Genomic DNA, 62,675 nt, shown 5'->3' on the forward strand with positions numbered 1-62,675 from the left:
TCGTGTTGCGCGTGTTTTTCCTAATCTTCCCGTCCTCGTATTTATTTCTATCTCTCACTACTAAATAATATTGCCGTTTAAAAAAAACTTGACTTAGCCTGTTTTCCAAGGCCAAACAAAGTTCAACTTCGCGACTCAATGAGATTTAATATTGATATATATCAAACTCATATATTTCCGTAAAGCAGCCACCACGCCAGGAAGCATTTCTTGCGCATTTTATATTCCGGAGTCAAAATATCAAAGCAAACGCCGGATTGTGTGTGTGTGTGTGTGTGTGTGTGTGTGTGTGTGTGTGTGTGTGTGTGTGTGTGTGTGTGTGCGTGCGTGCGTGCGTGCGTGTGCGTGCGTGCGTGTGTGTGCGCGCGTGATGATCAAGAAGCAATTTAAAAAAATTATTTTCAATCAATTCTTGCTTCTGACGTTTACTATATTTACAGATAACTGCAATGATGACGATTACAGATGCGCCATGATGCTACAACTATTTCTTTCAAAAATATACAATTGTGTGTATGATCTTTTGTACTAAATAACATATTCTAAGTTTTTTATCTAAAAAACTACGCTACTTCGATAATTCAACTAGGATAATTGGTATCCCAGTTTGTAAGAGTAAAAAAGTGTACAAATTTTCTTATATAAAAAACAAGAAATTCTACTAGTTTGGTCCAAAGTTCACTAAGTGGTGCGTACAAAAGTTACATGCTTTAAAAACCGATTGATCATGCTGCGTGGCTAGGTGCGCTGCTTTTCTCTCCCTTTCTTACCCAAAAAACATTGCTTTTCACGTTTGATTATCCGTATTATTATTATTATTATTATTATTATTATTATTATTGTTATTTGTTTTCATTCATTTTTTTTGTGTCGATTTTTTTTAATTTAATATCCGTGCATTTAACAAAAAACATAAAGAAAAAGTAACGCTTGATCATTAAGTTATGCTTGTCGAAATGATGAATGCGACACAACGGCCCAAAACACAATAATATAGCTTCATTTATTTTTGTAAACTCGCGTGCGTATGAAAAAAGAAATCTACTTATTAACCCAGCGGGGGAAGAAGACAGCATGTGAACAATTAATTGTCAATGCTTGTCACAAACGTATAAGTCAATGATTATACTCTTTTCCCACAACAATCTCGAAGTTTATATAGCGAATAATCCGTACTCTAAATCAAAGTCTTACCCGGAAAATAATCTTCGCTATCCTTTACAATTAAAGGATTAAATTAATATTTATATATTTATATTTCTTTGCTTTCAGCATTTTCGAGTCACAAACAGTCGTGAGTAACCGCGCACATAAAGCACCTAGTTAGCTCGTTCTGTTTTCACCTCCGATATAATTTGTTCCCCAATTCGTATAGTTTTGTCTCTTTTTCGAGCATATAATGCGACAACAGTTTGTTTTTTTACATGAGGCTTATATCTAACCTGCTTCACTGTCGCTCGAATCGCTGGAACTTGACGAGAGAGAACTGCTACTGGAATCACTGTCGCTGCTACTACTGCTCGACGCCGATAATCTTGAGGGTCCACTCGTGCCACCGGCGCCTACTGCATCCGTCGATTTACTACTCTCGTCTGTAACATTGCAAAGTAACAATTCATTATTATAACATCATTAAAAACTGTTTGTTGATTGGCAATCATCGAATTTTTATAATTCGTACCTTTCTTCATAGGCTTTTTCGCATTTCCTAGCTGCCCTGTAACTTGCTGTAATCTGTTCTCTAATTCTTGCTTCTTTTCTGCCATTTGTTCGTCCTTGGATTTACCACTGACTTTTTTATCTGTATACAAAATAAATAATAGTTAGCACAATTTTATTTCTCATGGCAAATGTTTGTTTTATATTACTGATAATAACTTATTGGACAAAATTGCATTTAATTTGTACACTTACTCAAAATCAAGGTAAAATAATTAATTAGTTAACAACGATAAGAAAGAATAAAGGTAGTCCCACTCACAAACGTCAATCCAGGGTGAACTGCAGCACTTTTTCGTTAGTATAACAATATAAAACTACGATACAACGTAGTTTATTGTATAAAATGGATAAAGGAAACGTACATTACAAACATACAATGTTTTAGTAAAAATATAAGTTAAATCGTGTGTGCAGTTGTAACGGCAGGTCAGGAATCATGAAAAACGTGCCGAATCCTTGAATAGACGTTGGTATGGAACTTACAATAAAGCTTACGTGGTTTTTTCCTCAGGCAAGATGCAACGTAGCTTTCGAGTTCTCTTAGCGTCGATGGCTTCAGCGTCTCAAAGTCAATTTCGATTTCATCTGGATTCGAATCCCTTAGCGACGGCTCACGTGATTGTATTATGTGTACAACGCGACCCAACTTGTCACCTGTAGGGAGTAAACAAAAACAATAATATAACAAACGAAAATAAAATTAATGTGCTTCATAATAATGCAAGGCTGTGACATGAGTTTCATATGATTTTAACGTTAGAAATCGTAAGAATATTTTACAGTTTTTGACTGTTTATTATTTGTATAATTGCCTATATAATCGTGGTATACTTATAAGTTTGAGAGAGGGCTTAATTATTTTAACTATGTAAAATCATTTGAATTGAAGATTTAGATTTTCCAAAAATCACATTATTTATAAGCTAGCTTATGCCTACATTAATTAATGTAATACTGCTTAAACTTCCATTGTTTGGTTTGGAATGAAAAGTAATATTTTTAGTTATTTATTTTTGCACTGACGACTAAAAATTATTGCACTTAAAATTATCACACATCCAATAAATAGATTCATCACTCATCATGAAAATCTCACAAGAATGAAATATCATATGAAAACCCACGATTTCATTAATCATTGGCCAGATAACGTACCCGGTAGTTTATTAATGTCCAAACTTAGCTGCCTCTTCTCATCATAGGACATTGGTTTAGCATTGTCCTCATCTTCTGAGTCGAACGCCATAGGTGGCGGTTGATTTGTGGCATTTTTCTTCTTGGTGCCAGCTGATCGACTATTGGCCTTTGGCCGTTTGTTAGCAGCATTAGCTGCGGTAGCTTTGCCAGGACCGCGGCCTTTACCGGCCTTGGGACCTTTGGCATTCATACCAACGGCATTAACAGCTGCGGCCATTGCCGCTTGAGCTGTCGTCGCGGCCACACTCGGCGGCAAATGATGGCCTGGGGGCACAGAAGGATAAGTATTGTACGGGTATCCGTACATCGAAGCTGTAAATACAATGGGGCCTTATTTCGTCTTTTGTTTTTTGCAAATTTTCATTAAAAAAGATAATTGAAAAAAACAAACAAATAAGAATTGGTGTGAAAATGTGAATATTGTCTTCATTATTTGCGACTAATGTTTTACGAATGTGTGTCAGATAAATTGTGCGTCTGACTCACATCGAAATAAAGTCCCAGTGAAAATGAGGTGAGGCATAGTTAAGAGACATAACTACAACTGAACACATGATAAACTAATTATATGATAAATTACCTGCGCCAAGGGATACATTGGCTAAACTAGCACCAACACTGTCCGACACGCCACGGAAGCTACCGGTTGGCTTCATTAGCTCTTTCATGGCACCACTGTGACCGCCAGTCAACAAATCTTTGCCCATGGGCTTTGGCTTGCCAATCTTTTCTTTCTTTACTTTTTTCTTTTTCTTGCCACTTTGTTCCACAAGCTTTCGCATTTGCTCCTGCATTGCTTTAAGCTCCTGTTGCAAAGCCACAAGCTTTTGTGTTCTTTCTGCTTCTTCGGAATCATCCGACTCGGACGAATCTTCAGATACTGAACTGCTAACATCACTGTCGGAACCTTTCAAAACTGCCAGACTTCCCATCGGCAAATCGTCTGGGATTTTGGCATACCTATTTTAACAAAAATATTCGTTAGACGCTACGCTACTTATATACTTCGCCAATTACACAATATAAAGATTACTGACCTCATTTCAAAGACATCTTGTAACTTTTTCGCCATGGCAACCACGTCGTGGTCTGGTGGATTGTACTTATAGCAATTCGTGAATATGAGTCGTACATCAGCGGCAAACTCCGATGCTGAATTGTACTCTCTTTTATCCATTTTTTGCTATAAAATCAATATTACAAAATCTTACCTATATACTATATTTCTTAATCACGCAAACAAAATTTGTATGCCAAAAAAAATATTGCTTAAATATGATTAAATAAAAAACAAAATAACCACCTTCACGGTCCCAAGATCCATAGGTTTTTTGATGATGTCGTGGTAATCGTGAAGGCCCAACAAATCCGCATCGACCGGTTTGTAAAATGGCCACGCGTAACTCTGAATATGAAACATAATGAAGTAAAATACCAGTATCTATCTCCGAATCAAGTACAATGACAGTTCAGTCATTATAATTACCGAGTGCTTTTTGGAGAATAGCTCTTTCAGGATTTCGTTGCATGATTTCAAAGCTTCCGTCAACTTGTCCTTCGTTTTACCACTAGTGTGTTGAGGCTGTAAACAAATCAAAATTGTTCACTAATGTCAAGCGGACTATTTTTTGTATTAGTAGAATAAGTTATATATTCTTAATCAATTTTTAGTTTGTTCAATTCACAACGGAAAAAATTATAAATGCAAAACCTCAAGCACACACTAATAAAAAAAGCCGATAAGAAACAAAAATTTAAGTTTCATGTTGATAAACTTTTAAAATGACTACGAATGATTGGATGTATGTGTGTGCGTGGAATGAAATTCAATAAACAAAAAAAAATGTAAAAGCGGCAGAGAACATCACAATAAAATGAGAGCCAATGATTTGACAGATGCTAAAAATGATAATGTACCTGCTGGGCCATAGCCCCCATCAGGGGCATGTTGGCCTGATGGAACGGCACCAGGCCGTCTTCCGCTTGCCTCGTCGGCTGAAACAGCCCCATTAACTCACTGTTAGTGCGTAATGTTTTTGCATAACGGTTACTCATGCATGCACCATTCACGTTTACACGTATCTCGTACAAGTTTAACCTTTCTTTTCTTTTTATATAGTTTTTCGCATTGAAAATTAAGCATTGAATAAACATTTTGTTTTCCGACTTAAAAAAAAGAGAAAGTTCTGTACCCGACATGAATGTTTTTGTGTATGTTTGCGTATATTTCTGAATCGGTTCAACCGATTTTGAAAGGGGTGGGTTCGTTTCAAAAAGGTCGCTAGCAAATTAGTCCCATTTAATTATTATTAACTTGATTGATGGAATAACTTTACAAGTTGTTGCAAAAATTAATTTGAAGTTTGCCTTATTTTTGCAAAAATTACTTGTGATTTGCTAGCAATACGAATGTAACAATGAACAGTTAAAATATATCTTTGAAAATGTAAATAATGAACATTGCTGAAATTATAATATAATTTGTAGACTTAGCGGTTTCTAATGCCGATGCGATTATATCATGGTTATGAGTTTTATCATTGATCAAAATTTTTTAATGATTAATTTATATATGGATCAAGCAATATAGCAACGTTTGAATATATAAGAATTAGTCTTATCAGTCAATTTAACACAATAAACATTTACCCTAAACATGATAATAACATCACAAATAATGAACAATATGATTAACACCATAATGGCAATGAAGGACGAAAGAGTCAAACTTACCTTTTTAATTTGTCTGCCAGATTCTCGTCTTGCGGGAAGCTTGGCATTTTTGTCCAATGGCGCATACAAGGGGTCAAAAGAATTAGCTGTGGGAGTCGTGGTATCAGCCTTTCTCTTCACGCCTTTTTTTAGTTTGGCGGGTTGTGAAGGTGGCATTACCGTTGCCGGCGTCGGTACCTGTATATTTAGCAAAATCTACTCTTAGTAAACAAACTTCATTTCCATGTTTACTTGTATCAGTATAGAAAAAGACACGAGCTAAAACTGAATGGCCATCTGTCGATGTATTTGCTTGTCATGTTGAGAAAAAAAACGAAATTTCCTCACAGGAAAGTATTTGTTAACCGATATATTAAGAAACATCTAGAAACTGTCTAAGAACCAGATAAATTAGGTAATGTACTAACTTGTGGTGCCAAAGTGGCCGCCTGGGCATCAATAACCGGTTGCGCATGATAACCAGTATTTGGAGGTACAACCTGCGGTGGCAGGGAATTGTGTGTGACCATGGAGGTAACGCCGGGTATTGCAACGGTTGGCGGTGCTATCGTGGTGGTATTGGTACTGCCGGGTACGGAGACGGGCGGTTGTGTGCCTAGTGATGGCATCGACGGAATGGCGCCGGTGGTGCCGGTTGTCGTAGCCGTTGGTGGCACAGCCATACTGTTAGGTACGCTCGACGTCACGGTCGTCGTTGATGCCGGCCTACCACGACCAGGTGTCGTCGGTGTACCTGGTACTCCGGGTACGCGAGCTGGTACTCCAGGCTTTTTTCCCTTTGGACCTTTCGGCACTGGTGGTTCCAGCTCCACTTCTTCCTTTGGCATTTGTGCAACCTTCGTGAGGAACAGCTTCTCTAATGTTTGTGCCATCACTACCACATCCTCGCCGGGTTTGTTGTATACATAACAATTAGAGAACATTGTGTTGAAGTCTTGAACGCATTCCTTGCCACTCCAGTAGTAACAGTTCTCTAAGCGTTTCTTTATCGTGCCCAAGTCCATTGGCTGTTTGATGATTTTGTGGTAGTCCTGCGGCGGCACATATCACATTAATTTCTATTATTTAGAGTATTTGTTCAATTTTCGAATGGAGTAATCGAAAGAACTTACCGGCAAATTGAGCTTCTTTGCATCGACAGGCTGCTGGAAAGGCCACGAAAATTGGTGCTTCCATAGTGGCTTGATAACACCTTTTTGCAGGAATTGAAGCTGATTCGTTATTCGACCGGGTCGGTTCGGCGGAGGAACGACCGGCGGCTGTACAACGCCGTTGACCGGCTCCAAAGGCGGCTCCTCTCGTGGAGGCGGCTCTTTAACAGGAGCTGTTGGCGCAGTTGATGCCTTGCCAGGGGCGCTCGTCTGTAATAACATATCAAGCAAACCCTATTTTTCTTACTTCTCCATGTGTCTTCATTAGCATTTAATATTTTTAGTCTACTGTTCAAAATAAAGCTGATTCTGATTCTATAAATTTAATCTGATACTGTATTTGTCCGTAAACTGTGCATATAGCATAGCAAAAAAATGTCAATGGCGTTTCACGGGGACTATGCTTATGCTATTGTATATAAAACACTACAACTATGGTTAGTATTTGTTGGGTTAATAAAGGTTTTGTCTAGTTAAACGCATGAATTGTCTACTGCTATGTCGAGGATGAGAACATGCATGCACAAAAGATAGACATAGAGGAAAGAGTTTGAGCAAAGTTGGCTGTAAAATTATAATACTTTCATACCAAGCTGTAGAAAATTATTTGTAATTATATACAGTCCAGTACCTCAATTATATAAAAGCCTTGCAATATACAAATGAAATTCATGAAGACTTTCACGCCAAATGCTGTGTTGTTTATATTTTATGTAGATAAGCATGGAAAAGAAAATGTATAGAGCGACAGATTTTGCTAATGAAAAAATAATGTTTGAGAAGTTTTAGATAAATAAGAGATTCCCATGCAATGATTTGCTGCATGTTGTAATAAAAAGTCTGTGGCCAAACATGAAGGTAAATGAGAAAAAAAGATAGTCGGCACGGTCTTAAGCAAAGACACTTAGCAATAATATGTATCGTCCGCTCCTGGCTATTACGATCAGATCTGAGGGTGCAAGTGACCATTTTCCTGAAACGTGGTATAAATGTTGTCCATATAGCAGTTAAATTTATTGAACAGGTCAACAGTTATAACAGTTACAACATGTTTATGAAAATTTATTAAACATTTATATCTCCGTGATCGGTGAAGTTATCGACATAAATTTTTTTCTGTAATAATGGTACAACCATGAACTATTAAAGTATCAATGCAAAATTATAGTTTTAAACTATATCTTCAAATACCTATTTTTTATCATTCAAATTATTTTTCCGCGGGATCCTTGGGCTTCTTTCTGAAAAACCTGTGTTAAAATTAAGAGTGCGGACATCATCTAAGAAACGGTTGAGACCTGATCTTTGCTACGTGCCTAGTCGACTTTCCTCAAGAATAGCGCAAGGATTCGTTAAATTTACTGCAATATATTACCGTAGTAAAGCCGATTAGAATGAATTCTAAGTGCATGTTCGACATCGTCCATCGAACTCGAAAGGTAACAATAGTCGGCTGGCCAGTGACGGCATGGTCGATTTAAATCGGTACGCTACTCGCCATCATCCCTTACTGCCTTTTCCTATAATATCCACTCTATGAATTCGATCCCCGCGACTCCGGTCTGAGCCGACAGTCCCGTGACCGGTTTGATGAGCGGTGTTGAATATGCACTTATTAGTAATCCTATATTTTACTATGGTGATATTTCATGTGCAGCAATTCTTAAGAAAGTCAAGTAGACTAGGCACGTAGCAAAGATTAACCAGCCAACAACGGCACGGTCGACTTAGACTGGTTCATCGTTTGCTATCATCCCTTGCTGATGCCAGCTCTGTTTATTTTAACGTTGATTCTTTTAGTAAAAGTCTAAGGAATCTTAACTGAGAAAGAATTTTTGAGTTAGAAAGTACGGTTTTTGTGATATAATTATCTGTTTATAACATGGTTGATATATTTAATTTCTAAAAAATTTCCAAAATTTTTCCATGATTTTGTCCAGGCTGGAGAAATTTTTCTGATATCCGTGTCTTTTCAGATTTGTGGCAATCATTTGATATTAATAACTTTTTGATTATTGTTGAAAAGATGTTTTCGATAACTCATGATTTGATTGTTATTAAATAATTATTATGGTTATGAAAGGAAAGAATCAATATCCATAGCTCTAATAGTTACAGAAATATAAATGTTTGAAAAATTTTAATCAATTTTTTAAAATTATTTGTAACTGTTGGCCCACTCACCATAATAGTCTAATATTTTTTTATTAAAGTTCACTATAAAGACAATATTTGTATCAAATTTCAAGAAAATGAGTTACTTACACCCTCAAAACTGATTGTAACAACCTGCAACGGGCTACATATATCTTTGAGACATACTACAACAGTCTATAATCAACAAGGCTTCTCACCTTCGGTATATTACACAGCCTTTCTCGCTCCTCCACATCTAACTGTAATTCATACATACTATTCAGTCAAACGGGGGAATTATTTTACAAGTACTTAATCCTATCCTTTAAGGATAGGCTGTTACTCAAGCCTAATGGATTTCCTAGAAGCGGTAACAGGATGCAAAAATGAGCTAAAACTTAAAAGTGAAAAGAAAATTATTTCAACAAAAATAGTATGCAGATTCACTTTTACTTAAATATTGTACCTAACGCATTATTTTAACTTTTAATTAAGTGATTTCAAACGAAAAATGTGGAAGTGATATCAATTTAAAGTAATTTACAGTATAGTACATTATCTGAAGGGCTTGTTTACAATAGACGTAATTCAAATAATGAGAAAATGTTAGATTTTCAAATAGTTAGTGAATTAATGATGCTGCATTCTTAGTTATTGGTGAAATGAGTAATAAATTGAATTTTAATTTGATACTTACAGAGTTTTGCGAGAGTGTATCCACCTGCTGCATCTTGGCTTCAATTCTGAAACAAACAAAACAACATAACTCGATTATTTATTGAAACACATTGATTATTTATTGAATTTTTTCTTAAATTATCTAAAATAATATTAAATTACCTAATTATCTAAAAGTAAAATTAGATAAATCTATAGCTTAACGAACATCATTTAGTAGAGAGTAAACCAACCTATTTGACAAATATTGTACATAAATGCTACGTAGCAGGTAACTGCTATAAGTTGGTGATTAGCTGTACAAGACTTCATCAACAGCTTAGTTGATAAAAACAAACTCTGAACAGAGCATAATAGCTCAACAACTGGTCGCCAAGATGATGGAACCAAGGAGATTGATGGTGCAGATGCATAACACTAATCAAGTCTACCGAAAGGTAGGATCTTGAATGTTAGCCCTGTGTTTTCTCCCTACCACCAATCAGTTGTCGCAATACTAGCAACATCTGCAATATAAAAATGAATTGGATTGAATTTTAGATATTTAATTTGACTCAGATTTTATTTGAAATATAATTATCAATTTTTCATGTTTGCATTCACACAACAAACATACAGAATATACAGCTTGTCTGTTTCATATTTGATTATGATGCAAAAACCTATTTATTTTTATATAAATCAGTCGACCTTGGGTACATTATCAACTTGTAATTTTGATGCTGATACTTCCTACTTGAGGAAATCTCTTTAGATTATCAAATAATTATTTATTAATTATAAAATAACGCATAAAATAAAATAAAATAATGGGAAATCCTCTAGTGTCATGAAAAGCTATACTTAAGAAATGATGGAAATATCAAGAATTATTACTATAACCATATTACAGATAGAATTTTATAAAAGAAAAAAATGCTTTGAATCTAGGAATTTCACCTGCTCAATATCAACTTGGAAATTTCCTGTCATAAGCATTTAGATATTGTATCTCATATCGCATCTAAGATTTTATAATAAGCTTAACCCTTGCCACCTGCAATATAAAAATATGAAAAATATTGAGTCGATTCAATGTACGATTAGACTAGAAAAAATTTCAAGAAAATAAAAGCTATGCAAGAGAGAGTTTACTAAATTATGGTTTTCTTATCGAGCGACTTGGTGGAGTGAATCCATTATGCATGTATCTCATTCTATTTTGTGACCTACTTTGACTAAACAACGTCAAAATGTCTAAAAGGTACATTTAGTTTAGAGTATTTGTAATATAGATAACTCTTGCTGTAACTACAGCTTCATTTATACCTAAAATTTTGCTGAATTAGCAAATAATCATCTAATGAACAATCAATCCTGATAATCAACTCAAAGGAATCTATCACATGGCCACACAACTATCCAAAACAAACTAAAGCATAGTAACCATCACATTACACCCCACATTCATGTACCATTATAGACTAACAGCAGAGAACATAGACAACCACACAGACGCACGCTCGAACACACACTTGATCCGTTTTAGCTTAACGCTATCGGTTTGCAATGGTTCAAGGTTACAAGCCATGATATTACACGCAAAGCTGGCGCTTATCGCAAAACTATTGCATCTGGTGCCGTGGCTGGCATCTTATCCGCAAAAAATCGACGCAGTGTCCGCACGCACACAATTATATTATACGTACGCAGGCAGGCAGCAAGCAAGCAGCAGAGCCACGGCCGTGGGAGAGTGAGAGAGACGAAGCGATGCGAGGGTCAAAGTGGAGACCCGCGCCCACACGCACGAGTACACGGTGGTTTGGAAAAGCCCACTGGAAAAGTTAGTCCAACGATGAATTCAGCGTGGCAAGACTGATGTGAGATGATAATTAGGCCCGGAGGATGGAATAACGGGACTAGGTGAGAGTTTTTTTGGCGGCGCGAGTCCCGCGCTGAACCACACACACAGACACACGTACACACCACGGCGGCACGCGTCGCGTTTATAGCGGGCGCGCGCGATCTACAACCGGGCCTTCAAAACGACACATTCACCACTGAAAACACTTCACTTTATATCACAGACCACGAGGCAGAAGCTCTAGGGTAAATACCAACAGACAGAGAAGATCTACAACCTACTGGACAGTGGGCTTCAGACTCGCTTCTCGGCAGCTCGACTTGGCGTAGCTTTTCAGGCGACCATTCAACATGGCGGTGCTGTGTCGTGAGAGAGGGAGGAAGGCATGGAGGGGAGGACTGAAGCGCACGCGCACAACGCCAGACCTGCGCTGCCAGTCTGCCACAGACACACCGACCACGAATATATAGCTACACAGACGCCGCCGCAGCCGCAACCGTCGTCGCTGGCTGGCTCTACGCGCGCTGCGGCACACATATACCTGCGCACACACACATACATGCATACCCTCAGCCGCGAGACTCGCATCAGGCCAACTAACCGCCGGCGATTTCGCGCCGCGCCAGACCAGACACTGGCCTACTATCAAAGCGGGGGCAGCAGCAGCCAGCTCTACTGCATGACACACACAACTCACACGCACTCGAAAACACATTGGGAGAGCGCTCGCGCACGGGAACCGTTGGCCTTTCTCTCTCGATCCTTTTTTTTTCTTTTTGTATGTACAGTGTGTATGCGTGTACTTGCCCTGATGCGAGAGAGAGAAAGAGAGAGACAGAAGGTGGGATGGATACTTGACTTGACTACGAAGTGTCTCTTCCTGGCCGAGAGATACGCAAGGGTCATAGACCTTTGCAAGGTGCGCCTAAAGGGGGACCTTCGAGACTTTTGTTGATGAACAGTTTTGTGCTGTTAGAGGTGTGACCCAAGATTTCTGAAGACTGATTGTCTGTGTGTGATGATCTTTCTCTTCTTCAAGGTATATAATGACTGAATGGACTACGCGTAACACTGAATGAGATATTTTTAGAAGCATTGCGGACCTCTAGCGAGACTGGTATTACATTGACCGAACTATGCTTTTCACGTTGTTACTCTAGGTCCAATAGTGATTTTTCTTCAAATTCATTAATTCGCGGACAATCAACTTTTGAACTGAGTCAAAGTTTGTTTGGAAAGTTACTCGCCATGAAGAAATCGTATAATTGCGAGAACAAGCTTGTCAAAAAAATTTGATGAACAGAAAAATAATGGATTTTTAATTAGGAATTGGCATTTACGACCACTTCTTGAGGACGTGGATAAGCGATTTTCCCAAAAATTGGTAAATGTTAAAAAGCGTTGCGTCGCCCTACGGCGCCAGATTAGCCCGACCGTCTCGCCGCTAGTTTCATGAGCGGCAATGAACGTGCAATTAGCATTTGTACTAATGAGGTTTGTAATAGTAATAAATACTATAAGACAGATTATCACCTGACATAAATTTAGCAAGTACCTACACAATGTCAATTCGACTGTAAAAAAAAAAAAATCAACGTTCGCATACGGATCCGTCTCAGCATTTTTTTCAATTGGATTCTGCCGCCTTTCTATATTAATAATCAATTGATAACAATTCAAGACGATAATATTCTCCAAGTTAAATAACAGTTCAAGAAAACAAAATTGTTGTTTTCCTGTTCACGTTCCTAACGTACATGGCAAAAATTGGTGAAACAATGACGAGACTATCAGCTCAGGTAGTCGCATTAGGGGAGCGCTTCGACCTAGCAAGTTTCAAGAATTATCTCACCTACCCCCAGACTTTACCGAAGTCAAACGTATTAGTCTGAAACGAACATACACAAATATTCGAAAGTCAAATTGCTTATTTTTATTTAGGTTTCAAGTTTTTTCATTTAAAATTCATAATTTGTCAAAAGATAGTAACTAGAGACATTAAGAGCACTTACTTTGAAACTTAAAATATGGAAGTATGAATTAAGAAAGGAATAATACAACAAATCGAAGAGTTGCTTAGACGATATAGTTGGAAATAACTATTAGCGAAATATTTATTCTTTTGGAGAGAAAAAAACAAGTGTTCAATAAAAAATTGCTATAAAAATTAGAGTCACTATTTAAAGAAGAATTAAAGAATGTAATATAATTTTAAACAGCATCCGATGCAATATGCACATTTTTATGTACGAATACAACTAATCGATACTGACTAGCTATAACACCTAGAAGATTTGTAAACAGGTCAAAATCCAACATTTCTAAATAAAAAAATAACCAGAAGTCACGAGATTGATAGCAAGAAAAAAGCTTAATATTAGTTGTTAATTAATATATTCCATAAGTATAATAATTCACCTACTAAGTAAATTAAATATATTCTGATTTTTTTATTGAAGAATACCAGTCCACAAAAAATAAAAATAATCTATGCTCTTGATAAGATCCATCTATTTTAATGTATTCTGACGCGCTGAATTCAATCCCGTGATCGAAATCATACATACATCTTCAAATTTCCGTCATTTTGAAAACGAAGCCCTCGGTTATTCCAATGGAAAATAGGAGAATCTAGTTTTGAAAGTACCAAGAATTACCAAGAATTTTGAGGCTGTATACCCAATTCCAACCTTGAATTCGGATTCAGTGTGTTAATCAGCGTGTTAAAATACATGTATATAGGCAGATTTTCTCAAAAGTACAAACTACTTTTGTTTTAAATTGATGAAATCTAGAGAAGTTTCCTCTTGTAAGATTAAATGATACGTCGATTACGATGTAAAAATACGAATACATATTTTTAATGAAAAGAACGATGAAAGTATTCGGAAAATCTTCGTGAACTGATTATTACCTCAGTATACTATTATTTCATATAAATACTGTAACAATTGAAGATTTGATTCGTGTTAATTGTACACACGTACACTTTGAACATATACTTGAACACCTAATATTCACGAAAACTACTTATCTCCTTATTAAAAATTAATGGCATCTAATTATTTTGTAATATGTTTTGCATGAAACGCGGACGCCTAGTAAAATGAATCGATATTACAGTCGTTGAAATTCAGTTGTTTATAAGCAAAAATTATTGAAGATACTTTCATCTACAATTTGGTTAATTTGCCAAAACTGTTGAATAAAGTTATGTGTTAACAGTAACTTTAAATCGTATTTTCTATTAATTTTCAATGCAGAATGTGCTATGAAGAATTTCAAAAATTGTCATAATAGTGGACATTTGTGGACATTATTAGGAAATACACGCATGTCATTTGAGATTAAACAAATGAGTAGAAAAAATTTTATAAAAATGTAGCTTTAATCCATGTTTTGTGCTTATTATCACTTATCACGAACATATCGAGAAAAATAAATCACTAAAATTTTTCTTGCTTATTTGTTTGATTTAAAATTATATATAGATCCCTGACAACTACAAAAAAAATGTTAATTAGTTGTTCAAAAAGCAATATTTCATAACACTTTTCATTGAAAATTATTAGAAAAAATTATAATTAAAATTATTGTTCATAGATAATTTTATTGAAAAAGTTTGGCACGAGTATTAACCCGACCCGACACACTAAGGCCCATACTAAAGTTGTGTGAGCTAGCACACTCAACTCTTCCATTCATATAGCATAGGTGAAAAAAAATTTTTTGTCATTTATAATTTATGACGTATTTTTTGTCATTTGTAATTGTTAAACTTTATTACACTAATCAATTTTAAGGAAATTAGTTTGTCAAGAGAATAAAATTTTTACAATTTGTTTAAATAATTTTTTATGAACAATTAAGTGGCAAAAAAAAACATTTTGTTCATGAATGCTATGAATGGTATTGTTCGTTTAATTCTATCCCACGCGGTTTTGGTATGGGCCTTAATGGGTTGAGTAGATGAACTAAATTACAGGAGCAAGCAAGCAAGACAACAAAATTTTCAGGCGCTGACGAGGCCCGAAAATTTCATATTGCATCTGCTCTCAATTTTTGTCATCGTATTTCATGCAAAAATAACAACATTACGGTAATTCGAAAATAAAGTAATTTTTTCCCTGTCGCACTCCAATACGTATATTGTTATGTGCTTGGTCAGCGACTGCGCGGCACGAGATCGCGTATGTACGAATGTATATAGATGCAAGATAGTGTATGTTCGTGACGGCCCTCATGTTACAGGATTTTTTGATGTTTCCAAATATTTGCTCAAACCCCTAAATGAAGATAAGTTTCATTTTAATAGCTTTGGGCAAAGATAAAACTTTGAGAGGAATAATGAAAATATGAGAAAATCTGAAATTGGAACAAGATAATTATGCCAGCCAGAAGAGAAGGGTCGGGTCTACGATACTCTGAATGTTCAGTATGTTCTCACCTCTCCAAAAACCCATGGTTCGTATCGACAACTCTTTCTTCACATTAATTTCACCCTGAGGATCGCCCGAATAAAAAAAGGAAGGACATGGGGAAAACCCGTGTGTCAGTCACACACCACACGTGCATCATATAGATAAACGCTCTCGAAGTCCGCAGTAACACTGTTTGGACCCGGGATCCCGTGGAATTAACACACTCGACACAATATTTTCTGCGACGAAAAATTCATTATCACACATTGGGTGCATCAATCAAACCTTCATCCATGTCACATCTCCATCGACGACACACGCGAGAAACTCGATACACACGGAGAGCAGTGCCGCCCCTCGCTTGCGGGCACTCCGTGAGTCGTCCGAATTCCAGCGTTCCGCGCATGAGAAAGAGAAATAGAGATAGATGACGTAGTAGCAGAACGGTGAATGACTGTCAGCTTGACGCGATGACGAGACTGCGCGAGCGAGAAGCAGCCGTTGATGATGAGAATCTGTTGATTTTCTTGCAGCGATTGATGCTTGATACGGATTGTTTGTTTCGTATACTGATAAAGGATTTAACGGCGATTCGAAGCTGCTTTAAGCGATGTAGCGGCTTGTTTTCTCAAAAGCAAAAGTGAAATCGATAATACGTGCAACATAAACAATTTTTAACTTCAAACTAATATAGAAATTCCTGAACAAGAAAACAAATTAATTGATTATTGCGATATATACCTGTTAAAAAGACCGTTTTTGAAGAAAAAATGTTCAGGAATATAAAAATCGTCATAAATAAGAAAAAAAAGTGAAAAAAATCATTACCCAATACACAGCATATCTGACAACGAAGGCCTAGATGATGGAAAAATAACACAACAGAGTACTTGAAACAAAATGAAAATAGGTTGAAAAGTTGATCAACACTTTGTTATAATTTTACCACTGGTCAATCAACCCGAGTAAAATTACAACAAAGTTAAGAATCTAATGAAACGGTGAAATAAACGGCTGGTAAACATCATTGAAAATGAAAGTTTATTTATTGTATTTTTAAATAAAAAATTACAATCTAAAACTATTGTTGAATAATATTATAAATTGAATGCCAAAGACTGCAGAATACTGTTGGAAAAAAGTTATCAATAATTAGAAATTTCAATATCACAGTTACAAAAATTATCACATCATATTTCCAACAAAAAAGCCAGATTAAAACTGTAATTCGTAAAGGGAAAGAAAGCGGCGCTCCGATAAATACACCCGAAATTTTTCAAGCAAACATCATTCTTATGACGCTTCATCACTGCACGTTGGTAAGCTGACGGTCATTCGTCTGTCGCTCACTCGCTCCCTCTCTCTCTTTCCCCTCCCCCCGTCCCTCTTAACATCGCGTGCGACAATGTGTGTGTGTGTCGTATCATAGTGTTTCATTTCTCCCTTTTTCCTTTGCTGAATACACACGGTCGCGCCGCGCGAGGATGATGACACGCGAAGGAATTCGGCTCGGCTCACGCATCGGAATTCCGCGCGCACAGCTGACGTGATCATAACCTCCAAACTTATCGCACTTACCAAAGGAGCACCGTGGTTATGTATTTCTTTCTCCACACTCTGTGCCCTTACTTAGTCTCTCTCCTTCTAGCTACTGTCTCACACGAAAATCAAGGGGCTCTGCGTTTATTGTTTACAGATTTTTCGTGCTTGTCTTTCGTTTGAGATTTTAAGTGGTAATCCAATCAGCACTTGTTTGCCGCGCATTTAACCACCCCACGCCGATGTTGGCCGAATTCGCGCGCGCAAAAAGAAATGATCGTAACTGAGCGGCGAGATGTTGAATCGACCGCCGGCGGGAGCGGCGTTCGGTGAGTCCACAAGCTTGGGACGCACACGCGCGACTGCTGCACGGAAAACCGACAGCGCCACGGCTGCTGCCGTTTCTTCACTAAAGAGCGGGGGAGGCGTGTTCCAACATGGCGATCAAGGCACCTCCACGAGCTATGAACCACAGCAACGCTTAAGCGTCTATATTGGTTGATCACAGCGAGATTCTATTTTTTTCTTATTGCGCGTGCGTTAACGCAACAATCGCACTTGATGATCAATCTTTCAATCTCGCGAGCAACTTCTCTATAGGATTCAAGGTCGCGTAGGTGCCTCGTACACATCATGCGGCGTCAAAGAAATTCTAACAAACCGCTTGATAAACATGGCAAAAGATACAAGGCTTTTTTCAAATTTTTTCGTAGTTTGTGTGTATTTTTATTACCAATAATCGTGAGAGAAAGGTTAATGACCCATGGAAGCCCAAAGTGTGTACGTGTTAACGTCAATGGTTTTGTATTTTTGCTTTGTCCGTAGCGTAACGTGGTGCTCTATAACCGAAAAAATAACGTCGTACGTAAGTAGTAGGCGAAAAACTGACGCGGCGCGCCTCGCCGACGGCCATTTTTATAGGCTTACAAGACTACGCGAGTAGATTGATCGTTCGTGTGATTTGTCACGTAATCGTTTTATTTTTTATTTAACGTATAGATTTGTCAAAATTTTTATAGGAAAATCATTCGTGAATTATTCGTCACACAGGGAAATAATAATCCACTCTAACTTTCGCTATCTTTATATTACGTAAGATGTTGGTATGCGATTGACGTCTAGAATACTTCATGAAATATAATGTAAATATTAAAATTCGACTATATTTTATTTTTTATTCAATATTTTACAATTTTATTCGTTACTATTCACTAGTATTCCGATTCTGCCCGAGATCCTTCTTCCTGTTTATGCGTCTCAATAACAGTCAAAATTTCACCGTACCGTGATAGAGTAAAAATTCGACACACTGAGCACAAAATATAAATTTAAAAAACGTTATTAACGACGTAAAAGGCTTACAATTGTACTTTCAAAATATAAAAACTTTTGCACACGAGACGTGCACACCAAACATGCTGCGCAGAAGACTGCTTCCTGCCACACAAAAAAACAAAGTCTATGAATGTGGAATCACACAAAAATAATGACAAGACTACGATTAAAACACTTGCGCGAATTTTATCAAACAATCGACTATGAAAACTCGCGTAACTTATCAACGTTAAATGCTTAGACGTTTATTTTAACTAAGTCATACTGGAAGGAACGAAAGTCAAATATGGCTACCGTGTCACGGGTCTCCGAGCGACTTGACCGTCAGAAGGAATGTTGTTGCAGGAGGACGCGCGAAAAAACGGCCTGTAGCCGAACGCTCGAACACCGTGATATTTCCGTTACTCGCGAAATAATAGCGAATGCGAGATCATTTTCTCGGGACGTCGCGAAGTCTCGAGGACGGCAACCTTTCTCTCCCCGGGCCCCCGAAAATATTGCTCGCTTGAACACCGTGGTGATCAATTCAACGAGTTTAACTCTTATATTTCCGGCCACTGGTGGTGGCTCTAACTTTTGGTGGCTATGTATTCTTGTATGGGCTCACGCGATTGGTAGAATGATCGGTAGCGTCCTTCACGGCAACCAATAAGATATCAAGTGTTATCAGAACGATTGTGTGGAATTTACTGGAAGGCTTATAAGAGGATGTTGGAGATCAGCATTGCGCGCGGAGATTTAAAAGTAGACAAAACTGAATTACTTTCCTGTAAAGCACTTTTATATATTTCTTATGGTTAAAATGAGTAAAACATGTTAACAAATTGTAAAACTTATTAAAATATTTAGTCAAATTTTTATTTTAACTTTTTTCATTACGGATTATTATACAAAAGACGGTTTTAACACTTGAATTAAAATGAAATATTTTATATAACAAATAATCTTCTTGATTTAAATCTCAGTTCACTAAGACTTTGTAAATATTAAAATATGCAATAGAAATTTTTGAAAACGGTGAAATAATTAACAGTAAAGCCATGGAATGCTACTTATTACGTAATTTTAATTTGTTATATAATTATTTCATTATCGCGTCTGACAATTTTGATAACAAAAATGTTCTTATTCGCTAATAAAATATGAGCCAAAAAGTAAATGTTAATTGCTTTCTTAACATTGGCACTTTATTTCATATCTTATACAAAATAAAAGTTTCGAATCTTTTCTAGGCTAGGACAAAGTAGTATGTATTTCTACACAAAAACTGTTCTAAATTAAATAAAGTGAAAATAAAACATTATTCAGTAAACTCTATTATAGTTTTTAACTTTGTAATATTAATAAAAATAACCACATGGATTTTACGTAGTTTATACAAGTATAAAAAATGGCCTACAACTTTTTTCACGAAAATGTTTTCTAACGTCAGTACAAAAGTCGAGTGTCGCGTAATTTATTTTATTTAAAAAATAATAAAAATATGACAATTTAAGAAATGTCCTATCTTATGAAATAAATATTTCTGTCATATTATTGAAACGTAACTAGACCAAGTCTTTCTTACAACAGTTATTCGATGTCATTTTATACGTTAATTCGTTCGAGTTGGGTATAAATTCTGAATACACTCGCGGTCATCACTGATAGAGTAAGTTATTTATACATTCGAAGATTTAATTTCCACTTCTTCTTTCGGCATTTGTGCGATATTCGTAAGAAAGGTCTTTTCAAGGAGTTGCGCCATTAAGACTACATCCTCGTTTGAACTATTGTATGTGTAACAATTGGTGAACATTTGATTGAAGTCCCTTATACATTCTTTTGCGCTCCAGTAGTATCGATTCTCCAAACGTTTCTTTATTGTTCCTAGGTCCATGGGATTCTTTATAATCTTGTAATAATCCTGCTCATGACATACGGAAGTCAATTAGTATAACGATTGTAAGCTTTAAAGAATAAAATTATATATGAAAACAATTATTGCTCGCTTTATTAAGAATCGAATTATTTGAATACGATCTTCAAGAATTAACGTTCATCCTTAGAATCATTTAATCGAATATATGTAATAGAATAAATGTTTGAAGTTAATTTATGAGTTCTAATTAATAAAGACACATGCATGAATTCATTTACATAGAGTATTCGAAACTTTAGAGTCGGTTGCAAAACATTTTCTAACTATAGGTCGAGTTCTTAATTGCAAATGATAATCCGAATTTCAACACGAATTCGAATCATTTTTAACAAAATGAACGGAAAAAACCTTGGGAGTATAAGTACATGATATTAAGGTATCAATACATACAGGCAAATTAAGTTTCACTGCGTCAACTGGCTGTTCAAAGGGCCATGCAAATCGATGGTTCCATACAGGCTTGAATACATTTTTGCTAATGAAATCAAGTTGATTTGTTAATCGACCTGGTCTGTCGTGCGTAGGACGGACTGGTAACACTGGGACACCATTGTTAACTTGACAAGGTGGCTCAGCCAGTGGAATTTGCTGGAAATTCGTGAAATTTGTTATTATAAATTAATATGAAACGAAATATCCAATAAAGGAACATGAAATATGACACAAGTATAAACAAGTCGTATCGTGTTATTTCGCAGAAATGCGAAAATTGAAATTGTATAAACATTAGGAATCAGTCCAATTGCTTACTTTGTTATCTTGCCTGATTGAATCCTCCGAGCTCATGGTAAGTCGATTCTGAAAATGAAAGTCTATCATGATTTCTCGGGAACGCTGCCGTATGTATGTGTATGTATGTGTGCGTGTGTGTCCGTACACTGTTCTATTGTGTGCGTACCTGTTCATCGAAATACCTGCATACGAAAAGCTCAAAAACTACTGCCGAAAAGAAATAAAATAATTTATAAAAAATATCAAAATCTTAAAGAAATTTAAAGCATTGTATGTAGAAATATAATTTTTGAAGTAATAAAATACAACTAGAACAAAAAAAACTCGGAAACTACTCGATATCCCAATATTTCGCTACACAACGAACTAAGGCATTCACAGAAGCTCATAAGGAATCTTACGTAAAAATAATAAATATTTCTCAGAAATGTAATTATACCTGACAATAATTTTATGGGTGACGTCGAGGTGGCTTTTGTTATCAATTCAATCGACGTAAACAGTGCAGAAGAGACTGAGAAAATCTAATTGACCTAAAGTATTTTGAACGTCAGCTGTTCTTTGTATAATGGGTCAGAATATAGCTAGCAATATCAGAGGATTGGCCGGCAACTCGATGGCGTCCCTTAGTGGCAGCCAATGGCGGCAAACGACTTTATGTAAAAAATCGCGATTGATAGTATGTTGCCCGCGTGACTTGACTCTGGTCAAGCAGTTAACTTTATAAATTGTATTTTAATTACTAATAAAAATATTTGTAATTGCCCGTACTTACATTGAAAATAAGTGACACACGCAATTTTCCGGGGCAAAAGAGACGTATTATACAATATTAATTATTTTAAATATCATACGGTTGAGATACATATATATAATGTATATATTTTTTGCAAGTAATTCTCTATATTCTTCTACTCTTTTCAATTTAAATACTTTATTCTTACCTGAATTGTTGTTAACTAAATCCGTGTTTCTTTGCCCGTTAATAAATGCTCTTTAAATCCATTGGAATCTAATTTAGAATATCTACCACAATGACTTCTTTTTGTTATACTTGCAGAAGAAAGTAGAATGAAATGATTTAAGTGAATACAAATTTTATACAAACAGTATTTGGGATGATTCATTTTACCATAGAAATATATATTTTTCAACATTCTGTGCGAAAAGCGCATCTTTCAAGAACAACTTGCACTAAAAAGTTTAGTTTTCCATACGTTGTATAAAAAAATATACCTATTATATAAAATGTACTATCTTAAGTAAAAAAAAATGAAAGATTAGCGAACCAATAAGTTTGTGAAATAACATACTTCAAATAAATAGTATTGTAAAAAATTACAGTCTGTGATATTTTTCAATTACACCAACTGTTTTTAATAAAAATACAAATCTATTTTCAGACAAAGAATTAAACTACTCCATTCTATTGTTTTTGGTTTGAATTCATTTTATACATAACTTTGACATAGCTTATTTACAAAAAACTTACAAATACTTCATTTAGCAAAGCCTATGATTTGTTATATCAATTAAACTATTTACCAACTCATTGTTATATACAGTAAGTATACAAAATTACCTAAAATATAAATGGTAATATAAAAGTTTAATACATAACGAAATGTATTTCTTTCATTCATATAATAAATATAAAATGCAAAAACCTAACTTAAATTATTTATACTACTCCCCAAACTTCTTCGAACCCTGAGCATATTTTACTACATGTTACAGCAGCAGAAAGTGGGTAATTGCTAATGGAAAAAGTCTCTTCTTGGTAGACAGTCTTTACCTAAAATTATGAATGTATATTTAATACATTAAAATGAAAGTAATAGCAATAACTTATTGCTCTTAATTAACAGCATGCATCATTAGCACTACTCAAATTCCAGAATGAAATTGAATTCAGTGAATGAAAACACTCACTTGACCATGCGCCATAGCTCCAATGATAATAGTGATAGGTTCATCTTCCGGAACTAAATCTCTAGGATTTTTAATTGATTGAGCACTATAAGACATACACAATTTTTTACATCCAACAGGCAAATGTTGAGTGATGGGATTTTTAATAACTTTTAACAGTTTCATTCGTTTGTCCGATGCCTGTACATGGTATTTATGAAGAAGTTGCACTGAAATAAATGCGACAGTTCAAGAAAGATGTCATGATTGTATTATAATTTAATTGTTTGAATGCACATAATTTCAAGAACAAACAAAAATCAAAGCTTGAAAATTATTATTCATCTTACCCATCAATCCTGCAAATCGTTTAAATGTTCGTGGTATTCTTGTTTGTGGGTTGATTTCAATCAATACATTCTTCTCTGTGTGAATGTAAACTTGCAGTAAACCAGCTCTGTTCAACGGACTATCCATAAGCATAAGAAGACATTGATGTACTATGTCTGGTCGGCAGCTCCCAGCATCTCTGTTATTTTTCTTCAAAATACCAGTGTGATCATCGCAGTTTAATAATTCAAAACTGCTGCCAATCTGCAAATTGCAAATAAATTGAAATGAAATTTCATATCACAATAAAAAAGTTGAAAAACATGTATGACATATCCAACGTAAATACAGAATCTGTATGTTACTGTAGAAATCTGCAGTAATATTTTATTAATGAGTAAAGCTTCTATTCAATTATTTTTAATAAGAATTTTGTTAAAACTGTTTATTCATTCTGAACTAAAGCATATAATTCTATTGCAAGATTTGGCAGTAATATGTACAAAACAAATATAAGATTTTGAAGTCATTTGTATCAAGTAAAAGTAAAATGTTAGAATTTTTAAAAAGAAAATAAATTACCAATATATTTTCCAAACTCTATAACTATCAGTTTATCAAATTTAAAGCTTCTTTCAAATAAAATATAACCTCACCTTGACAGATTCTAATTGGGCATTCTCCAAAATGATAATTAAACGTTTCTCTTGATGTTTGATGTGGGCCGTTTGTAGATGTTTTGAAACAGGATCGAATTGTGATTCATCATCATCGTAGTGTTTCCTTTTATTTCCCATTTTTGGCTTAATAAATTGCAATGTGCACGCGCAATGCGTAAATATACAATACGTTTACGGATTGCGTGGTAACGCGGTTTGTTGGGTTCCCACTTTTTGCTACAGAGGGCAACAGCTCTCGGTATCTAAAATTATAGTTTCTTGACTTTAAAGTAAGTTGTTTAGAACATAGAAGTCATTTTTTATTATCCTAATCTCTCCTAAATATAATTGGGAAATTGTGAGTTACATTTTGAAAAGTAATCATTTTCCAATTGTCATTTATGTCAGTATCAAATTCTTATAACATAGAGTTAATTATAGATTTAATCTTAAAATATTACATTGGAATTGTTTTGTACTTAAATTATAGGATGAAAAACTTAAATTATATCAGAGTTTTTTCAGTAATGCTGCTTATAAACTGCAATGTTATCTTAAGATATAGAATTTTGATTAAATGTCTGAATAAATTGATAATTCATTCATTGCCGTAAAATATAATTTATATACAAAATATATACAAATTATATACAAAATATATACAAATTATATACAAAATATAAATTATATGCAAAGGTTTCTCTTAATAAAAATAAAAATAAACAATCGATATGCTTATAGTAGAATGAAGCTTATGATAGAGCAAATGAATGTAGGAATGCCTTTCTCAAATTTATTAATTAAATATGAATGTCCGGATAGGAAGATTTACAGTGCTAAAAAACTTGCTGTGTCAGCCATCAAAACTTTACACAATGAAAAACAAAAATCCTTTGTATCATTTTGTCAAAAAGTTAATCATAATACAGAAATAAGCGATATTGGAGAATTGTTGATATTTTTAATATAGTTTTAATGAAATTGATGAAAGTAGAGGCAACGCAAAAACTGAACAAAATATGTATGACTATATTTGAACTAAGTTGTCCCCTAAATCTATTTATTCAAATGCTCAGAACATTTAAATGATTTAATTTTTTCAATAGCTTTTTTTCGTATGAAAAGGTGCTGTCTTGAACAATGTTAACGCGAAATCTACTCCAGAATTAGATAGAATTAGTATAGCATCGATTATTCATAATTTACGAGAGTTTTATCATAGATTTTTACTAGATCTATATATAATGATAATTACGAGTATTAAGACTTTTCTGAAGACTGTAATAACTATTCGAGTCTGCAAAATATAAGCTTATCAAATTTGAAAAATAATAAAAATTGACGAAGTTATTGATTCTTAAATAAAACAAAAAACCACATTTTTCGCACTTTTAAGTTAAGGTTATCAAAAAACCTGATTGACGTAATGGAGAAATTGTAAGCCTGGATTTGGTTACGCCGAAAACACTTCGGAATTAAGCCTCAAATCTTCCATAACAAAACCATGCAGATCTGTGTTATTTAGTAGTTTTTATCCCTAAAGGTAATTCTAATAAAGTTAGATCTATTTCATTAGCCTCTAATATGCTAAAGATCATGAAAAACTAGTCAAAGATAGACTACAGTGGTGGTTAGAAAAATTGGATTTTCTCTCTTCTTTTCATTTTGGTTTTACAAAGAATAGGCCATCTACCGAAAATTAAAATATTTTAACTTCAGAAATTCACAAAAATGTTTTTAATAAAAAATCCGTTTCGGTTCTTTTCTGAGATGTTCTGAGGTGCTTATAATAATGTTGTTTTGGATATATTAATAGATTATTTCGTTAAATTGGATTTACTGAAAGAAATTATTAAATTTATTGAAAATGTCATTTTTGAACGAACGGTTACATTCTGCACTTTTATTACAATTGTTGAAAGGACTGTTTACTTCAAGGTACTGTTCTAAGTTTACTGTTAAATATAATTTATACAAGAAAAATTTATAAAGTTAAAAAAATTGATATTAAATAAGTTTTTAGCAATTTAGAATTTGTGGATGATATTCTTATTAACAATAGTAACAAAGTTATTTATATCTATCGATTAAAGACTTTAAAATCAAAATTTGTCCTCATTTCTGAAGTTTTATGTAACAGATTTACAAATTACACCTGGATAGCGTGTTCTTATGATCTTTAACAATGTTAACGAAGATAGTGACAAAAAAATCGCTACTAAAATTAATAATATTTGTATTCCTTCTTTTGAAGAAATTAAATTTCTAAGCATGACCTTAGAATATTGCCTCAACTGAAAGGTACTCATGGCAATGAAAAAGCGGACTATAAAGCTAAATCAACTGCTAAAAATAGCTAGTTAATGAATGATCCAATCATGGCATAATAATCGGTGTCTGATTATTATGTTATGATTATTTCCAAAAGGGAGTATAATGAAAAAAACGACAACATTATTATTAACCTAAGTACGAATAAAGGATGTTTCTTTTTTAAATTTTAAAATTTTTTTACCAATGGTAATAACCTTTGATTCTTTAATTTAGGTCTATCACGAAAAAGCATAGTTTCTATTAATAAAACAAGATGTAGTCATTTTTCTGTAAATAATAACCCATTTCTTGAAAATATTGTTACTACTAGCGTTTATAAGTGCAGATTCTTTAAAAACTTCATATTAAACCTGTTTTTTTGGTTATTCTCCTCAAAGAAGTTAAAGAATTTTATAAGTATGATACTTTATCGTTTCGCTCTTAGATTAGAATAATTTAAATATTATTTATAGCAACATATATCAAATGAATAAATTATAAAATTTTAAAGAAAAAAACGTAAATTAGGTTCAAATTTCGCGTCTAACTTGAAGACATATCCTAAGTATTTTTTTTTGTGAGCTAATAAAACTACTATCTACTTATTATAGTTTTTGAATTTTACTCGAATAAAAAGCTTAATTAGTCAGTTTAATAATTTACGAAATTAATCACAGTATAATTAACAATACGTGAATTAATCGTTCTTTTCGTCTTTTAATACTGTCATCTGAGTCAATCGCTTGTTATAAAATAGAGATTTCACCATGTGCAGATTTCCACAGCCTGTCTTTTCCGAAAAACGCTTTTCCGAAATATGAAACAATACCAATAACAGGAATTCCATTAAATATTAACATTTAATTCTATCTGTGTGACCTACAGCTATGAGAATTGTTTTTTTTGAACACTGATTTATCTGCAATGAAAAGTAAGATAAAATTCTAGCTGCATTACTACTGTATGAAATGCACTTTAATCAACGAATTGTTATTAATGTAGAAAAATATGTATTTCGTAATACATTAGAGTTAATCTTAAGCTTACATATAATGACATTAAAAATGTTGAATAATATTTACATTGAGCATTAAATTACCACCTACTTATCTCCTTAAAGCAAAACCTTTCCGTCGGCTCTTCGTATCCACGAGTAACTGAGCCTGTCGTTTCAGGAAGCTTCTCGACGGAATATCCTCCTCGTCTTCCGACGGTTGAGCTTGAGTTGTTGGTATAGTGATGATTGCAAACAGTGGAAATAATGGTTGGTCTTCTAGGTTGATTGGTTTCGTGGGTTCAGAAGCTGTTTCAAGTGACGCAGCTTCGATCTAAAATAGCATAACAGTTAAGACAAGATAAATTTTACTTAAAAATAAAACAATTAATTTGAGCCTTACTTTGTCGCTCAGCATTTGATCTAGAAATTGATTGAATGATTCCGGTCCTCCTAATGTTGCAATAAATTTGTTGATTGTGCCGTTAAGTTTATTCAAAACTTTCATTGCGTCAAGTGTGTCGGTTTTTTCTTCGACTACGACTAGTCCGCTTTCCTGTTACAGCAATATTCAATGACGTTTTGACGATGAGCTTTTCAATCGTTCATTTAAAAACACTTACGCGCAGTTTATCGCAGAAAGACAGCAATTTTTCAGCGAGTCTCTTCAAAGTATTCTGATGCTTGGTCATTTTTTCAGCAGCGCCATCCTGCCGATCACGCTGTTCCTCAATTTGTTTATCGAGTTTCTCCACTTTGTCAGCGTTTCTACAACAAACGGGAAAACGCGCTGCAAGCATCATTCCAAAGCGATTTTCATTGACTCGCCCTTACTGATCAGAATCCTTGGTTTCCGAAAATTTATGCATTTCGATCTCGACGGTGAGTTGCTGTCTCCTCTTCTCAAGCTGAATTTTTTCCTCCTCGGCGTTGGCCTGCATCTTCTTAAGCTTCTCCTTGGTGGCTTTTTGCGCCAAGAATCGGTTTAGCACATCCTCGGTCCTTGACACTCCTGTCGCATTGCGTAGTTTCACGAATGACTCCTCCAATTTGTCCAACTCCACTTGCCGAGGATCTTGCACTTCTTCCACTGATTGGTGCTGCGCATCGTGGTTTTTGTTGCGACTCGGCGCGAACTCGTCTCTCGTTACTGCTCTCGTGGAAAACATCATGCGCTCCAGGCGCTCCAACTCTATTTTTCGATCTTCTACCCGTTTTCTAAAGACACCATTAAATTGGACACTTTTATTGTGTACGTATGTCATTTTATCGTTACTTGATGGAGCAACGTTTCCTTCGTGTTCGAAAGGCGTTTTTTTCTGGAGACTAATTATTTCCTCACTATACCAAAACATCTGATTAAAGCACGACGGTTAACACTACAATAACTTGCAAAGCTAATTTATCAAAAAATAATTTGTGGCGATTTTTCCCAACGCTTTGCAATGTGGCAGAAAAGAAAATATCAGGATACTGTCTGGTCGCATGATAAATTAATATGAAACAGCAACAGTATAGTTTTGCAAAGCCGTACAATATGACAAACCTCACCTATATTCCTGAATAACAGTTTCTCGCTCCTTGGTCGTATGCATCGCTTCGATCTCCTGCTTCGTAAGAGTTTCCTTGGTCGTATCCCGAAGTGCAATCGCTTCGGCTTTTACGTTCTACCCGCCAGATGAATAGCGACAATGAAAAAAAAAACTGTTACACTTAAAAAATCAATGACACAGAACAAGGCTCATTACGTAACCTGAAGCCGGTTAATCTCGCTTTGCTGCTCGCGTATGCTCTCCTCCAAGCTGTCCAGGTAGGACGCGTAGAACGATGCATCTGCTTTGAGACTCGCCCTCACCGATCTGTATTTTTTGCGCACAGTGTCAGCTTCCATCTGCATCACGCTCACGCGATGCAGCTGGTTTTCCAGCCGCGTCATTGTCTGCGAGCACACATCCTTTCCTTAATTAATCATCGCCAATACTCCAATATTCTTTCAGCTTTTTTTACTGATTAAACCTTTTTACTCTGGATCGATGATGGTTTCAATGCTCCCATTTTGATTACTTTTCCATTTATCAGCTCGTCGTATTCTTTTTGGAGTAGCAGTAGTTTTTTGGTTTTCTAGACAATCAAATTATATTTTTGGATAATTTTATGAATACCAAAAGAAAATTATTCCAAGATGATTTATCAGACAGCTCTGTCACAATTATTAAGCAACTTAAGCATGCTTTTAAAAAATTGTGACGTTTGGTATTGGTACGAAAATCAAGCATGAAATAAAAGTAATACAAATTAGGCAACTTGATCAGTCAAACTTGTAATATGTAACAAAATCGTTTAGTTATAATGCAAAATCTGCATAGATAGATCTTTATCTTTAACTTGAGCAGTAGTTTCACCATATAACTGATTATGGATTCATAAAAGTAGCCATCTTTGTTTTAAAATATAAACTAAAATAAAAACTAAGAAAAGTAAATAAATTACGGGAATGTAAAACGACATTTTCCGTGATTAAAATTACTATGTGCGATTTCACGACGAATTCACTCGTACGAAACAAATCAGTGAACAAAGTTATTCAAAAACATGTGCAAAGTTATTCGCAACATTTATCTCATTAGTGCAGAACGACAATTAAAAAGCGAAAAAGTGCGAGAGCAAAAGCTTAATTAAGCAGCGTAAGAAGACATCCAGCGCGAAAACGAAGAGCCTCAGTAAAGAAGGAAGGCGTGCGTACGTACCTTGTCGACTTGGTACTTGACCAAGTCGAGTTTTTTGCGAAGGCGAATGTTGTCCTCGTCGAACATCGCATTTGCCTCACGGAGGTTCCGCTTCTTTATTATTGCGGATGATTCGCGGCTGAGGCTTGATGCGAGTCCAGCCGCCTCGTTGTTCTACAAACGAATGGATGATTAGATGGCGAAGACTTGGTTGGAGTCGCAATATCTAGTTCTCGGAAAAAACGCAATAAGCCGACAAATCTAAAGGCGGCCTTATTCCCCGCAGCTTGTCATTAGAACTCGAACGGAAAGAGGAAAAAATGTTTCGGTAAGGAAAAAGAATGCGGATTAGACGCGGACTTGGAAGCGATAGTTTCAGCTAATTAAGCCTCGATGCTAGAGTATATGGAGAGAGATGCGTCGTGGCACGCATCTAAAGCCGATAGTACGCCGTGCGCGGCTGTATCTCGCGAGCGTCGGGGATAATTGCGCTGGCGTATGTGTTTGTGTGTACGCAGAGCCGAAAGATAAACGAGATGCGTCAATTACAAGTACATTCTTAGCCTTTGCGAATTCCAGCTGCAGCTCCTTCACTTCCCTCTTCAGCCGGCCTATGCGATCGCTGCTCTCGCGTTTCTTCGCGTCGCATTCCTCGAAATTCGCCTTCCGCTGGCCCTCTGCAATCAGTGTCACATTCGATTAACGAATTTATGGGCAAAACAAGTGGCCTCGGCCCGGTGGCACTTCCTTGTCCTGCGATCAGCTTTCAGATTCATTCGCTCTTTCAGTACTTTTCTTTGCAATGCCAATTTTCACGCGGACTTACCAGGTAAAACACTCATTAAAAGTCATAACTTGCGTACCATTTATGACAAACTGTCAACTTAATCGCTTACCAATCGATTCGTTGCAAAAATAGCCTATGGTCATTTTTTTTCAAATTCATTATTGCCGTGAAATAGAACAAAAATTTGTATTATTCTCAAAGATATTCAATTGACGAATTTCATCTGGATGAAATAATTAATAGACGTTCTCCTCGAACGTTGATTAAAAGTAAAAAGTTCACAGCTATTAAAAGTGTCTAATTATACGCCCCAGCGAGTTGCCCATAAAAACCAAGCGACTCGAGCAATACAAAAAAGCCCTCAACGCATTAGTTCTCATTAAAAGCCTCAAACAGTCGATTTGTAAGCGTAGCATTCGCGATCGCCAGGGGTCCCGTTAAAAAAAAAAGTAAAAACTGCTGCACGGCGATGTCAATTTTCTCGCGATTCTCGCCCCGCGAGAACCGTTATCAATTGGCATCGCATGCGGCTAGTGTATATACTTTTCGTGACGAGAAAGAAACCCAATTAAAAAGAAGTCGCGCTGAGGGAGCCGTGCTCGCCTGTCCACTTAAGGTGTTGGATCTCCAACGACTAGCCAGCATGTGTAATAACCAGCTGATCGGCGGCTTTCCAAAAAACGACACATAAAGGCTTGAGCGGTGATGGATCTCCTTCGTTCGACGAATAATTTTTTGCTCGACGATTGTCCGCGTGTTATGAGATACAAATGACGTGAAAAAACGTACAACCGTTTCGATTGATGATCTTAATTTAGCTCTGCTGCTGCGGCTGCTGCTGTTGCTGCTGCTGGTTTACTTCCCGGGTAATGAATAAATAATAAATTCAGGCGGTGAAGCCTGCAAGTTGTTTTTAAAAGAAGCATTTAATGACAGTTTATCGCATTATTACCAAGGCATATCGTGGATGAACAAAGTCACGGTGATATTTTAAACTCATATTGCTATTAAAACGGATCTCCAGGGCAGTCAGTTTAAGCACGATTAACACTTGCTTTTACTACTTGAAAACCTTTTCGAATACGTCTTGGAAAAATCAATCAGCAATTTTAATTTTTTCTACGATCATCGATTTCATTAACAATTAATAAAAGCACTCGCAAAGTTAAAAAAATTGCTAATGATAAGAATACGCACATTGTAATCGTAACCGTATGAATACACAATGTTCACACGTCGTCCTAAATGTTTCTTTCATATGTTTGCATATGGCTAATTTTAATCCAAACTATAGCTTACCTGACAATTGTATCTTCTTTTTGACTTCAATAATTTTTTTATTTAACCCATTCAACTTGTGAGATACTGTATTATCAGCCATTTTCACCTGTTATACACCACTTTCCAACCACTTGGAAATATCGATCAAACTATTTCGAGATATCCTTGGCTACTGTATGCGCGCTTGCAACGTCCAAAAAATGAAATCGAAAGCATATAAACGTATTACCGTCGTACAAGAACGATTTCATTAAAATCAACGTGGTGCACTTAAAGCATGGAAAAGTTATAATTAAAAAGAAAATAAAAGACCGTGCGTATGGATTTTCCAGCAAAAAGTATGGAAGCGCGACAGTAATTATAACGAAGCGCGTGTAAGAATTGATAATAATTCAAGCCAATCTTCTAATTACAATTTATGATTCTCTTCCTTATCGTTTTTTTTTCTTCGACGTGGGGCAACCTATATGAAGCGATTACAATTCGACATGCCGTAACTGCTTAGAATTCATCATCTAAAAATGCCGTGAGCGCGAATGTCCGCCAAGCGACTTGGAATTACCATTCCATATTTGTATTCGTTAAGCGTATAGTACTGTATGTGAGTGCGAATCCTTAGCTTTTCGATGCGATCGCTCGCAAGAGAGAGATTAATTCGCAGCTATGGGAGCATGAGATATTTGCTTTTTTCGTCGCTTTTCACACTCAGAGGGAGTCTCGAGAAATTCTAAATGACTCTGTAATTTGTTGGAATTGAATCTACTGTGTTAAGCTTGTTGCTCGTGGTTTTGCTAGTCGAAGCGAATAACTTTTCGTTATGTTTCATTTTATTTTGAAATTTCTTGATTAACAGTTTATTTGAAAGCCAATAAAAAAAACGAATAATCGCTACACATTAGATTAGTACGTGTGCACGATCTACAATTGGAGAAAAAAAAGGGTCCGAGCTTGATGGGTGTTTTTCTTTGTTTGTATCGTTTATTGAGTTGAAAAAGGCTTTGTATGCCTCGATTGTCTAGAAGTAAACGCGTTTGGCACGCGTAAGTCGAAAAATGATCCTTCTTATTTATAACTAAGCTAACGACACTGATATAACTTATTTTACCGTACAGTTGCTTCTCTTCTTTCTTGCTGTCGTGCAAGAGTAAATTTAAGTTCGACCAGGTAAGAACATTCAATTTGGTTTTTTCGACAATAATCACTAAATTATTTTATTTTATTTGCGAACTATAATTCATAGCGTTCTCTTTACCGCAACGATCAGTGCACATGAATATTTACCTGGTGCTATTTCAATTCCCTATGACATAATGTGCCTATTATGCTCGCATATAATAAATTCGCTTGATAATTAGGATATAAAGGAGAGCGATATAAAATTTAAAGTTACGGTTTCGTATTGTTGCATCGTGTGTGCTTTCTTCGCAAGTGCTAATGAAAGTGGTATTATAGTTGCTTAGTTGCGAAACGCTCACGTATATTGTAAAATTTGTGCAAAGTTCACACTAAAAAAAAGTGATTAGAGTTGTGAGAAGCTTGAAGAACTGCACGAAATGAAATTCCACGATAAGCATAAATTATGATGCTTTGTCAGCTTTTCAATAAAATAATTGTATAACTGATTATTCAAAGCGATTAATTTGTCAATTAATATATGATAACAGATGATAAATACAATAATGATTTTATTGTACTAAATTTTGACGTTGAATGAACTTTCTTGTGATTATAATCGAAAGAACTATGCATATCTAACATTTGTATCAAGTTTAGATTTATCAATTCAATATAATAAATTATTGAAAATAGAAGTATTTTGTAAAAGTTCAATTTAAATACTTATGCAAGAAGAATTTAAATACTTATGCAAGCTAGAAAAATGTTCAAAAGTGATCAATTCTCAAAGTTTTCATAAAATATGACCAAGAGGTATGAGATAATGACTATGATTTTTTCAAATTTTTAAAATTCCGGAAAAATCAAGAGCTTTTAGATATTTTTCCGAGCTTCTATTCGAAACCAGAATGCAAGTTGGCGAGCCCACTCAATGTAAAATTTTTACATTCTTATATTCCATGGCAATATTTGTAATCATTCCATTTAACGAAAATATCTTTCATTGCACCGTTCGCAACACTGAACATTTATTCAAAAGTAGCCAGAACAAAGTATCGTACATTTAAATTCAAACAATTATTCCAATGCATTTCAAATTATTCTTACGCCTATTCAGCACGCAAAGCTTTTACAAAAAAAAAGGAAAGAAAAGAAAGAAAAGAGCTTCTTTGAAAAATCTCAACCCACGAATTTTCTCACACAAATCTAAAGAAGCAAAGATCGCTCCTCAAAAGAAACAGTTCAATCCCCGAAAGAGCCAACGAAGAAAAAAACCGTTCACCCCCCCTGCACACACACACACATACTAACACACACATAATAAAAACCTATAAGGGTGTGTAAAAACAGACGGTCGTTTTTCTCCCCTCTTCTTTGACATACTGCTGTTAGCTGTGCGTGTGTTGGGCTGCGCGCGAGCGACATCAGAGGCGCTTCGTTGTAAACTCGGGCCAGTTCGCGGGCATCATCCAGTCCCATACACCGCACGAAAGGTGCGCGCGCAGCTCCGATCACACAGGGAACTGCTTTCGAGCGAGCCTGCTGCTGCTGCCTGCCGACTTGTGCCGAGTTGAGAGAGACGAACAATAGACGGACGCGCGCTGCTCTCTGTGTGTTTACGCGAATGGTTGTGTGCTGCTGCTCCAGTGTGATGTCGGACGATGCGCGAGTGACGTGAGATAAGTTGTTCTCTGGTTAAAAGAAAGGCGAAATTTAGTGAGTTAAAATCGATTGTGTGCGCAAAACGACGTTGAAAACGCAGCGAGTTGCTTCAAGAGAGAAAGTGAGAAGAGCCGCTGCTCTCGATGAAGTGGCGGTGAGACGAGAAACTCGCGCGCGCGACGACGACGGCGTGTGGTGCACTTCTGCCATCACGGCCGTGACAACATGCTGGGACGGAGGTGCCCCGGCAGGTACCGCATCCTCCTCGCCGCCTTCATTTTCGTCATTGGTAGTCTACAAGTTTCCTACGGTAAGTCCTTTGTGCCGGAAAGAACATGACGATAAAATAGCCGTTCGTCCTTTTAAAAGCCCATGTCCTCCGAAAATTAATGAGTTGTAAAAAGTCAGGACCATCGGGCACACAACGGCGAGTGCAAAATTACAGAAATTCGAGCTGTTTCCGCGAATAAAAATAAACGGATAAGCGCCATGCGATGTGCGCGCGAGCATGGCAACAGGTTTCCCCTTATGCGCTCATCCTCTAAAGAAAAGAAAATCACATATCCTTTTACTCAAGCTATTCTCTCCTCTGCAACGGCCACGTCTATGAAATTTTACCGCGCGAAACATCATTTAATCGCTCCGAAAAACCAGCCGATATTTTCCTGGGGGTAGATGTATAAGCTGCGGCAGCGCCCGCAGGAAATGCATCGGTATTCCGTCTGCGGCGCGTCGAGGCGCAGCTGCTGCCGTATGGCCAAGGGGAAGGGAGAGAGACAGCCATTACTAACCTTGGCGAAAATGTCGGCCGGCTGCATGGGGCCCACACCAAATGCGACTGCTGTGGCGGCTGTACACTCCATCGAGTTATTTTGGAAATTTTTTTATTATTCTCTTCGTACGTCCTTTTCCTTTCAGCTGGATGATAGGATTGAGAGAGACGTTGTGCCTCTTGAAGTATGATTTTTCTATTTTCAGGGTGGATTCGGGATTCTTACGGTAACTAAAACGCATTGTGTATTTTGTGTGTAGTTTTTTCTTTTATTGAATCTTTCAATGGCGAAAATCAATCGATTATTGACTAAGAGAAAAAATTAAATTTGAAAAATATGTTACGCCTTTCAAACACGTTCTCACAAGTATGGAAAAATTCATCTATGAAAAACGAGTATTTCGCAGCATACGCATTACTCTATTCGTGAAAGTGAGTTCGGTGCATAATTTAAAGAAACCCTTTTTAAAGCTTTGACATTTAACAGGCAACAGTTTTGTTTACATTCGTCCTCTGAATGGATTCCATTAAAAAAATACTTTTCTCCACGCCCAAAATACATTATTACTCTTTTTCTTTTTTACTGCGTGAAACATTATTGCACGGCTTTTTACTGGGCGGTAATTTCGTTAGTTCTCTACTGTTGTATGCGAACGCCGAGTGATAAATTATGGTAGTTCTTATTCATGCATTTTTCAACATTGGCATATAGAAAGCGTGGAACTTGCAGCAATGAATTTTTGTTTCTTTCATTAGATTCGATTTCTGATGTTGAAATATCAACATCGATAATTGTATTTACAATTCACTGTCGTTTGTAACATTTTCAATTGTGCTTGTTACAAATCGTTATTCCATTAAAAAAAATTGCTAACCGTAAAAGTCGCGTAATATCCTGCCAATATCACATGACCAATCCTTTCCGAAAACCTCCAATCTCACTACACCACATACGATACTGTAATATACATCCCCGCAACGCACTTCCTCTCTCTCTTTCTCCCTCTCGTAAGAAAAAAAGTACACGCGCGTGCGCGTGTGTGTGTCGGATGCTGCCGGAAGGACATACGCGTGGTGCTATACATACGTGTGCGAAGGTTGAGAGCCACTGAGGGACAGGTGCCCAACCCCTCTTTCCAGGAAGCGACGCGCACTCCAAGCAGTAACCGTGGAAAAAACGCTCTCTCGGGTGAATTACCTTATATACACGCGTGGGCTTGATTTGCCCATCGTTGGGGTGGATTTCGTATATGGCAGGGCATCGGGAAAAACGGTTAGGTACCCGCATATATTTGAATTTTTAGCTCTTTCTATGGTTCTGTGTATGTATGCAGCGAGGAGAAATTATAGAGTGGAGTGTTGATGTTTTGGCACGATTTGGGGAATTCGCTCGTTGACCTATTGTGTTAAGCTGGCTCAGAACGAATGCTATCATCTCCAAAATATTGTACAATTGTGCGATTTTATTAAAAAGATTATTTTTATTATTTGCATTAGTGTTTACGTTGTCAACAACAGTTTTATTGATTTTTATTTATTTTTATTTTTTTGGAGTCAATCCGAACATAATTGTGCAAACAATTGAATTAATTTAATAATCGGTAATGGTTAATATAAGTTGAAAAATTGTAGATTTTCATTTGTGGTTGTGCACTTTTAACTTTTTTAATCATTGAAAAAACAGTAAAAATTAAATATACACGAATTAGTGCAAGGCACGCACAATCGCTTCTCCTAAATTTACATGCATGCCAAGGATTCCGCCGTTCGATTCTGCGAACACACAGACGTATTTATTTTGCATGCAGCAGCAGCACGTAGATTAAACTAGTTTTTTTCATTTTTGACGCGTCGTTGATTTTAGGGTTTGCAACTTCACTCCCCTCTCGTCGCTTGCATGCCACTATGAAACCCTATTGCAAGTTTGCATTGGGATTTCGATGAGGTACACGTTTGTGTATTCCGATCATTTGAAAATCTAAACGTAATATTTTCGGAACTCCTTAACAGGTTAGGCGCGTTTAACGAAAATATATACATACTACATTGTTGCTGGCAATATTCCGTGAAAGCCATTAACACGAAAAAAGTAATATACCAAAATGAATTGGCCAATTACTCGGAGCGCTGATCCGGCTACCGAGATTTCGGCATTCGTTTAATGGCAGCTACTAGCTATACACTCTCGCATGCGTAATTTTGCTTGATTTTTTCTTCGTTGTTTACCATACAGCCCTCCCCGCCCCCCGGATTTACAGGGGCTACGTCGGGGAGAGAGAGGGAGAGAGAGCCCCGAAAGTTTTCAAAACTGGTTAGTCAGGAATTTTAAACGCTCTATGATTTAGGTTATTTTTCTCTTCTGCTTTTTCATTTTTTCGCTGCAGCTTTCTTATAAAAATTTTTTTCGAACATGCGACACTGCTCGTCAAGGCATCAAATCACCATACGAAGGCAAGTTAATCAGCATAAAGATAAAAAGCAATTAGACACGCCCATCGAACAATCACTCGGCTGACAGAAAACCGACGAAAAGATTAAAAAAAAAAAGGATCGATGTTGAAATCTGGTAGTCCTCCTCCTTCTCTCGTACGCGTGTACGTGTGCGTACGCTGTGCATCTGTCTGGTTACTCGCTCGGCGAGCGCGCGCGCGCACATTATGTTCTCAGGCTTTCTACTCTCTCGCTCTCTTGCCGATACGTACGAAACGCGTCGGTGCCTTGGCTTTTTAAACTGGGCTTTCACACGAATTCAGCCGCAGCAGCAGCAGCAGCTCTTAATTAAAGCTTGCTACACATTCGGAGCGCTCGATCGAAGCTGCCGCGTACGTTTGCGCGATTGTTGTGCGAACGCGTCTTCGAGATCGCGGTAAAAAAGGGAAAATAGTTGAAATTAGCATGGCGACTCTCCTGAAATTCCCGCCTGGAGGAAATTAAATAGCACGTACGCAGGACTTGTAACTTCAGCGAGTCGAGTTAATCAATGTTGGAGCCCATGCAAGTGCAGCGCAGTGAAATTCAAAAGGAAGTTTGTTAAAATTCCACGGGCGGAACGTCGTCGTCGCAGGTTAATTTCGAATGAGCGAGGGCCTGTGTATTCCCTTAATTAATCGCATTCTTACGTTTATTACACGCGATGTCAATCAAAATTTTACAAGTTGAAGAAAAAGGCAGCGTCCATCGAATAAAGAAAGAAGCGGGGCTCAATATCGACATGGCAAGGTCGAGTAGTTTCCTCGCTGAGTAGGTATATCGTCGCGGCATCTGCTAACTAAAAGCCTCGACACACACACACACACACGCGCGCGCGCGAAGAGACGGCCACTGCCGCCGCAGTGTCAGTACGCGCACGCGACATTTGCATTCGCCAGATCCTCTTTTTCCCCTTTCATTGGCGTAACTTGCTGCTGCCGCTGCTAATGGACGTTCATAAGTGGCAAAGATATTTCAAGTTTGCGAGGTATAGGCACTCGAGAGAAAGGCGGCGTCGACGGCGTCGCGAGAGTCGGGCGACAGTATTTTCAATGTAAAAAGGAGTTATTGTTAACGGCAAGAGAGGTTCCGTTCGAGCGTGCCAAGTCGATAGATTTCGTCTCCCGGGTACATGTACGTCTGTCCATATCCGCGCACGAGAGTTCTCTGTCCGCTCGTCTACGGCGACGAAGACGGACGGACGTACAAGAAAGGCAAAGTAACCGAAATGCTGGAGAACTCACCAGAGATAGAAGAGGAAGAGAGAGGAGAAAGATCGGCGAGGGACTATATCCGCGACTTCAATCGAGAATTGTGCAGTCAGTCAAGCGACAGGACAACTTCTTTCGGAAAAATACTTATAACTTTGGAATGCTCGATTTATCGATTCGTCTTAGGCGACGATTAGTTGGCAGTGTCTCTCTCGCCACAATGAATATTTATCAGTACTCTTGGTATCATAAAAGTGAACGTAACGAGCGGAGCTCTTATATTAACCGTTACATAAAATAAATGAAGTTCTATTCCCCGACTAATGCCATTTGTACCTCTCTAAGCTAAAAACCTTCGTCTGCGCCGATTAAATGTCTTCGCGTGTAGACTTGCAATTAGAAGGCTTATAGATGTGCACCGAGACGAATGTTTATTTTTTGTACAGTTAGCTTCCAATGCCGAAACTGCTCCGAATACGAGTCTTTTTTTTTATCGTTATTATTAGCCTGCTCGTTGTTGAAATATTCGTTTGTAAATACGGGTTGCGGAATGCGTATGTATTTTGCGCTCGTTGAGGAAGAAGATACCAGAGATTATGGCAAGTCAACCAGACCAATAACTGCCCGCAACGTTTTACCGATATGTTCGGCGATTCGAGGAAGTGATGCCACTTCATACGCAACCATCAATCAAATCGACCGAAAGTCACTTTGGCGATCGTTCAGCGAAGCTCGCAGCCGGCCGCGTTCCCGAATCGTTCGTCGTAAAGTTTGACGTCTCAATCGACCGAGCGACGACAATGCGATGATGCAGCGCGACGCCAGTGAATTTCCGTTTCCCGAAGCGGTCAGCTTGCGCGCGGCGCGTGGAAAGCCGACAGAATACGCCTACTCTGCGCTGCACGGCTTGTTGCCTCGCATTACACGCTCGCCGCGCCTGCAACACTTTTCTCCACTGGCGACCACCCGACCTGTCGCGTGTGTCGATGACAATGAAACTGCGTGCCAGCTCTTTCTCAATGCGTGCTCCGTGCACTCGGGGATCGGCGTTGGCGATCGAGTGCTTTTCCTCAACGGCGTACGCGCGTGCCATCGTTCTCGGCTGTTCGTTCAGCTATGCTTCTTTCGAGCTGCTCCTTTGCTTGCCATTGCCGCCGCGAGTGCTTACGATAGAGCTTCGAAAGTGACGTGAAAAACTTTATGTCCAAATTTTCCTCCAAACACTGCAAATGAATGTTTGAAAAGGATTCAAATTCATTCTGCAATCCCATAATTAATGATCAACAAATCGCTACTGTCCGAATGCAGAGGTAGGCGTTGGGGCCAGCCAAGCGTGTGCCGATTTCATGCACCACGACGCGTTTCCACAGATATAGCGATGCTCGGTCATTTACTAATTGTACCCGTCGTAACTGTGTTCTTTCTATAGCCAGCAAAATCGTGATACTGCCTGCGTGTTGCATTGTGTACTTTGACATTATGTTGTCAGACTAACAATTCCGTGCAAAAACGAACGCTAACATTTTTTCAAAAATATTTTTACACCTATTACCTGCATACAGCGTAAATAGGTACGTCGTTCAAAAATAAAAAAAAAACATGCATAATGTAGACTAACACCGGTTCCACGAATAAAATAAGGATCAATATGAAATGGATTACTCTAATGAAGTATTTTATCTTGGTATCGTAAGACCAAAGACCAAGTGCAACAAGTAATTTATTATTCATACAAAAGTAGCGACGGTCGTAGATGCCCATCACTGATTTTATAAGCTGGACTCGTCGTCGATTATCGCCTTTTTTTTATTTATTTCCTTGTTCAAACTTTGTAGCGGTAGGCACAAGAAGTTTTACTTAACAAAGACACCCATATAGTCAAATGCTTAGTGGTCATGGTTAGTTAAAATCATTAGTGTCGGAATGCTGTCCAGTGAATATTCAGGCTGTAGAGATAGGCCAACGAAGCGTATGCCGATTTCATGCACCACGATGCGTTTGCATAGCAGCGGTGCATAATCCTTTACTAATTGTACTGTCAGCTGTGATTTTCCTACGGCCAGCAAAATCATCGTACTCCATGTGTGTTATATTATGTAATTTGATTTTATCTACCATAGTAAGATTTTCAATTATGATTGTGATGCTTCATGCTGAAAAAAAAGTTAATAACCTGCTTTTAACACTTCGATTCTGGCGATTGTTTTTTTTTTTTTTTTTTTTTTTGACTAGTCATCATCTTTATATCATCGATCTTAGTTTCACGAGGAAAAAGTCAAGCAAATTTTAGCATCTTTGGCTTTCCAAAAGTGACTATTTTGTGATGATGATATTGTTTTATCATCTTGACTCGAGAGCACGATTAAAATATTGAATAATGTGTAAGTGCCACATCAAAGCTAGTATGTATATTTCTTCGATCAAGTTGTCACCTATCTCTTTACTTGCATGACCCCGATATTACTTTGCAATCGACTTCAGCAAGAAGTGAGCAGGGAGAAATTAACTTGACGAGTATAGGTTGTTCAGAAACCTGCGCGAAATATTTCAATGTTGTTTAATGAAAACCAGGCAACCCAAATACGTAAACTCGCCTCAATCAGATGTTTCATCTCGTTAATGAATGTGAATCGTTAATCCAGTAATGCGGCCGATTTTCGCACTAGGTAGTAGGTTCAGTCTGAGCACCGGAACTTATACCAAGTGCATGAACTATGACGTATTTCTATAGTAAATGTATGCTGATTTACAAATTACTGCTTTATAGAGCTGCAATCTCTGCATCTCCTGATGGAAGCTCATAATTAATTGTGCTATGGTGTAATTGAATAGTAATCGGTTATTAAAGAGTGCTCGTCTATTTCCATTAAATGTTTATCGCTGCTCTTTTAATGATCGTATCAAACGAGTTACACTATATCAGTAGCTGACTAGGGATGTGTGCTTATAAATAATTGATCATTCCTGAAGTGATGTGCAGAGCGTTATTTGTGTGCGACACTGCCGTTTTCGACGATTGAAAATAATAAAAATACTATAGATCGAGAATATATTTTCACGTTGGTGTAATCATCATGTGAAACTTTCACTCCAATTGGTTAAATGACCGAACGTTGACACTATGTTAAAAAGAAAATAAATGAACGGCATCGCCAATCGTTTGTTAATATCTGGGTAGTGCTTCAACCTTAACCTTGCACAAGCTCAAACCTATTACTCGTCCATAAAAGCTTTATCGCCGAAAAGAATCTCGGCTTACGCGCGAGTTTTACGATCCCGCAAAATATAAATCATAAGCGTACGGCAGCGGTGCGGCGGTGCGGCGCCCGCATATTACAAGCCCCATAGCGGTGGCAAAACTCCTACGCAATGTGGGTTACGGGATATATAGCCGCAACGACGGCAATGACCATTGTCGAGAGACTCGTAAAATGATGCTGGGGTCATCAGTGTAATTCCCTCCTGTGCGGCGCGCGAGTTCATTTTATTGGATGGAGAAAGAGTTACATCTTGCCCGTACGTGTGTAACTGTTGTGCTGCCGCGAGCGTTATTGTTGTTGTGACTGCGGGTTGACACTTTGTTTCGCTTGTCGGCGTTCCACGGCCTATGCATGGACTTTACGACGCGCACGGACATTTCCTTTTATTATTGCCATCAATTTATTACATTTCTCCTAAACATCTCATTCTTTCTTTTTATGTTTCAGGTAAGCGGTCGAATAGCGAAACGATTCTGTTGCTCGGATCGAGTCGTAAGTGCATTTATAAGATTATTACGTGTCCTGACAAAGTGACAAGAAAAGACCTCGCCAAAAATCGCCGGTGATCAGTTGAGTTCGCGCTCTCGAGACTCGACGGCTACTCGGTCGTGCGATATAAAAGGGGACGCGTGCTTAATAATTCGCGTGCAAGGCTAATAATGTCCCTTTTCTCTCTTTCTCTCTCTCCGCACTTGGAAAAGAAGACGTAAAGAAAAAAAGAAAACGACGATTCACCGTTTTAATGGAAGCATCGCGTTCGGGTTCTGCGTGTGTATATACGCGTGTGCTGCTCTACTCGCCTCTCGACCGAGCAAATTGCAACGAGAGCCGTAACTCTATGGCTTGCCTCTCTTTTTTTCCTTCTCCATCGTCTCTCTCTCTCTCTCTCTCTCTCTCTCTCTCTCTCTCTCTCTCTCTCTCTCTCTCTCTCGCTCTCTCGCTCTCTCGCTCTCTCTGCAGAGGGAGACCAAAGTGCCTTTTGCAAAGCGGATTCTCGGAATCCCGGCTTTTATTGAGCAAACTGCCCGACTATGAGAGAGTCAATAGGTATATTGTTCTCTTTTATTTGTGGAAACGGGCTTTTGTGGAAATGCGCGTACGTGTGTATCTGTACGCAAAAGTAATTGAATTGAAAAATGACGGACGTCGCGTTTTCAAGTAGCGCTGGAAGCCTCGATATCGAGCTCATGCGATAAGCTAAGTGCCCCTCTGAACATGTAGGCGCACTTTCGATAATTGATTCGTCATTGCTTTTTATTCGGTTACTCGGTGGGCGTCTTGCAACATTAACCGTGTAGAATAGCGTAGCTTACGCGCTGCAAAACTCTTTCGGTTTTTATCGACACCCCTCAATCAAAATTGCGACTCTTCGATCAATCTCTTGCAGAGACGTCGATCCCTGAAATCGTCGGGTTCTTAGTGCGGCGCGACGATTCAAATAAGGCAATCGATCGCGCGCGTGCGCGCCAAAAACATTTATTCGGGCCAGGTGCGCGTCACTGTGACGAAATTCAACGTAGGGGGAGATAAAAGGGGTGAACAGCGGCGCTCAGAACCGCCGTCGCTCGCTTTCACGCGCGCGTGTAACGGAAATTCTGGAAGGAAAAAAAAAAGACAGCATTGCAAATTAAATCGATCGATTCTACCTCGATTTGGCAGCGAGAACAGCTTCCGTAATAGTACCGAACCGCTTTTTTCTTTTCATTTGCGCGTGTATCTATATGGTCATGAAGTGAAAGGTAGCTTCTTTCTCTGTTTTGTTAGCAACGCCCGCGCTCTCGTCTCGCGAGAAACTCAAGGATTCCGCGTGCGCGGACTTGCTTAAATGTTTTTTGTCCGCGGCGAAAATGGAAGGAACGCGCCGACGCGAGTCACTTCTCGAACGAGTTTGGTAATGAAGATAAATCGGCACCAGAGGCTCGTTAGAAATCGCTCAATTTTTCTGCAGCCGCGACGCTCTTTGTAATTGGATTTGTTTCTTCGTTGCACAATCTTCGGCTACATCCCACTAAAACATTCCGCGCTGCTATCTCGAAGCAGAAGAAAAGAAGAAAGGAAAAAACGGAAAAAAAGAAGCAGTTTCTGGGCGCAAGAGAGGCCTTAATAATAACCTATAAACGCGGTGGTGCGCGCGCGGAACGAGAGAAGAGGGAAGAAGACAAAAAGGGGTAAATACGTTTATATACGGCTAGGCAAAAGGGAGCCACATTGAGATAGTAATTGCCGGTATATAAGTGCTTCGCCGAGAGAAAGAAAGAGAATGGTAATTATCTCCTACGTACACCACACGCTATATGTATGTAACGCTCTCCATCTTGTCTTGATTTTTTTTACCTGGACTTTCCTTACGTCACGAACTAGCCATATCTCTTTTTACTCGACCAAACACATTGTTGTCCTCTGTTCATCGGCCAAAACCATAACTGTTGAGAACAGTTGCTCCGCGAAAAGATCGTTAAGCGCGTCCATGCGCGGTTTTCTTATTAGCAGTCAACGAATAGGTAAGCTACCGGCGTTGAAAATGAAAATCGACGAAGCTTCCGGAATTCCCCTTGCGTAATCCAGGTGCGCAATCCTCGCGTCGTTCACGGGGGGCTTTTTATTTAATCAGAAGCTCGTGGCCAAACCAACTTCCACGTCGTCATGTCTTTTTGTACTTAAGATCGATCTTGTGGATATTTCGCTCTCTCTCTCTCTCTCTCTCTCTCTCTCTCTCTCTCTCTCTCTCGTGAGACGGCTTTTCGCGAGCAAAGGGGGCGGCAATGTAACTGTACATCTGCGATTATTGGAGCACGACGGATACTTACGAGGGTAATTGTGCTGTAAAGACGGCTAAGATGGTCGCTTTTATGCCTGGGACTTGATATTACTTCATTAATAAATTTCATGCTGTAGTTTGACGATAAAATATATGTTGGGATGATGATGCTGCTTAATTGCCTCGTATACGCGAGATCTTTTGCGAATAGATAGATGGCGTTGAGTATTTTCTGTTTCAGGTTGCGAGTAGAAAAGCAATTAAAGGGATTTAAGCTTTACTGTAATGAAGTACAAGTAGCAATTGAATTTTCACGTATAAAAGTGTACGTGTCGATCGCTTTGGATATTTTTCAAAGTCAAACACTTGCGAAGAACGTCGGCGTTTTCGAAAAAATATCTCCTCGATTAATTAAAAGGATAATAGTATTCAAATTGAACGCCAACGCCGCTACAACTGAAATTACGTCGTTCCGAAATCGATCAAAATCGCGAAACATCGGCAATTGGGTCATCCTCGTTGCGGCCGAATGAAAAAAAAAATATATCCATAAATATTCGCAAAAAAGGGAGAACTCGCGGTAAACAGCAGGTGCGCGCGAAAAGCGCGGCCCCCCCTCGAGCGCTTCGACTCGCAAAATTACTACTTTATGTCCGACGAGACCTTTTTATATGCCGTACAGGGGTAAATACTGCTTGGTCGATAAAAAAAAAATTCATGGGCTCTATTGATTTTTTCTGGCTGCTTCTCTTTCTCGGCGAGTGGGAAATGAGCTGTGGTAATAATTGCAATAACAAGAGCGAAACGGTATTTGGTTTTGCCATGCAGTCGGCACCAATCAACGCGATCGAGTTTAGTATATATAATATGGCACGCGCATTGTGGTAATCAATCACGAGTAGCATCCGTAGTAAATTATTATTCTTCGCGCAGCGCGACATGTAAGTTTTAACTGTTTTCCAAAGGATTATCTCTGCAAAGCCGGTTTTTTTAAGATCCTCATTTTGTTTGGACGTATCTTTTTGGCCAATATGAAGCGTAAAGTAAGTGACTTTATGACGCTGAAATTCAATTTTCGAAAATCACGCAGAAACACGTATACGTTAAGAGATTGTACGATCGATAAACAAAAGCTACTTATCATTGTTGGGTTTAGAAATTGAAGTGAACAACGTTGCTGACGAAAAAGCAATGCGTGTCACGCGTTATGAAACATTGCGTCATCGAGGCGTTACTTGTATTCCCTGCTATAACTTGTTAATTTGGTCGCTGCCATAAACTCGTAAATACTTAAAAATGTACTTTTTAGTAAGTTACGTTTATTTACTTTTTTGGTATCGCAAACAATGCTGTTTCAGGCATTCGTCACATTGTTTATTGAAGAAAGATTAACGTTCATTTTACTTTAAAATCTTTCCTTCGCACTAATAAAGACTATTTAGAATCAAGCATTTACTACTTGTCATGGAATAACGAGGCATATACGTACCTATCAACTATGAAAAAAAGTGGCATATTGCAAATTGAAATGCAAGAGTACCCAACGACACGCCATTCGTTAACAATAACTAATGATTATAGGATGGCTCGTTCATTCATAAGACGAGTCTATACTCGAAGACCGTGATTTTCCATATATTAAAACTCGCGCGTGAACCACCCCGTTATGCTATTTAAAATATACGCGACAGTGCACGCAACTGAGTGCTATGCGCCCACGACGTGCATGCGTGTGTGTGTGTGTCGTTGGGTGAATTAATTATGTAACGCGAATGCACTGCCGTGGCAAACGGCCTAACCTTGCATTGTTTCTCACCACTACCGCGGTAAAGTTGATGTAAACGAACTGATTTGTTGCGCGTATGGTTATTTTTAGGGTCAACCTGTCTCGAGGAAGTGCTCGTAAAAGGGATTTCAAGCCGCAGGCACATGCTTCTTGAACTGTAAATGTATCGGTTCACGCCTTTCACTCGGATCTTTTCACGCTCTCGGTTTTTATGCATTCTGGCGTTGCGTTGTACGTCCAGTTCTCAATGACCTGTTGCGTCGCACATCGACTTCTCCACAAGCTGTTTTGGAAAGCTCGCGAAGTCGTGACTTATATTGCACTGCTGTGCTTCCGGTAGATGGAAAATTTCTGTTTTTTATCTGCAGATAAGAAATAACTTGAAAGAGTATACATCACCGTACAAACCGAGTGTCAAATATCAATTCGTGCGCGATAAATTTCAAATTTCCACTCTGACTTCGAGATTTTCTACATATATTTAATAAACGAAATAAAATTACAGCTACAAATCAGTCTGTTGATAGAAAAATCAAAATATTTCTTTGATGTTTCACTCGATTAAAAAGAATTCGAATAAATTACTCATTAACAATTTCGAAATCGCAAACTCTTCGCGTGTGACAGTAAAAAAGCTCTGAAATTTTCATCATCGTAATAAGACTCGTACCACCTCCGCACACTGCGTTGTTTTTTCTTTTCTTTTTTTCTTTTTATATTATCAACTTGCGTTACGCGCGTGCGTATCGGCTCCAATGATAATTACCGCACAAGTACATGGCAGCAGTAGGGTACCGTTCACGCGTCGCGCCAGCCGACTCCTTTATGGTCTTGTATTACACACATATAACTCGAGTCTCCGCACGTGGAATGAACTTTAATTTTTTAATGGCCTACAACGAACTGGCGAAATACTTTCCATTTATAATTGAGTTCTCATGCGTTTTGTCCCCTTCTTTCTTCTTTGCTCGAATAAAAGAAAGAAAAAAAAAGTACGACGCGTACCGCTTGGCGCGTGTATGTATAGATATATTTTTAGGTTGCGCGCTGATTAGCTTCGCTTGCCTAAGGATATGGCTGATTTTCGGCTTGAACGTGTATATTGTTGCTTTTGCACGCGCGCTCGTGTATACTTACAATGTACCAATTTATCTTTATCTTTTTTTTTCTTCTTCGTGGTGCTTTATGATTTTTGCGCAAGGCGAAGTGTTAAGTAAATTTGTAAATCACTGTTATTGAAAAAATGATTATGAAAAAATTTTGTCAAATAGTTGTTTGCGTAGAAATATTTTGGGAATAACGTGATAGTTTATTGATATGCTAAGTGTTTTTGGAATCATTGAGCGTCGTGAAACTTACATTAGTCTGATAAAATTCTGTTACCCACGTGTGTAACTTCTTATACAGTAGCCACCATATCGTTCGAATAATTATTATTACAGTTGTATTGATTGCATACTTGACGAGTACTTTGCACCTATTGCTGCTTCAGTATAGTGGATCGAACGTATTCATCACTGTGAAAATGTTAGACCATTAAATCTCCCGTCGAAAGTGAAAATTTCCAATCGACAGCAAATTGGTCGGAACTGCAGTGACGCACAGTCGCGCAAACCCATTAGGAAATACGTGCTCAGGCGGGTCCCCTCCTCTCTCTCTCTCTCTCTCTCTCTCTCTCTCTCTCTCTCTCTCTCTCTCTCTCTCTCTCTCTTCTCTCTCTCTCTCTCTCTCTTTCTCTCTCTATCGTTTACCCGCTGTGTATGCACATACGTTGTCTCTGCGCTCCTAACGTACTTTATTCATAAAGCGAGCATCGCCTCGGGCTGAAAAGGCGTAGACTTCGTCGCCATCGGCCTGAAAGATCATTTTTCCTGCTGCGACATTATCTATATAGTACATGCATATACATCGGGGTCTCTTAAAGTCACGAAGAATATGTATCGCTACAGTCGACATTCATTTATCAGTTGAACAGCCGCGCGCTAAAAGTTAAGCGTAATTAAGTTTCGAGGCATGCAAATAGCGAATTAGAATCGCGCAACAGCTCGCGAGATTCGCCTTTGGGTAAACACGAGCGCGAGAGCTAACGACGTGCCGATCGCATAAGAACTGGGTTGACTCGCAGTGAATCACTAGCGCGATTCGCATCGTCACGCCGCGCTTCTCAATGCGAAAGAGAAATGTCCATTTATAGCGAAGCGCTAAGAGTGAAAATAATCGCGTCCAATTGTTTTACTTAAGACGCCAGAAGGTTGCCAACGATTAATGGACTATGTCTTTTCGACTTGTCGTTCTCAAGACAAATTACACACGCATATACGTATCTTCTTGAAAAAGAAGGAGGAAAAAAATCGTTCATCGTACAAAAGACGTGCGCACGTGTGATGCATTGTTCGATGGCAGAACAGCTGTGCAGGGAGTAGACTGAGTTGAGGTTCGATGTACTTGCTTACTCGCTTTCGCCCACTCCCTCTCGCCATGTGTGACTGACACCGAGCGTTTCTCACGTTCGCGCTCTTCTCTCTTCTCGCCAAGTCTAACTTATAGACTTTCGTTGGCCTCCTTTTTTTCTTCTACCATGTAGCTAATAGGTGCAACGGGACTGCTTCGAAATTTGCTTGGTTTGAATCGATGTTTTACATGCGTTGAGTTTCTTAGGGGATGATCGACGTTTTTTACCATGAACTTGTTAGCTATACTGGTTATTCCAAGTGTCGGTCGCTCGAACTCGGCCAAGTATCTCGACGAAGGAATGTTATTTAGCTAAGCGAGCTTTCGAAGCACAGGTTTGACCCAGTGCGCATTTCAATATTTCAACGAGTATTGTTTTACATTTGGACGAGATTTTCATGGGTCAAGCACCATTAAATTATCATTTTCTAGAAATAAATGGTCTGGTCATTTTTTCTTTATCGTATAAATTTATGTAGTAATTTTATTTGAAATGTAAAAGCAGAATCCTGCTGCAATGGAACGATTTAAACCTAAATATTAATTTATGATTGAAATTAGCTCCATTCAGATCCATGTTAAATAATCTACTTCATAATTAAATCTCACGCGTGAAAAAGCGCAAATCTTTGAATTTCAATATTTTGAAAATTTGTACATTTTCTTCAACGTAGCCTTAGCGATGATGTCATGTATTAACATTTCTCTAGTTTTTGAAATAAATGCACAAGTTTGATGTTTAAAGTAGCACTTTTCTCTAACGTCCATTACACGAACCTTCCGCAATAAACTGTAGATGAGAGATTTGATAAGAGTTTCATGGCCTATTAATAGTAGTAAGAATCTTTGATGCAAAGTTTTACTCTAGCAGAAAGTCTCCGTTGATGAAAGATTTGACGTAAAATTTGTTCCTAGCTAGATGTCGCTGCACATATCTAACTTGAAAGTATATTATTTATGAAGAAAATAGAATAGAATCAGAGACTCTGATAGAACTCACCAAATCAGCCTACAACTCACTGTTACTTCATTTATACTAGCTTTGTGCAGCGTATTCCACGCGCTCTTCTTCATTGTCATTGTGATATTCATCAATCAAACCTTTATTTCGCGTGACAACTTGTAATTTGAAAAATTGCGCAACCATTAATATTCATTAATAAATAAAAATGTAATTAATGTCCCGCAAGCATCATTTGATACAAATAAGTGAACTCGTAATTATTCCAACATAGATATATTGGAAAATATGTGAAAAGTTTAATTAGAAGCTTTGGGTCGCCCTATTTTTTAATATTATTGGCAATTCATTTTAAATCTGTTTTATAATTCACAATAATTTTTAACACGAAGTAGCAGGTTCAGCATTCTGATAACTTTCTGCTGTCCGCACATCTCTTACGATCAAAGAAACAGAATAATTATTAATAATTATTAATAATAATAATTATTTGTATTAATAATAATAATTATTAATAATAATAATTATTTGGAAAGAAAATCTCATATTTTTTAAAACGACTTACTCACTAGATATTTCTATCCTTAATTAGTCTTAAAGATGATCTTCATATTATGGAGTTTTCATGATTTGAATGCAATACTGAAATCTACTTTTACATACATAACAGAAATGTTAGAGAGCGCAATAAAATTGAAATTTGGACGCATCAACCAATCAAAATGCTGAATGTCGGCGATTCATTATTTTCTAAGATAGGATTAGCAGTAAATTTTCGGTGGTGAGCAAATAATAATGTTGTATCTTGAAACTGTAAATTATGTAATAAAAATGTTGAAAGGTTAACATTCATCGCCTACACCTATTCCAAGTCCATAAAAAAATGATGTCAACAAGAAGAAGAAAGAAGTAATCGTAAAAATCAGGTAAAACTTGAAAAACCAATAAAAATCCCGTAGAAAAATTTACGATTCCATCAACCTTTGGCCGAAGGTTTCTTTCATATTCCCAGAGCATAATTTTTATACGAATGTAAAATACGAGCGCGAATCGGCGAATCTTTGCGGTGCCTTAATAAATTCATACTTTTTTGCTATCCTTCTTTATAGCAAGCATAAAATGCCGGGCGATTAGATCGAACTTTCTCCGTCTCTCTCAGTGGCAGTACAATCATCATCACGATGTGGCCCCAAGCGGGATGCATCATCCCGGGAGATGGAGCTCTCTTCGGCACATTATGAGTCATCCGTATTATTTTCGACCTTTGTGTGTATGCGCACGGCTTCCTCGAGACTCTTGAGCGTCGCGTTGATTAAGCTTTTTACGACATTATATCGCGAAGAGAAAAATATCGTCACCGGCGTGTGAAATCAATTATATAACACTCGTAGGCGAGCTCTGCACCTGGAATGCGACTACCGAGGTTGTAAAATAAAATGTTCGATCTAATTTATCGCTCGCCTGCCAAAGATTTATCGATTGTCCGTTAATTAGTCGGGGGACCGCTGTTTTTCCTTGGCCGCGAGCGCGCGAGTTTGAGAGCCACTGTCGCCTCTCTTCCTCGGCGAGTCTCCGTGCGAGAGGCAGGCTGCCTGCTGCATATCGGCAGGTAGACTTCCAAAGTACATGCCAGGCAGAACAGCGAGGAGCAATGCTGAAAAAGAAGGCAGCAATCAAACGTGTCAGCAATTTACCGGCTAAAACGAGATGAAGAAGAGAGCGAGGGAAAAAAAGGAAGCAGCAGCGCTGCCGCCGTTCTTTTTCAGCCCCTTCATCGCGCGGAACACGCGAGAGGCGCGCGCGCGCGCTCAGCGTTAGTTTTCGCTGGGAATTTCACGTCCACCGTCTTCCAGATCTAACGCGTCGACCAGACAAAGACGATTCTCTCCCTCTACCGAGGATCACTAAAAATACCAAGTGTGCAATAATCAGGAGCAAGCGCGAGATCGAGAGCCCCTTCCGACGGTGTCGACGTCGATACGATGGAGCTTCTCGCGTGCGCTCGTACCTCCATCGCAGCGCGCGCGCGCTTCGTGTCTGCTGGCTCGTCATTCTGCGTGCCGGCGCTCTGTTAAAACCGTCGACTCGTTTGAAAACTGGTTGCGGCTGCACGATGGATCGAGTTTTGTTGCGAGTCCGCGCCTTTCGATGGTATTTTCGAGCGAACTCGGCTCGCTGAATTCGATCGATCGACTCTCTCGTTCTCCGGTCGGATGGCCCGTCGATCCCGTTCCGATTTCCACGACTCCGAGCGAACGAGAAAACGCGAGACTCGACAAAGATAAGGCGCTCGGAGGAACTCCACCGGCCGGACGGATAAGCCTCGAAAATATTTATTTGCCTTCGAGCGCGTCCTATTCTCTCTCGCTCTGCCTTCTTCTTCGTGGAATCGGATACCAGGAGAGCGTAATGAGCGAGAGCCCGCGCTGTTAGACTCGCTGAGGTGACAAAAGGATTGAGTTTCTGCCGCGCGCGGCAAGAGCGCTGTTTGCCCAAAGTGTCGGTCGGCGCGCGGTTTCCATTCTTCTTCATTTATTTATCTTTTTTCCTGTTCCCCTTTCGCTTTGCAGAAAGCGTACGTTCACGCGAGGCAAAATATGCTCGCGAGAGCATTTTTCAGGTAACACTGAATTTCCGAGAAATACCGCACACCCGCGCGAGACGAGCAGAACGGGAGGGTAAGAACGAATCGTTACGGCGCGCTCGCGACCTGCTGGAGAAGATCCGGGAATATGGAAAAAGGGACAGAGGAGAGAGAGGTCGCTCCGAGGGCGAGACGCCGCGCGGCCGGGCTATTTATAAAAAGAAAGCGAGCTGCAAGTCGAGGAGGTCGGCCGGACGGTAGCTCGCGCGATCGCAGATAGATAAAGTTCGCCGAGATGAAACCCGATAAGCCTCTCCTCGTTCGTTTGACCATTATGTAGCGTCGTCTTTTACTCTACAGCCGCTCGTTTTTTCTTTTTTTTTTCTCCTCCTCTTCTCTTTCTGCAACGCAGGCTTATTCTGCGAATTTCCCCCGTGATAAGGCTTACGTGATTCGTGGCTAAAAAGAAAGAACGAATCCTCGAGGTGACGCAAACGAGCCAAGTGAGACGATCAATCATCGCGTCGATTATGAATGCGCGCAGAGCGCCCAGTCCCATCCTGTCCAATCAAAATATTTCTGTGCGCACGAAACAGTTAACCGTTGTTTCGCCACGCCATTAGTATCCTCGGTCTAACCTGCATACTTTAGCATGCCAAATAAAAGAGCTTTATCGGAATCGATATCGTCTCCTTTACGTGTGCTAATGGGCTTTTCGATCAAGTCCAAAATTATGTCGTCGGACAAAAGGAAATCAAAGGGAATGTCATTGAATTGGACGTCCGACACGTGACACGAACCATGTCGGCTTATCGTTCCGTCTTGCATTCCGTTGTTTCTTGCATCCTGAACACACAGAGAGAAATAGAGAGAGAATGAGAATGAGAGAGGATTAACATGTTCCGTTAATCTCGTTGTTCGTCCGTGCAAACAACGAGTCATCTCCCCGCGTGAAGAAAGGGTTTTATCACGTCGTGTATACGTGTGTGCTATGTTGTTACGGGATCGAAATGTTCGATATGGCCCTTCGACGCGACGTGAATCCACATAAAGATGTAATGAAATCATTGCTCCCGATGTATTCGCGCAGATACCATCTTTTTCTCTTTCTTTATTGAACAACCAAACTTTTGTTATCCTCGTGGTTTTCAACGTACAATATTCTTTCGTTTCATTACAATTTATTTACAATCAATGTTTGCTTAACAACCAACATTTCAACTTATTTATGCTTCTCTCCCATACTATGCATAGACTATGTGATAATAGTAATAGTTGTTATTTTTAGTCTTAAAACGTTGTTTTCATTTTCATTTTTGTCTTGTGGTTATCGCCTAACTTTAATTAAAAGAAAAAAGAAACATCATAGATCCATAGAGCGAAATAAAGTTACTTTTCAAACAAAATTACTCTTCAGTCTCGCAAACCGGAACTTCAACAATCTCATTTTCACATCGGCATAAGAAACGAGCACTTTGAGAACGAATATACATTCACGAACGGCCAAAAAAACATAACGTATAGAACTTGTAGGTCGTATGCGAGAGAAATAGGAAATGGCGTTGGTAAGCAACTTTGCACTCTATGCATTATGAAGTATCCATCTTCTCTCTCTCTCTCTCTCTCTCTCTCTCTCTCTCTCTCTCTCTCTCTCTCTCTCTCTCTCTCTCTCTCGCTTTGAATTATCTGTCCTTCTTGCATAAAAAAATCGCTCCATAAATGACGACATTCAATTCGTTTTATTTCTTACTCCTTAAGAGCGAAAATCTTAATCAGCCGGTTATTATAAACTCGTTCGCAATCGCCATTAAAAGTATGTGCCTATGCGCAAGATGACAAACACGCGGTGCACGCTATCGCGTTCGAGAGGATATTTATGGGTAAATCTTGTTATACTTTAATGAACTCATTAGGCGAAAACTCATACGTTGACTTGATTGACGTGGGTGAATCTTCTTTTTTCTTTTGTTGTTCTTTTTCACATCGTGAAAGTAGTGTTTCGAGCACGTGGGATCGTACGTTGCAAATTTGGAGTACGCTGCTCTGCAGTATTATACGGGTTTAATTAGGTTGAAGTAGAGATCGATACGCCGCAAAAAGTTTCTTTGGAACGGAATCCCAAAATCTACACGCGGCCTTTCGCACGTTCATCGTCACGCGGATTAGAGATGGAATGCATATCGTCAAAGTCGATTTTCATCTCGTCGTCCGGGTGATAAAGTAATCAGAGTCGATAAAAACCGCATGGCTCTCCAGAGCGTGCGTTCAAAATCAATACCCGCCATCCCCCCTAAAAAAAGATGTTTGTAAAAGCAAAAAAAAAGTAGTGTAAAGCCGTAATCCATATTTCGTGCCGCGCGATATTAATAATTTTGCCTCGGAACGAAAGAGCGCTCGAGAGCAAACGCAGAAGAAGTAGCCGCGCGCCGCGCGTCCTGGTTTTTCCAGGCGCGGCAGCAGCAAATGACAGGCGAGCGCGGTATATCTAAAGCCCGTGCCAGGCGCTAGATTGATTAAGACCTGTTATTCAATTTGTCTCGGCGAGCTCGCGTTCGTTTTTTTCACGGCGCTGCTCCAGTTTTCTGCGTCGCTGATTAGAGAGCGAAATCGCCGTGCATCGGCGCACGGCTTTTATCGTTAACAGCCCGCTGATTTTCGTTTCGTAATAAATTCTTATTTATCGGCGTGCCGCGCTCGTTGCGCAAACGTACAATCAAAGGAGCATTCGTGCAGCGCGCGCCGCGTGCGCGTATGGTTTTACTCTCTCTTTCTCTCTCTCTCTCTCTCTCTCTCTCTCTCTCTCTTGAATTTTCGCCGATAGATCGTTCCTTTCTTGCTTGCGATAAACAATCTTTACGGCCCCTGCGTACCTGCTTTTCGCTAAATCGAGCCATCGATTCGACTTGACGATCGCCAGGACAAATTTTCGACGACTGATCGCCCCAATAAATTTGGCACTTGGTTTATCTAACCCAACAGCCACCTGGACGTATACGTAATCCTTATCCCGCTATCGCTGGAAGTGCAGGCGCGTACGACACGCACGAAGGAAAGCGCGCACAATTATCGGCGCTCTGGATTTGGTCGCGTGCAGGTGAAAGCAGTCCGTAAGAGAAGCGGAGCTTTGACGGAGTATCAGCAACGCGCGATAAAGGAGCGCGTGGCGTCGTACGAAGGTCGGCTGGCCGAGGGCGAACAGTCCGTTACGCTGTCGCCCAGTCGTTGAAATCACCGCGCGAGTTGAACGCACGACTCGCCGATAAATCCAGCGATTTTTCGGGGCGAAGCTGCGCCTCGTCGCGGCAAGCGATGCGGGCCGCTCGGCGGCGCTCACATTTCCTCTTCGGCAGCTGCAGTTGCGCCTGTGTAACCATCATTATCCGCTTGTGTGTTTCAGGTAAATCCAACTTTGTCGTGGACAAGCACTGGCACTGGAAAAGCGAAGGTAAGACTTGGCAATTGGCTGTTTATAGTAAAAGTAGCACTCGGCCCCAAAGAAACGAGGTCCGAAAACTCGTCCCTCGTCCCTCCTGCGCTCACACACACAGGGACTTGGCGCCTTTTATCCGTATCCTTCCGTGCATCCAACCAGTCCCTTTTATAAACCTGCATATATACAAACCTAGCAAGTGAAGAGAGAGAGAGAGAGAGAGAGAGAGAGAGAGAGAGAGAGAGAGAGAGAGAGAGACAACATTTTCAGGATGGTCAGTATGTAAGGTGCTCTCTCGAGAAAAGTCCTCTCTTTTGCCGCGGATCAAAAAGGAAGAAGGGGCCTAGAAGAGAGGCCTGTGGGAGCCCAGGAGGCATGTGCTGCAAGGTGTGTGTGCGCGCGCGCGTGTGTACGTGTACGTGTGTGCGTGCGCGCGCGTGCGTGCCACCAGCAGATGTTCTTCACTCGCGCTCGCTCACGCAGGGCTGTACGAAGCTCCACGGCGCGCCCCACTTCTTCTCCACTTCGAACTGGCACTGTTTATAACGGTCGGAATGCGCGGCTGTTTGCGCCTCTAAATGTCGATTGCTTTATGGACGCTCTGGGGGAGGCGGTGAGCCTCGTTGGCAGAGACGACGGCGCCGCTGCTCGGATCCGACTTTTTCATTCCTCCGCGTGGAACGGATCGCGATTATCGCTGCCTCCATCGAGATGCACTCGAGCGCTACGATTCGCAGACGAGTTTTTCGGGGCGAACGAGGAAGGAGGAGGGCAGAGCGAAAGAGGCCGGGCCCCGTCAAGTGCTGCTCCCAAGCTCGAGTCGAAGGGATGGGCAAAGCGCAAAGATCACTGCTGTCTACCTTACCGACCTTACGAACAATTTCGACTGCGCCAACATTCGGCTTGAAAATCGTTCCCGTTGCCTTTCACACTGATCGTCGAAACTATCTTAATCGGCGTAATAAGAACGCCTCCACAATAACCATTCTCCGCTAATAAAGCAACCGCTTGGAGCTTGTTAACGCATCAGTCGACGATCAATTAAAGCAGCTGCGGCGTAATCGTAGCGACGATGATATATAAAACGTAAAAAGTTGCGTACGTTGCGACTAACCGAAGCCCGAGGGGGAGAGACCAGAGAAATGATCAATAAAATCGAATGAAAGGCCAAAGACGAGTGCAGCTGCTGGTGTACGAGTACGTTACAACGCGCGCGGGAATTTAAACTTTTTTATTTCCTTCTTCTTGTTTAAAAGGACTCATCTGATTCTCTCCTCGCGTTTAAAGTCCACTTGACTCCGCTGGCTATTGTGCGCTTTTTCTTCGGATATCGCAGGCTTTCTTACGATCGTTTTACCAAATTCACAGTTTCGCTCTTTTTCTTTCTTTAATTGGTTTTCGAGAAAGCAATTTATGATTTTTTTCTTTATCGGAGTGTAACACGTTACGATTCTCTGGTTTGCTTATTTACGCGTGACCTGGTGGTCTTGATCAATTCAAAGAAAATATGCGTGTAAGCACATCGACTGTTACTGTCGTGAAAATCAACACAATCAATTTTAACATCACTTAAAATTTTAATAAGCTCAGCGTTTGACGATCCGAAGCAGTTGTTTTCCACAACGATGTTTACTACTTTACTCTACTTTAATCTACTTTAATCTACTTCTAGAAATATTCTTTTGTGGTTGTTGAGAAGCTATTTGAAAAAAGCGTTTTTACGTAATCAACTAGTGAATAACATATATTACGTTAGCTGAATCCAATCGATATCTGTATCACTGGAAGTAGCTTGCCGATCTTCAAAAACACGTATGTCACAAAAATGGACTGAAGCGGTCATGGCGGGAAGCTCCAAAATTACGTACAACATTCGAGAAACTTGCTAATCCAGAAACCACTGCGTAAAAATGTGCATCTACCGCTATTATATCAGTAAAAAAACTTATAAGAGCCATTTCCTTATAAGTTTAGACCATTTGTAAGTAAAGGTCGGTACATTCTCGCAAAGATAAACAAAACGAGCGACGCGTCCTTCTTTAAAAGCATTGTCCACTTGCGCGCACTTGGAGGGCTTTCGTGTATAGTGTCGAGTCTTCTCTCCAGTGGGTCAGTACGTAAAAAAGCATTCGAGCCTTCCCGGCCTCCCCCTTGTAAAGGGCTAAAGAACACGTTTGCTCGCTCGGTTCTCACGTGTACTCGCGAAATGAAAAAAAAAAGAAAAAAAAAAGAAAAGTAAAAAATTTTGCGCCACCGCGGCGGCGGCGGCGACTAACGAACGGCCATAAATTGCGCAATAGGAAAGGGCTGCACGCGCACTCGTTGCCCCGTGCGCGCTCGCCACTTGGGCCACTTAGTCGAATGTTCGCGATGCCATTATAATACAATGGCCGCAGGACAAAAGGGACGCTGCTGCAAGTTGTCGCCAAGTAACGTCACGTCGTTGCTGCTGGCTCTTGTTGCTGCTTGGTCAGGCCCTTTTCGTACCCTTTTTCGCGACCGAAATGTCTTTTCGAAGGGATGCGACGGGTCAAGGATAAGAATTTCGGGCTCCGTTTGCGAGTGCGCGTTTGTCCAACGTCCTAGAAAGTTCTGATATTTCAAATCGATGGCAAAGGCACCTAACGTTTCGAGAAACATCTTTTACGTCGGCGCGAAAGCGTTGATTCTCCTTTTGAAGCCCAATAAATCGCGTCAAGACAATACCAAAGGTAATTCCACAGCTATCCATACGCAATTTACAAGCCGACTGCAGGCCGCGCATTAATGCAACGAGTAATGACAGTGTGCAGAGCGAGCGAGCTGCCCATAAAGCGCAGCGCACGAAAAGGCGATCGCTAATTAGCATCGTGTGAGGAGATTCGCCCTCGCGAAGCAATCGCAAAGGAAACGAGCGCCGAATTAATCCGCAGTGCCGGCCAGCCCGTCATAAATAACCGTTCGATCGTCCGAAATATTGCTTTTGTGTCGCTCTCTCAACAGCCATTCATTCAACCACGCGACGTTTTAATCGCGAAACAAAGCGCCCGAGTACCGTTCCTTCTCGATGGAATACCATCGATGATACTGCCTTCTTATTTTCGCTCGTTCAATGGCGCTGGAACAATGCGTCGGAAGATTGTTTCCGCTCGCGCGTTCGCCTTACCGGCGTCGTTTACCGTCTATAGGATTGAAAAATCACGCCGAAACGCGACGGCTTTTTGCTCGTTAAGCGCGACAGGTACACGCCTTTAATTTGCTCGCCAAGCTTTTCACGAAGACGATTTGTTGAACTTTGAAACTGAAATCCCGGAATGCCCCTAACAATCCAGCAGCAAGCAGCGAGCGCGCATACAGTTGACTCTTGCATGATTTTATTTTGGAACGCAAAAGTCGCCGCGGCGACTCGCCAATTATCCCGGCCGAGCTGCGCAAGTGTGACGCGCGCGTTGGCTATATCTTCTTACGCGCAGACCTTTGAAGACCTCCGACAATAGCAGCTGCTGCTGCAACGAGGGATTTTCTTAATGGAATAAAGTGAGCGTGATCTGTTTTTTATGAGGTTAGACGTCTGTACACGGCGAGGCTTATTCTTTTTATTTCTTCTTTTTGACACTGTGTAATGTCTGTCTTACGGGTGGCTGTCGCCTCGGATTTAATTTAAGTATAATTTACTATGTAACTGTTAAGGTACCCGACGGTATAACTATTTGCTCGTTCGCGTATTAAATTCATGAAAATCCATAAGCAGACTTCGTCTTCTGGCAATCCGAATTACGATTTATTTAATCACGATTAAAAAATACGCACAGATAAAACGCATAAATAATCAGCGCGAGATTACTTTGATTTTTACGTATAAAGTAATTTTTTCCCCTCGGCACAACTCGCACGCGATCGACTCGGGCGTAAGTCGCTTTAAATTCAAATCTGAAACCGGACACTCGCGATGGATATGCGTGCAAGAGTGCGCGCGAAAAGAAAACACAGAGAGATCCCTCTTTGAGGATCGATGATCGAGCCGTAGTTCATAGCTCTATACGGCTTACGTGTTTCGATTTCGTGATTATTTTTCACCAATAACTTTCCGAGCACGTGGGCGAGTTGTTACTTGCGATGCGGTCAAGGTGGCTCTTTGTGTGTATGGAAAAAATTGTTTTTTAAATACATTTTTTAAAAGATACGACGTTTGCCAAAATCTTTCTCTGTACAGCGATATTTTGTTAGCGAACTTACCAAGCTTATTATATCTTTGTATAAAAAAAAATTCGTTGAGGAACGTATAAATTATTACCAATTGGTGCAAGTAAGTGCAATTAATTATGTGCCTTATCTTGTCAATTAACATGTAAAATTTTTTTTTTAACGAACTTCATATTAAACTTCGGCGTTCTCGCGAGACCATACTATTTCATCCAGATGGTGTTGCAAAAATGTTATCCCGAGTTAAAATTTTACCACATACTTGAATAAGTTTGATGAAATTCTCCCTCATTTCATTAAAATTGACAAATCAGCCAGGATTTACTTATCATAAGTGAATTCATTGTTAGATTAGCAATTAACGTTAATAATTGGATTGATGTGGAAACTTAAAAATCTAGAATAAGTTTTGTTTGTAAAGGTTAAGAAAACTGGTAACCCGGTAAAAAAAGCTTTTTACAGCCACAAGACACTGAAGTCAAGAACCATTTGATCACTTGAAGACTCGTGAAAAAAACGTCATTCTCATGTGAGAATTCTTGCAACCGGTTAATTTTCGAAAAAAACACTCGAGATTAAGAAAAAGAGAAAAAATGAAAATCTCGCGAGGCGTAAAGCATCGAACGCCCTCGTTCTTATTCAAGGATATCGAATGTCTGGACGTCGAGTGTCGTTGGCGACAGAGAGAGAAAGGATGTGCTCCGTGAATATATAGTGGTCCGCATTGTGTGGAACGAAAGTTCTTCTCTGTTGCGGCTGGGGAAGATTCAATGGGCGTCTTTGGTCGAGTCGACGAGAAAGCGATCGAAATCTCGTCAGCAGCGAAGTGCATTTTGTTTGCGCAGCGCTCTGGCCTTCACCTCTTCCCGTGCGAAATCAAGTTCGGTCAAATCATTCGCTCCGGCCAGATCGCTTTCGCTTAACGGCCAACTTGTCGGATGGGGCAGTCTCGCGACAGCGTTAACAGCGCGCGCGGCATAATCGACGTGCACTTGACGACGCTGATGCAATACCACGCGCCGGCTGCTGCCGCTGCTTCGTTTATAATTGTCATGGCTGCGCGTGCGCACGAGGCTGTAAAACCGGTCCTATTATCGTCAATGGATAGAGTCGGCTCGTCGCTTTTATCGAGGCACTTTTTTCTCTCTCTCTCTCTCTCTCTCTCCTTCCTCCCCAGTCGCGCAGCAGACCTAATAACGATGTCGCCCGCAGAGTTTTCGGTCAAGTTATGTTGATTTTATGCGGAGACTTCTTTTCTGGGACGCGCACGCTCGCGCATGAATTAGCAGTAACTGTACGAATTCGATTATGCCGTACGTTAGTTTTTTTCTTTATGATTACGTGTTTGCAGCCGATTAGTAGGTGTAATTATTGACTTGTCATATTTATGGGGAATTTCAATTGGTTTCTTTTCCAACAATGGCATACTTATTCTCATGGATTCGAAAACAAAGAGTGACTAATTCGCCGATTAATTGATTGCTTTTATTTTCGTAGCGAGATAGAAATCTTGATTCCTGGTAGATTAGTTTTATTCCAGAATACCAAATTTACGGTTTAATTCAGAATGCCTTATTTCTCGAGTTGATATTCAGCTCCGACCGACGTGGAGCACAACACTTTT

The 62,675-nt window shown here is 39.0% G+C and overlaps 4 protein-coding genes across 25 annotated transcripts; all 4 read right to left on the minus strand.

Annotated features, from left to right (window-relative positions):
• Nucleotides 1-6: 6 nt before the first annotated feature.
• Nucleotides 7-19,270, minus strand: LOC131674694 (homeotic protein female sterile). Of its 20 annotated transcripts, none has more exons than XM_058953509.1 (17): nt 19,050-19,270; nt 17,460-18,857; nt 9,851-10,123; nt 9,637-9,682; nt 9,158-9,199; nt 6,765-7,013; nt 6,060-6,683; nt 5,653-5,829; nt 4,837-4,914; nt 4,406-4,501; nt 4,223-4,324; nt 3,957-4,102; nt 3,500-3,879; nt 2,878-3,231; nt 2,218-2,376; nt 1,682-1,801; nt 7-1,592 (listed from the first exon to the last, which is right to left on the minus strand). In XM_058953509.1, the coding sequence occupies exons 4-17, from the start codon at nt 9,667-9,669 to the stop codon at nt 1,438-1,440; spliced, it is 2,715 nt and encodes a 904-aa protein (XP_058809492.1). In that variant the 5' UTR covers nt 9,670-9,682; nt 9,851-10,123; nt 17,460-18,857; nt 19,050-19,270; the 3' UTR covers nt 7-1,437. The 20 variants fall into 20 exon arrangements, with proteins under 20 accessions (XP_058809492.1, XP_058809495.1, XP_058809493.1 ...); XM_058953512.1 differs by lacking the exons at nt 17,460-18,857; nt 19,050-19,270 and adding exons at nt 11,306-11,431; nt 16,167-16,183; XM_058953510.1 differs by lacking the exons at nt 17,460-18,857; nt 19,050-19,270 and adding exons at nt 11,306-11,431; nt 11,742-11,796.
• Nucleotides 19,271-19,639: 369 nt separating this feature from the next.
• Nucleotides 19,640-22,665, minus strand: LOC131674697 (bromodomain-containing protein 3-like). 2 transcript variants are annotated; one of them, XM_058953530.1, is made up of 4 exons: nt 22,353-22,665; nt 21,427-21,474; nt 21,067-21,264; nt 19,640-20,661 (listed from the first exon to the last, which is right to left on the minus strand). In XM_058953530.1, the coding sequence occupies exons 2-4, from the start codon at nt 21,460-21,462 to the stop codon at nt 20,416-20,418; spliced, it is 480 nt and encodes a 159-aa protein (XP_058809513.1). In that variant the 5' UTR covers nt 21,463-21,474; nt 22,353-22,665; the 3' UTR covers nt 19,640-20,415. The 2 variants fall into 2 exon arrangements, with proteins under 2 accessions (XP_058809513.1, XP_058809512.1); XM_058953529.1 differs by lacking the exon at nt 22,353-22,665 and adding an exon at nt 21,848-22,034.
• Nucleotides 22,666-22,758: 93 nt separating this feature from the next.
• On the minus strand, nt 22,759-24,552 carry LOC131674696 (ribosomal RNA small subunit methyltransferase NEP1). Of its 2 annotated transcripts, XM_058953528.1 has the most exons (5): nt 24,306-24,552; nt 23,670-23,913; nt 23,341-23,549; nt 23,081-23,203; nt 22,759-22,990 (listed from the first exon to the last, which is right to left on the minus strand). In XM_058953528.1, exons 1-4 carry the CDS (start codon nt 24,444-24,446, stop codon nt 23,090-23,092), a joined length of 708 nt encoding a protein of 235 aa, XP_058809511.1. In that variant the 5' UTR covers nt 24,447-24,552; the 3' UTR covers nt 22,759-22,990; nt 23,081-23,089. The 2 variants fall into 2 exon arrangements, with proteins under 2 accessions (XP_058809511.1, XP_058809510.1); XM_058953527.1 differs by having other exon boundaries at nt 22,759-23,203; nt 24,306-24,551.
• LOC131674698 (outer dynein arm-docking complex subunit 3) lies at nt 24,500-32,509 on the minus strand. The gene is made up of 11 exons (XM_058953531.1): nt 32,428-32,509; nt 30,897-31,018; nt 30,363-30,515; nt 29,632-29,736; nt 29,369-29,554; nt 29,167-29,282; nt 28,450-28,833; nt 28,239-28,383; nt 28,019-28,171; nt 27,728-27,949; nt 24,500-24,571 (listed from the first exon to the last, which is right to left on the minus strand). The coding sequence occupies exons 1-10, from the start codon at nt 32,507-32,509 to the stop codon at nt 27,728-27,730; spliced, it is 1,668 nt and encodes a 555-aa protein (XP_058809514.1). The 3' UTR covers nt 24,500-24,571.
• Nucleotides 32,510-62,675: the final 30,166 nt, after the last annotated feature.

The sequence above is a fragment of the Phymastichus coffea genome, unplaced genomic scaffold (genome assembly GCF_024137745.1).
Source record: "Phymastichus coffea isolate CEN01 unplaced genomic scaffold, Cenicafe_Pcof_1.1 PCOF00280, whole genome shotgun sequence".
Taxonomy (NCBI): Eukaryota; Metazoa; Arthropoda; class Insecta; order Hymenoptera; family Eulophidae; genus Phymastichus; species Phymastichus coffea.

Coding starts and splice junctions, on each gene's coding strand:
- LOC131674698 (XM_058953531.1), bottom strand. CDS start 32,509: ATGGCTGATAATACAGTATCTCACAAGTTGAATGGGTTAAATAAAAAA. Junction 29,283..29,368: donor GCGAGATTAACCGGCTTCAG/GTTACGTAATGA, acceptor TCTGGCGGGTAG/AACGTAAAAGCCGAAGCGAT. Junction 28,834..29,166: donor ACTGTTATTCAGGAATATAG/GTGAGGTTTGTC, acceptor TGGTGTCTTTAG/AAAACGGGTAGAAGATCGAA.
- LOC131674696 (XM_058953528.1), bottom strand. CDS start 24,446: ATGGGAAATAAAAGGAAACACTACGATGATGATGAATCACAATTCGAT. Junction 23,914..24,305: donor CCCAATTAGAATCTGTCAAG/GTGAGGTTATAT, acceptor TGCAATTTGCAG/ATTGGCAGCAGTTTTGAATT. Junction 23,204..23,340: donor GAGCTATGGCGCATGGTCAA/GTGAGTGTTTTC, acceptor TCATAATTTTAG/GTAAAGACTGTCTACCAAGA.
- LOC131674697 (XM_058953530.1), bottom strand. CDS start 21,462: ATGAGCTCGGAGGATTCAATCAGGCAAGATAACAAA. Junction 21,265..21,426: donor CAATCAGGCAAGATAACAAA/GTAAGCAATTGG, acceptor ACGAATTTCCAG/CAAATTCCACTGGCTGAGCC. Junction 20,662..21,066: donor CAGTGAAACTTAATTTGCCT/GTATGTATTGAT, acceptor TGTCATGAGCAG/GATTATTACAAGATTATAAA.
- LOC131674694 (XM_058953509.1), bottom strand. CDS start 9,669: ATGCAGCAGGTGGATACACTCTCGCAAAACTCT. Junction 4,325..4,405: donor TATTCTCCAAAAAGCACTCG/GTAATTATAATG, acceptor TTTCATATTCAG/AGTTACGCGTGGCCATTTTA. Junction 1,802..2,217: donor TTGCCTGAGGAAAAAACCAC/GTAAGCTTTATT, acceptor TTTTGTATACAG/ATAAAAAAGTCAGTGGTAAA.